Source organism: Lonchura striata, chromosome 31, assembly GCF_046129695.1.
Source record: "Lonchura striata isolate bLonStr1 chromosome 31, bLonStr1.mat, whole genome shotgun sequence".
In the NCBI taxonomy this organism is placed as follows: domain Eukaryota; kingdom Metazoa; phylum Chordata; class Aves; order Passeriformes; family Estrildidae; genus Lonchura; species Lonchura striata.
This window is the reverse complement of record NC_134633.1, coordinates 3,368,167-3,439,006: the sequence shown is the minus strand read 5'-3', so window position 1 is coordinate 3,439,006 and position 70,840 is coordinate 3,368,167. Positions and strand designations below refer to the sequence as shown.

Here is a 70,840-nt window from a genome sequence, read left to right as displayed (position 1 = left end):
CCTGGATTTATATTGTGGATTGCTAGGTCTAAAGGAGGTTGTTGCACTAGTAACCCAGCTCTTCTAGGCCCTTCCTGAGCCTTCATAAGTTGCCTGACATATTGGTTAATTTGTTGATTACTTATTTCAGGGTGATCTATAGGAGAATCCATGTCATAAGGCATCCCATAAAGCATTTCAAATGGAGAAATTCCAATATCAGTTCTGGGCTGAGTTCCTATATTTAACAAGGCTAAAGGTAAACATTTTACCCAAGATAATTGTGTTTCATACATCAATTTAGTTAGTTGTTTTTTAATTTTCCCATTTACACTTTCCACTTTACCTGAGCTTTGTGGATGCCAGGGAGTATGATATTGCCACTTTGTTCCTAGAGCTGTAACTACTTCTTTAATTATTTTGGAGGCAAAGTGTGGCCCTCTGTCAGAGTCTATTACTTCTGCTAGTCTTTAGCAGGGGATTATCTCTTCTAATAGTATTTTTACTACTGTTTGTGTAGTTGCCCTGGAGGTAGGGAATACCTCTACAAAGTGAGTCAAGTGATCTATTATCACCAATAAGTGCTTATACCTTCCTACTTTAGGCAAATCAGTAAAATCGATTTGAATGTGGGAAAACGGTCTATGTGCCAATTCCCGTCCCCCCATTTCCCACACCACTCAGGATTTCTCACACCTGGGTCTACTCCTGGGTCAGGGGTCTCTTCAGCCCCTCTAGAAATCTCAGCCCTCATTCTAGAGAGACTGCAGTCTGTATAGAGAAAGCTTACCAGATTAAACACCAGGAAGATGGTCTCATTAACAGTCAGGGGAAACTGAACATTCTCTAATAGGGAGCTAAGAGATTCAGAGGAGAAGAAGGAAAGCAAAGGTTGAAAAGCCTCATCCCCTGCTTCCCCTCTAACAAACTAGCTGCACAACCACGACTATGAGCCATGCATTCCTGGAACAGACCTCAGCACCTTTATAAACCCCCTGCAAGCCATGACACCCAAGCCCAGCCTGATGGATATTCTGGTCAGTGCCCTTCTACTGCAAAAACTACATATTAGGGACCATACCAGAGCTATTCCTGGATAAAAAAATAAACCTAGGGACCAGAGAGGGATTAAGATCTCAGAAGACCCTAGGGACCAGAAACTCATGCAGGCCTCCACCCCAAGAGACACTATGAATTCAAACAACATAACCAGTAACTGCTCCATACCAAGACAAAGTAATTGGAACCAAAATATGATTACAACGGGGTTTTTTCCACTCTCTCAAGCCACAAATCGGGCAGCAAAATATTTGTCCTAGTTTAGGGCAAATTTTGGAGAAAACCTCTGAAAGGAGCCCTCAGAAAACAAACCCCCACAGCCCATCCCCACCCACCTGGTTCGGGAAGAATTTTCTCGGACAGAAATGGAAAAGAACCTGTTTATTTAACAAACAAAACCCTTCCCAGCACTAAAAAAATGAACAACATCAGATGACAACAAAACTCTTTCACCACTCTGAAGAGATGACAAATCCAGAAAGTCTCTCCTGGGAGTGGTCGCCCGGGTCTGGGTGCTGGGGATTGCTCTGGGCACTGGGGATGGCTGCTGCAGATCACAGAGCGCAGGCTCTCGGTGCTCCTTGGTGTTTCCCAGTCCCAGTCCGGAGCAGGCTGGAGTGATATTCAGGAAAGGGAAAGGAAAAAAAAACAGTTTAGGGAAGAAATTGGACTGCTTAGCTAAACTAACTAACATACAAAAGCAAAGGCAAAAGCAGAAGCAAGCAAGCAAAGGAAAGCCACCAAGCAAAGCAAAACCAAGCCAGCCAGCACCAGCCTCATCTAGACAACTGACCATGGGGGAAGTGAGCCGGCTGGTAACAAGACAAAACAAACCTTCACTTTCTGAGTCAGTTCTGAAAGTACAGAACATAATATCAAACATAAACAGAACACACTATTGGGGATACAATCACCATAACGTCACCCTAGGACATTCCACCACTTATCTCCATATTGTCAAGATCATGTAAAAACTTCATCAAGTAAAAACTTCCATCTTTCACTTACTCATACACATTTCCTTCCATCTCACTTACTCAAATCTTCAACACTTACACATTTCTTTCTGTCTCATGTCTGTGTGTTTTCATGTACAGACACTGGCAATAACATCCAGCAAACAGTGATATTTGCATGAGTGTCACCCCACAATCAGATCTCCCTGAGGTACACATTGTGTTGCTCCATCTCTCTGCATTATCCACCATGTACAACCTGGTCCCTGAGCAAAGACAATCCCACGAATGAGTTTGTCTGTACTTGAGGCAGAATTGATCCACACTGTTTTACCTAACAAACCTCTGACATGTACCATTGGGACTTTATCTCCATCTACTGTATTCAGGGACTCAGACTGGGCAGGACCTGCTCGATTGGTGGAACCTTGGCTGTTAACTAACCAGGTGGCCATTTCTAAATGTTGCTCCCAATTTTTGAAAGATCCCCCACCCAATGCTTTTAAGGTGGTTTTTAACAGTCCATTGTACCTCTCCACTTTGCCTGCAGCTGGTGCATGGTAGGGGATGTGGTACACCCACTCAATGCCATGTTCCCTAGCCCAGGTGTTGATAAGGCTGTTCTTGAAATGAGTCCCATGGTCTGACTCAATCCTCTCAGGAGTACCATGCCTCCAAAGGACCTGCTTTTCAAGGCCCAGGATGGTGTTACGGGCTATAGCATTAGACACAGGGTAGCTTTCCAACCATCCAGTGGTGGCTTCTACCATGGTGAGCACGTAGCACTTGCCTTGGCGTGTCTGGGGCAGTGTGATGTAGTCAATCTGCCAGGCCTCCCCATACTTGTACTTGGACCGCCGCCCATCATACCAGAGGGGCTTCACCCGCTTGGCCTGTTTGATGGCAGCACATGTCTCACAGTCATGGATCACCTGAGAAATATTGTCCATGGTTAGATCCACCCCTCAGTCTCATGCCCACTTGTAGGTGGCATCTCTGCCCTGATGACCTGAGGCATCACGGGCCCATCATGCTAGGAACAACTCCCCCTTGTGTTCCCAATCGAGGTCTATCTTTGATACCCCTATCTTTGCAGCCTGATCTACCTGCTGATTGTTTTGCTGCTCTTCATTAGCTCTACTTCTGGGGACATGGACATCTACATGGCGAACCTTCACAGGTAACTTCTCTACCCAGGTACCCATATCTTTCCACTCTTCCGCAGCCCAAAGTGGTTTTCCTCTACACTGCCAGTTAGCCTCTTTCCACCTCTCCAGCCACCCCCACATAGCATTAGCTACCATCCATGAATCAGTGTAGAGGTAGAGCTTTGGCCACTTCTCCTTTTCTGCAATGTCTAGGGCCAGTTGAACAGCTTTGAGTTCAGCAAGCTGGCTTGATCCACCTTCTCTTTCAGTGGCCTCTGCAACCCGTTGTGTGGGACTCCATACAGCTGCTTTCCACTTCTGATTCACCTCTACGATGCGACAAGAACTGTCAGTGAATAGAGCCTAATGTGTTTCCTCTGCTGGCAGTTGGTTGTATGGTGGAGCTTCTTCAGCCTGTGTCACTGGTTCTTCTTCTTCATCTGTGACACCAAAACTTTCACCTTTGGGCCAATTTGTAATTACTTACAAAATCCCAGGGCGATTCAGTTTACAAATATGGGCACGCTGCATGATGACAGCAATCCACTTGCTCCGTGGAGCTCTGGTGGCATGGTGGGTGGAGGGAACCTTTGCTTTGAACATCCAGCCCAGTACTGGTAGTCAGGGTGCCAGGAGAAGTTGTGCTTCTGTACCAATCACCTCTGAGGCAGCCTGGACTCCCTCGTAAGCAGTCAAGATTTCCTTCTCTGTTGGGGTGTAGTTGGCTTCAGACCCTCTGCAGCTCCAACTCCAAAGTCCCAGTGGTCGGCCTCGAGTCTCATCAGGCACCTTCTGCCAAAGGCTCCAGGACAGACCATGGTTCCTGGCTGCAGAGTAGAGCACATTCTTCACATCTGGTCCTGTCCTGACTGGGCCAAGAGCTACTGCATGAGCAATTTCCTGCTTTATCTGGGCAAAAGCTTTCTGCTGTACAGGCCCCAGTGGAAATTGTTTTTCTTGTGGGTGACCATGTAGAGAGGGCTCACAATCCGGCTGTACTTGGTAATGTGCATTCTCCAAAAACCTGTAGCATCTAGGAAAGCTTGTGTTTCCTTCTTGCTGGTCGGTGGAGCCATCACATTGATCTTTTTGATGACCTCAGAGGGAATCTGACGCCATCCATCTTGCAACTTTACTCCCAGGAATTGGATCTCTTGGGCAGGTCCTTTGACTTTGCTCTTCTTGATGGCAAAGCTGGCTTCCAGCAGAATCTGGATGATCCTCTCTCCTTCCTCAAATACTTCCATTGCCGTGTTGCCCCACACAATGATGCCATCGATGTACTGCAGGTGCTCTGGAGCTTCACCCTTTTCCAGTGCAGCCTGGATCAGTCCATGGCAGATGGTGGGGCTGTGCTTCCACCCTGGGGCAGTCGGTTCCAGGGGCACTGCACACCCCACCAGGTGAAAGCAAACTGAGGCCTGCCCTTTGCTGCCAGAGGAATGGAGAAAAACACTTTGGCAATGTCATCCATGGCATACCACTTTGCTGCCTTGGACTCCAGCTCGTGCTGGAGTTCCAGCATGTCCGGCACAGCAGCGGTCAGCAGTGGAGTCACTTCATTCAAGTCCACAGTCAATCTCCATTCTCTGTCAGAAAAGTGGGGCTCGCACAGGCCAAATGGGGCTGTTGAAGGGTGAGTGGGTTTTGCTGACCACCCCTTGGCTCTCCAGCTCATGGATCATGGATCATTCCAATTCATGTAGATGGGGATCCCAGCACCTTGATTTGTCTGATACTGCCAGTCGTGCACTGTTGAAGTAGCAATTGGTACTTGTTGCTCTTCCACCCTTAGGAGTCCTACTGCAGATGGGTTTTCTGGTAGTCCAGGCAAGGTGTTCAATTGCTTAATGTCCCCTGCCTCTGCAGCAGCTATGCCAAAAGCCTGCCTGAGTCCCTTTGGGTCTCTGTAACATCCGTTCCGGAGGAAGTCTATGCCCAGAATACACAGGGCCTCTGGGCTGGTCACAATGGATGTTTCTGCTGCTCCTTCCCAGTCAGGCTCACCTCGGCTCCCACCAGGGTCAGTTGCTGTGATTCCCCTGTCACCCCGGCAATGGAAACAGGTTCTGCCCCCACATGTCCCGATGGCATTAGGGTACATTGCACATGAGTATCAGCTAAGGCTTTATATTTTTGTGGTTCTGATGTGCCAGTCCATCGGATCCACACCATCCAGAAGATCCAGTTTTCCAGTGCCTCTTCCTGGCTAGAGGCAGGGCCCCTCTAACCCTGGTTATTATTTCTTTCCTGGCCGTACATGGTAGAGGTACCTTCAAGGGGATCTGACAGATCATACCCAGGAGCTTGGTCATGGGAGGCTGAGGCTACCTTCACTTTACTGGAATTCCCTTGGTTAGTGTTTCCCTCCTTGAGTGGATGCGCCCGCGCTGCCAGGACAGAAGTGGGTTTCCCATCCCACCTTTCTGTGTCTTCCCCATGGTCGCACAGAAAGAATCACAGGCCAGCCCATGGGCTGTACCCTCTCTCGCTAGCTGGGGGATGTTGGGCTCTAACTTCGGGGCCTGTGACTTGCATGGGTGCTGCTCTGATCTTCCTCACTGTCCTGGTTCAGGGAAAATTTGGGAAAGAACCTCCAAGGGGGTTCCTCTAGGAAACAGATTCAATCGGCACCTCTCTCCAACTGGTTCAGGAAAAAATACCCCTTTGGTGGAAAATGGAAAAAACTCTTTATTAAGCAAGAAAATCTAAAGAATATTAAACAATAAAACTTCTTGCTGCTCCAAAAGAGAGATGAGCTCAGAAAGTCCCCTCCCTGGGCTGCAGTTTGGCTCACTTAGTCTCTTATCAGTCCCTCCGGCACTGGAAATGCTGCGGCCCAGGCTGGGCCTGGTGGGCCACAGGTGTGAGCTGCTGTTGCTCTTCTGTGTGCTCAGTCCAGAGCAGGTTTGAGCAGGTCTGAAGAAAAGGAAAAGCCACAGTCCAGGGAACTTCTTTGCCTCAGCTAGCTAAAACTAACTAAAAGCAAAGGACATCTCTGAGGGTAAGTGAGCCGATGCAGGGTATTTTCCTGGCAGGTGGGTTTAGTCTCCACAAGCTGTTGCCCAAGCATGTGGAGACCACAGGGAACCCTCCTGATCCAAGGGGATCTTCACCATCACTCCCTTGGATCCTCACTCTTCCCCAAAAGGTTGGGGCAACCCCTGAGGGTACCCTCCATTCATCAGGAGGGTGCTTTTCTAGTCTCTCTCTTACCCAAAGCTGGGCTCTCCCCCAAAAGGCTGGGGTATCCCATGAGGGATGAGAGAGTAGAAAAGACAAGAATAGGGCAGCAATTTTCCATCAAACAATGACACGTTTATAAGAATAGGGGAGAATCTAATATTTTGCAAGAAGTTCCTGACATCCATGCACCTTGTTGAAATCCAGCTGCGTCGGGCTCCTCCCCTGTAAGTTCCCCTGTGGCTTCTGTGAAGCTCCCTGTACCCTCTGTCCCTTGGACTTCCCAAAGCCCTACCCTATCCTCCATTGGGGATGGTGTTGGCCACAGCACCCCAAGCGCCCTGCCGGACACTGTTCAGAGCTCTCGAGGGAACTGCAGTGCACCAGGCACTCCTTTCCAAGGTGGCGCTGGCCACGCTGCTTGGAACCCCCTTTCCTGCCTTGACCTTTCTTCTCCAGCCCCAAGTTTCCCTCCAGCCCCACCCCTTCCGCAGAGGCCCCTGCATGAATCGCCTGTGGGGGCCAGTGCCCTTTGTTGGAAGGTGGGGTTGGACTACCCCCATTCCTTATTGCGGCTCCTCCTCTGGGGGGACGATCGCCTATGGGGCCTCCCATCAGGGGACCCTCCTTCTTGGGAGATCACCCTCTTTTATGGAGGGACCTCCTTCGGAGGAAGGTGGAGCTGGAAACCCGCACCTGGAATCCTCCATTTTGTCTCTCCCTAGGATGGCGGCGCCCAGGTCCGTCTCCTTACCGATACCCCATAACACTTGTGGCAGTCACCAAATTAATCAGATTTCGTCTTATGAACTGAATCAATTATGAATTCAATTGGTATTTAATTTTTGGAAGAATCTCCCCAAAGCCCTTGACCCTTCAAAGCCTTTGTGGAAACTGTTCAGGATAATTAACCTACAAGCTTCCACAGTTGGGATAAATGAAAAAGGGAACCAAAAAGAACAGTTTAAAACATGTTTTAAGTATAGAAAAAAGAGACATGAGCCAAGTGTTTGCCCATCAAAGTCAAAAATTTGATTCACCTGTAAAAAGAAAGATCACAGAAGAAAAACTGTCGAAATTACAAAAAAAACCCCTACTATCATCATAATGAAAATAAAAATAAACAATTGAATGAATATAAGAACAAAATTATTCAAGAGTGACTGCCCAAGTTCCCCATCTATTTCCTTAATTATACCCTACCAAATGTTCCTTTTAATTTCAATATTGTCTTAAAGTTTTCACAGTATGCTTTGGAAAAAGAGTCCATTAATTTACCCGTAGGCTTTATTTAAACTTCATGATATTTGTTTATTTTTCTTTAACCATTTTCCCACATTTCCAACTAAATTTCTTGACTAAAAAAATGTTCATTATATTCTTGATACTTTAAAATAATCTGCTTGTTAAATTATATATTATAGAGAGAGGAATCATTCTGTCCAGTTAATACCCACAGTTGCATAAAATAACATGAGCAAGACCACATCTCCATTCACTGATCACATCCTACAAGAGGAGTGACCTCCAAAATCACTTTCAAACCCCAGAAAATGCAGATTCCTCGGAGATTCATGCTTCAAGCTCAGTCTTACTTCAAGATAATTCCACTGCAATTCCTCCCCCCGACCCTGATTCCAAATATAATAACTTTGTACATTTTATATTAAATTTCTTATGCGAAGAAGATCCTTACCCCATGCGTTATGGTCACAAGTAGTTCATTTTTTCCTGATAATTTTTGAATTATTTTCTGTTGCTGTAATAATTTGTCATATGCTAAAATCTGTTATATGATAGATTATGTATATGATATGTTACATAATAAATTCATAAATTTGTTTTGAACCCCAGAACTCTCCTCCCTTTTGTACAAAGAAACAGGGAGATGTTGTGGTGTGTTTTGCTTTGAATCCAAGGTTGTCCCCGGTTCTCCTGCCTAATCCACTTCCTTCCCAGTTGCCAATTTTCCCAAGCCCTTCCCTAACCTCCTCCCTTCCATGCTGTCAATCCTCCCTATCCCTACTCCTGTCTCTAGAGAGTTTGGTGTCTGTCTTGTTGTCCTCGATACCCCACTCCTTACTTTGTGTTATTTCCCTCCCCCCCATTTTCCCTGATAGGCTCATAGGCTATTTGCCCCACCTTATATTCCTCCCTTACCATATCTCACTGGTTCACTTTCCTACACCCGCCTCCTGAGTTGCTGTATAAAAACTTCTGTTCACCCCCTGCCAGTCTTGTCGGGGAGCCCAGGAATAAATCCATCTTGTTCTACACCAAGACCCGTGTCCTCGCTGTCTGTCCCTGCGCCGGACCTGCCGATAGCTGGGAATTGCAGAGCTCGCAGGGGGACGGTGGCGCCCCTGCCGCAGCCGCCCAGCATGCCCCGCACAGCGCGCTGCAACACTCCTGGTTAGGTGGAGAAGTCCGAGCTGAGCGCAAAGGTGCAGATGGAGCAGCCGTGCACCAAAATGCTCGGTGGGAAGGATGATCCAGGACCCATAGGCCTGGCAGCCTGAGCTTGCTCCAGGGGAAGGCCTTGGAGCAGATCCTCCGGAGTGCCATCCCACGGCACGTGCAGGGAACCAGGGCATCTGTAGGCGGGTGGGAAACTCTGCAGAGGGACGGGGAGAGCTGGGGCTCCTGCAGGGTGTTGAGGGCTTCTGTGCGGGAGTTTGGGGGGGTTGGTGTTGGTGGGTGTTGGGGAAGCTTTCCTGAACTGAGGATTCTTACTTGACAGATTCTTCTGTGCCTTCGCTGCTAAGGTTTTTTTTGTGCTGAAGGCAATAACTTGAATGAGAAAATAATTTCAGCATGGAGTAAGAGCTTCTGACAGAGACCAAGTGTTGCCAGCAGTTGCTCCAGGTGTTCCTGCCAACAGCCCCTGCAGGCAGGAACACAGTCCCCAGTGCACCTGGGCTTTGGCTCCCTCTGGCACAGAAGCCCCCCAGGGACACAGGTCTCTGGGGCAGGAGATGGCACCAGCGCTGCCAGGGCTCAGGGGCTGGCAGGTCTGCTTGGGCAGGGACTCTGCCTCACCTGCTGGTGTCAGCGTTCCCCGGGCCCCAGGGCTCAGAGCAGCGTTCCTGCCCTGGCCCACAGTTCCTTGTCCGTGTCACACCCGCGGGATTGGGATGGCCACCAGCCAGGACGTGTCCCAAGGAGGCCGTGCCAGCTTCTGTGGAAGGCCCTGTGCCCTTCCCAGTGTGGCTGCATTGGCAGCCCTGGGGGCTCCTTCTGCTGCCCTGAGCCTGCAGAGCAGGGCAGCGTTTGCTGATGGTCTGAGCCGTTCCTAAAAACTCTGTTAGTCTGTCTTGGACACTTGGGGTGAGGGTTTCCTTCCAACCTGAGCCATTTTGGGTGGGCTGGGGGTGCCCCTGGGCAGGGGGCAGCATGTGCAGGGGCCCTTTGTGACACACTGCAGCATGGTCACTATGGCATGGAACAGCGTGTCAAAGGGCCCTTTGTGACACGTGGTGACATAGGAGCTGCTGGTGACAAGGCCACGCCACAGTGCTCCGAGCACGTGACAGGACAGGATGGGACAGAGCAGTGCTGTGAGGAGCCCCCGCACAGCGCACTCATTCGTGTCTGACCCAGAGCTTTTCTGAGGTGTTATTCCTGCAGCTGACCTCGAGGCCAGACCACAGGACTTGCTGACCCGTGGCCTTCCCAAGGCTTCTCTTCTGCAGGTGCCCTCGAGGGCAGAGCGTGGGACTTGGTGCCCTGGAGGCATCTCCCATCCCTGCTGCCAGTGCCCTTGAGGCCAGAGCACAGTCCTTGACAGGAGTCTCCCGTGCTTGTGGCAGGATCCCTCGAGACCGGACTGCAGGACTTGCTGTCCTGAGCCTTCCTGAGGCTTCTCTCTTGAAGGTGCCTTCCAGGCACAACTGCAAGACTTGCTGGCTCGGAGCTTTTCCGAGGCATCTCTCCTGCAAGTAGCCACAAATCCAGCAACTGACATGGAGCAGAGACCTCCAAGAGTGCCCAAGCTGGCCTGGGTGGAGGAAGAGGAAGAAGGCCCTGGACCAGCCCCTGCACAGGAGACTGAAGAAGTGGTGCCATCCAAGCAGCTGCAGGAGGGTGAGTGGCAGAGCTGGGCTGCTGGGCTGCAGGGCTGGTGGCTGCAGCCAGCTTGGCCACATCCCATCCCATCCCATCCCATCCCATCCCATCCCATCCCATCCCATCCCATCCCATCCCATCCCATCCCATCCCCTGGGGCCATGCCCATGGACAGGATGGAATAGGGGCCGGGCAGACACCCCACAGCCGTGCTCCGTGCCCTGGGCCATCGCGGGGCTGTCCCTGCCTGGGCAGCGCAGGGCTGGGCTGTGTTCTCCGGCCTCTCCCGCAGCCCCTCAGCTCGGGCTGCGCTCGCTCTTTGCCAGGTGCAGCCGTGCAGCGCACACGAGAGCAGAAACGCACCCATGGCCGCTTCCGCAGAACAGCGCAGGTACCTGCAGCCATCCCTACCTGGGCTGGGCCTGCATGCACCGCTCAGCCAAACACCAAGCTTGGAGCATTCCGTGGAACATCCCTGGCTTTCTGCCCTTCTCCTACAACTCGTTTGCAAATTCATCAAGAGGATTCGGGAGGAAGAGACCGCCATGGGCACAGGGCTCAGAGCATATGCACCCATCTTCAAAACCAAGACCTCTGCTGCCCTGGCTGATATGCTGGTAGAGGAGGGGTTTTCCAATCCAAAGCAAGTAAGCAGTCTGTGGCCAGGGTTTGATCCTCCCAGGAATTGCTTGGCCTCCCAAGCCACGCCTGCTGCTCCATGGAAGCCTTTGAGGCCATGGCAGTGTGGTGGCAAGGGAAGCACTCCTCTGGAGGCTTTCCAAGTCTCCCCTGCCTTCTCCAGGTGCCCGCCATGGTGAGGTACATCCACCAGTGGCTCGAGGCCAACCAGTTTGCTGAGCACAGGCTGAACAGGACCCTGCTGGATCTCACTGAAGAACAGCCTGCTGACGTAGTAATGACACTCCTGCGTGTGGCCCCATCCTGTGACAGGTATGGGGCCCACCTGCCCAGAGGGCTCAGGGCTCCCCAGCCCATCAGCCTGCACAGCTTGTCCCAGGTGTCTGACCAACAGAGAGTCCCAGGGCCCTCTGGCTGCTCCCTCTGCCAGCCCTGGCACGTCAGCCCCTGAGCCTGCTGCCATGTTCCCTCACTGCCCCTCAGGGGCCTGTCCCCACAGGGCTGGGCTGCCTGAGTGCAGCTGGTGAGGGGCAGTGGGCAGAGGCAGAGCTGGCAGCCAGCTCAGCTCCCCACTGCTGCCCAGGCCACGGTGCTGTGTCTCAGACCCCCCTGCGATGGTGCTCTGACCCCACAGAGCTGCTTTGACCATGTGGAAGAGCATCATGTGCTCGGTGAGGACTGCAGAACTGGCCATGCTCGTACTCCTCGATGTGCTGGGGAGCTGGCCAGAGCACAGCACATGCACCTCCGATGGGGACAAATCGGGTGTCTTTGTCCTGGCTGTGAGTTTCTGCCTTTGCTGGCCCCAAGGCCACCTCTCCAGCAGTTCTCCATCCTCCCTCCCATGGCTTCTCCCTGCCTCAGGCGCTGGGCTGAAACCTGGCCTTGGGGCAGCTCCCGGGCCACCAGGCCCGGTGCTCCCCCTGTGGCTCTCCGGGCCTCTCCCTCCTGTGCTCGGGCCCTGCCACACGAACACCTCAGCACTGAACGCTGTCTCAGGGGGCTTTGTCCTTTGCAGGCAACTGTGGTGATATGGAAGATCCTCCAGCTGCCCTGTGTCCCACATATGGTGACCGTCTATCTCCCCCACCTATTTGTGCATCTGCTCTTCCAAGTTCTCTTCAGCACTCTGGATATGCCAGAGGAGGTCGATACCTTCTGGAAGGGATGCCAGCAGCAATATGGCCTTGCCACCAGCCCCAACAGGTGCTCCATGCCAGTCCTCCTGTCCTTGTCACATTCCTGGGCAGGAGCCAGTGCTCCCAGCGTGACCTGGGCTTTGCTCTGCACACAGGTTTGCAGTGCAGACCCTGAAGTCCCTGCTCTGCGAAATGCAGCACGAGGATGCGGTGGTGGCAATGGAACACAAGTGTGGCTGGGACAAGCTGCTGTGTGCTGACACCTACCACCATGCCGTGGGTCTGCTGGCCAAGTGAGATCCCCCTTCTCCCCGCTGCCTCTGACATTTGTGCTCTGTGCCTGGGGTGCCCCACACAGTCCCTGGGGCCATGGACCAGAGGGCCTTGTCACCGAGGCACAGCCAAGCAGACTGGAAAAGCCTGGGAGAGGAGGGTGCCCACAAGGCGCCACCTCCCAAATAGCCCAGGGGCCCTTGCAGGATGCTGGGGAAAGACCAGACCTCTGTGAGTCAGTCCTGGGAGAGGTTTGTCCCCCTGGCCCACAGTCTTGGTTACTTTGTCTCCTGCCAGGGAGATGTCCTGTGTCTCCATCCCCTTGTGCTCCCGGATCGCTCGCTACCTGCTCCGGCTGCTCAGCGCACAGGAGCCACGCTGGGAGCTGCCCGCCCTGGCGTTCTTTGTGGAGGTGAGCCTGAGGGCCAGCGCTGCCTCGCTCAGCTGCCTCCCGGCTCTCTGCCCTCTCGTAGCTGCAGCTGCCTGGGACGGAGCCCGCGCCCTGTGCTGCTGCCTGGGCTCAGCCCTGTGCGGTTCTGGGCTCCTGCTGCCCGGTCCCCTGTCACTGCCCTGTGCCTTTCAGGTCCTCAAGTGCCTGGACATGAGTGAACGCGGTGCTGACAGAGTCCTGCAAGTCTTGTCAAGGCACCTGCGGAGCGGGTGCAGGGAGAAGCGTCACCTGGTGCTCAGGGCCCTTCTGGATCTCATCAATGATCCTTTGATGGTGAGAAGGGGGCAGGGGCTGAGGCTGTGCTCGGGAATGCAGTCGCTTGGGCTTGGCTGGGCTTTGGGCACTGGGCCAGCTGCTCCCAGCTCTCCTGCCTCCTGCTTCAGCTGCCCAAGTGCTTCGGAACATCCCTTTGGCCTCTAGGCCCTGCGGCAGCAGGATGGCCTTTCACAAACTTGTGTTCCGCACAGAGCAAAAAAATGTGGAGCCTGACTGAAGGTCTTGTGGAGCTCCTGTGGGACGCAGATGGAGAGATAGTTAGCATGACAGCCACGCTCCTCAACTTTATCATCTTGGACAAGGACATGCTGATACCCAGCCCCATCGCACTGCAGCTGGTTGAGGCGCTCCTGCCACTCCTTGACCACGTAAGGCTCACTGCCCCCAGCCATGGCCACTGGCTGCTGCCCGGACACTTTGTGCCCTGCAGATTTGCAGGCACCATGCTGAGCCCCATACAGCCAATGCTGAGGTCTTTTTCCTTCCCTTCATACAGGACAATAGCCAGGTGAAGCTGCTCTCCATAGTGCTCCTTGGAACACTGGTGACTCTTCCACAGGAAAAGGAAAAAGAGGCCCTGATGACACATGTGCACCAGAGCCTGCTGCCACTCTTCTTCCACTGCCATGATGAGAATCAGCGAGTGGCACAGGTGAGGACTCCTGTGCTGCTGCTGTTCCCCTGGGAGGGGCTGGGCTGGCCCTGCCCTGGTGCCTGGCGGGCTGCAGCCTCCTCCAGGCCCTGGCACAGGGACACAGGTCCTGCGCCCTGGGCTCTGGGGCCATCTCTGCATCTCTGCTGCTCTCCAGGCTTCGCAGGAAACACTGCTTGGTGCGGCCGAGTTCCTGAAGAGGAGTGAACTTCAAAAACTGGTGAAGAGCAAGAAGCTGTGGAAGTTCACCGAGTGGCTGGTAAGGAGGGCTGGGAAGCTACAGCCCCAGCCTGGAGCAGCCCCTGAGCGCGGTGCTCGGTGTGCGGGCTGGCAGCTGTGCCCCTGCCCGCTGCTGCAGCCCGAGGCCGCGCGGGCTCTGCTCCAGGCTCCTGCAGCCCCAGCCGGGTGCCCATAGAGCCCCGGCCCGGGGGGCTGCGGGGCGGCACCGCGGCTCCCTGGGCAGCAGCCGGCCCTCTGCCCCTCCAGAGCCCGGCGCCAGCGGCTGCTGGCCGCGCCTCAGGGCTGTGCGGGGAGGGGAGGCCGGGGCTGGCGCGGGGAGCGCCCGGCCCAGGGGCTGAGCCCGCACCAACCCTTCCCTGCTGCCGCTCTCTGCAGCTGGCAGAGGACAGGAGCAGAGTGGCCGAGCACCTGCGCCGGGCCCTGCCCTACCTGCGGAACCTCCAGGAGCCCCTGCGAGAGGCGGCCGTCAGGTTCATGGGTGAGCCACGAGCCCGGGCTCCCTCCCCGCCCCGCCGCAGCTCGGCCCCAGCCCCGGCTGCTGCCCCGGCAGCGCCACCCGGGCCGGTGCCGCGGAGCCCCGTCTGCCCTGGGCGCTGCTGCCGCCCTCTGCAGCCGTGCCCTGGGGCGGCAGCGAGCGGCGAGGGCCCGGCCCGAGCCCTGCCGGGCCAGGAGGCCATGTGGGCACAGGGCTGGCGGCGCCGCTGGCAGGGAGCTGTGCCCTGGGCTGACAGGCTCTGTGTTCCCAGGGACGGCCGGACGGCACCTGAGGGGGAGGAATGAAGAGCTCCAGATCATCTCTGAGGGTGAGTGAGGGCAGCGGGCTGCCAGCGGGGGCTGCCGGGGGAGCTGCGAGCCCTGCCCCGGCTGCGGAGGGCTCTGCTCCCTGTGCGGACCAGGGCCAGCGTGGGCAGAGCACACAGAGCTTTCAGGACACCTGGCGGATTCGTGGCCAGCAGCTTCGGGCTGATCCGGCTGGTCCCTGCTCCCTGCTGGCCATGGCCAGAGCTGGCTGGGATGGCCCTGGCACAGAGTCCCCTCGGGTCCCCTCAGATGTGGGAACTGACCATGGCTCTGTTCCTCTCTCTTTCAGCCCTTGAAGGAATGGCAAATGACATCAGTGTCGCCATCAGAAGCCTGGCAGTTCAAACATTGTACGTCCTCCAGGCAGTAGAGCGAGCTCGATATTCCATCATCGACAACCTGCATGATCGGCTCTGCAGGGCATGGCGGAGATGGCCTCGTCTGTGGGGGCTCAGCTGGCTGCGCTGCTTGAGCTCTGCAGAGAGCTGATCCCTGAGGCTCTGTCTACTGGGGCCACCTGAGCCCACAGGAATGCTTCATTTATTCAAGATTGTTCTTTCCTTCTTTTTGTTTTTCTTTAGCATATAAATATAGAATGTGTTGTAATAAACAGACTCCCAGGATCTTTCTTTTGCTGCCCAGGTTCTGCAGGGTCTAGGGGAAGAGGGAGAAAAGGGTTCCTGGGCTCAGCAAGCTTCCCAGGTATTCAGGGTTGCAGGGAAAATGGCCAGAAGCCCCTTGGCCTTTGGTGGCTCTGCTGAAGCCTTTGTGCTGCCCACAGAACAGATGGGCAGGGGCTGGAGCTGTGGGGATCTCTGTGAGAGTGGTGCCTGGAGATGGCCACAAGCCCTGTCCCAGGCAGGAAGCGCCATCCGTGTCCTCCTGCCCGTGTGTTGCTGGCTGGATTGCTGAGGGCTCCCAGGTGCCTCTTGGTGGGGCTCCTCTGGAGCTCCTGTGGGGCTGTGGCGCTGCAGCCGGGCAGGTTGGCCGGGCTGGGGAGACCCTGAGGGGACGGGGCCACGAAGGGATGAGGGGCTGCGGAAGCCCTGACAGGACAAGGCAGTGGGAAGGCACAGGGGGGACACGTGAGGAAGTGGGTAACATTGGCTCAGGGAGGAAAGTGGGTTGGAGCCAAAGAGACCACTCACCCCGATGTTGGTGTGGCAAAAAGAGCACGTTTATTCCCGAACCCTTCCTTCCAAAGGGCCTTTGAAATACCCAGTCTGGATGCTTTCACTGAAATAAATGGGCCAGGAGACCTGCTACTTTTTAAGGCCTTTATTAATAGTGACCAGCTCTGGGTGGGGGCCCATGGGGTCGTGCACACCACCGCTGCTCCCACTTGGCGACGCTGAGGAGGAGGAGATCGGGTCTGCTAGGCAGCAGAACCGGGGATTCCGTCCTCTCGGGCGTGCCCAGGAAGGCAATTTGCGGCTCATTGCCTGGGGTCCTGATTCCGCAGTCGCACTGTTTACATTAGGGCGGTGTTCCGGTTTGAAAGTAAAACCAGTGAGAGACTCTAAGTCAGAAATACAAATTATTGGAAAAAGGGGAAAAGGACAAAAATACATGCAATAATACAAAGGGAAAGGCTACTGACAAAGTCAGAATACAACCTGGCCAGCGTGCTGGTAGCAGTTCGAATTGGAGCAGCTGCAGTCCTCTTGGGATGGCAGATGTAGTTGCTGTGTTTTCTCAGAGAACCTGTGAAAAGGCTCTCCTCTGTCTAGAAATCTCCACTTTTATCCAGGTGGGAATGCCTAGCTCCTCCCCTTGGGCAGAGCATCTCACAATGGGTTATTATGAGTCACAAGGTGTGTCCTTAATTACCTCCTCCTCCTGGACAGTGTTATTTCTGAGTCATGTGGCCAGGCATTGATGGGGCCATTAACAGCAGATAAGGAAAACTGCCCCAAGGCAACTCCTACTCAGATGCTAATTGGAAAATGTTTTTTTTTAAAATCTTGGACAGGTGGCATGTCAGCGGCTACTCCGTGGGTCTGGCAATGTCCGGGACCTCTTGACAATTGTCCGATCCGGTCCATGGCCCCGAATTTGGTGTGGCTCATTGTCCTTGGGGCTCTTTTCGGGATTTCGCGCTCGGTTCACGATTTGCATATTACCAGAGACGGCGCGGCCGCCATTTTGGGGAGCAGCGGCGGTAAAATCCCAGCGGTCACAAAGTGAAGGGCAAGCGGGACAAGGGGGAAACACAACAAGGGTGCACATAAGTCGATTTTAACGGGGTTTGAACAGTTAAGAGTATTTTAATTAACATTTTCAATATAAAACTGAATTTATTCATAACAGTCTGATCTCTGTGCCCCTTCAGATTCTGACCTGAGCAATGCCTGCAGCCTTGGGAGAGATGTGATGGGCCAGGCCCCTGTCAGTCAAACCAGGGCTGGTACATTCACCCCGTACAAGCCAGCCTGCACGGTGACACACGGCAACAGAGTGCGAGGCACAGCTCCAGGAGCTCCCTGTGAACCTCAGCTCTGGGACCACTGTCTGCCCCAAGCTTCAGGGGCTGCAGTGGGAGCCCGGCTGGGCTCTGCCCTGGGGCCGTCCTGCAGGGACAGCTGCAAACCGCCTGCAGCTTTGGGAATGGCATTAGTGCCTATGGTGGGGGGGAAGCTGCAAGTCCTTGACTGCTGTCTTGTGTTGCTGAGAAGAGGAAGGACATCTCGGAACTGGGGATGCTGTATTTGAGGTAAAGCGAGCAACTTTGTGGTAGGGGAGCTGCGTGGGCCTAAAGGACCCAGGGGTGCCCGTCAAGAGCAGCTGAAGTTGGGCCAGCACCTGCCCAGGTGTACAAGAAGGCCAAGGATGCCCTGGCCTGTGTCAGCAGCAGTGGGGCTGCAGGAGCAGGGCAGTGACCATCCCCCTGGGCTGGGCAGCTCTGCGGCCATAGCTGTGAGTGCTGTGTCCACTTGTGGGCCCCTCTGAAGCAGAAAGTCCTTGAGGGGCTGGAGCATGTGCAGAGAAGGACACGGGAGCTGGGGAAGGCTGTGGAGTGCAAGGCCAAGGAGGAGGTGCTGAGGAAGCTTTAGCCTGGAAAACGGGAGGCTCATGAGGGACCTTCAGATCACAGTGCTCACCACAAGGGCTGTTTCCCTGCCAAATATGTGTCACTTCATCCAAGTGCTTTAGCCACCTGAGGAGGGGACACTTCCAACTTGTAGTTTGTTGGTTTGCTAGGAGGAGAAGCCCCGCCCATTTTCTCTCTTTCCAGCAAGTAAAGAGTCTCCTGCACAACCTTTCCTGCCCTTTTCATGCACTGCATGGGATTCTGATCCAGTTTGAGTTTTCCTTTTCTGCCACAGCAGTAACAAAGTCTGTGCTGGCTATCTCCTGCTTTTCCATTTCAAAGCTTTCAAAAGCTAAAAGCCGCATTGTGCAGAGGCACCGTTGCTTGCTGATGGCAGCCAGGGAGGACTATCAAATTCATAGAGTTCATCAAATAGAGTTCTGTTGAGTTAGCCCATTTTAATATGGTCGGAGAGACTTAGAGTCCCATCGCTAACAAAGTCGCTGATTTCTCTTTGGAAGTGGTGTTTGTGGATGCGAGGAGGAACGAGGTCATAAATGAGAGGTAACGGCCTGTCCCTCATGCTTCTCTCTTGCCGCAGATGGCAGAAGGAACAGCGGTTTCTGCCCCAGCTCCCTCTGCTCCTGGAGAAGAGGCCAAAGAGGGGCAAAATGAGCAAGACGACCACAAGCCGGCAGCTGTGGCAGCAGCAGAGCCAGATGGTATGTGCTGTGTACGTCTGGTTATTTCTTTTCTGAGGGTCGGTGTATTGAGTGCAGCTGTCAGCAGAGCTGTACCCAATGCTCCTCCTGAGTTTGGTGTCACAGGGCCATTTAGGACTCCCCAGAGGAAGTGCTGTGCTCCGAGGCAGCGAGAGCGCTCTGGGTGTTCCTGCTGCCTCTGGAGGCAGCTTGGACTGGCTTGGCTTTGCCTGAGATTTCCTCTCTGCTAAAGGCTGAAGCAGGGATTTTTCTTGGATCAGCAGAAGGCTGTGACCTAGCAAATCATCTAGGCAAGTCCTGCATGCTAGTGGCCAACCTGAAGAGATTTTTTAGCTTCCTTAATTCCCATTAGAATCCTGACTTCCAACCAGTCATCAGAGCAAAAAAAATCTTCACAGAAATTTACTGGTTTTGGAGTTTTGTCTTTTTGGTTGGGGATTTTTTTGGGGGTCGGGGCAGGGGGAGGTGTGGATGTGTGTGGTTTTGTTTTGGTTTTGTGGGGTTGTTTTTGGTTTTGTGCTTTTTGTGGGGTTTTTGGTTTTGTTTGTTTGTGGGTGGTTTTTTTGGTGGAATTGCTTTTTCTCCATCCTGAAGGAGCTCTTCTGCCCCACATGTCTTACTGATGTCATTTTTATGACATTTTTATGTTGCTACTACTACTACATCTACAGTTTATTTTTTAATGAGAATGCCATATTTTTGTCAATAAGAACTACTTTGAAAGAGCTTTGGTTTCAAGGACGAACAGAGAGCATGAGGTGTTTTCCATGTGTCCCCAAAGGAAAAACAGCTACTTTTATAACAATCAGTATTTCATATCCTAGTTTTATACTTCTAAAGATGTGTCCAAGAGACACATCGAAGTGGCATGAATAGAAAAAACTGTACTGCAGGCATTTCTCAGGAGACAGCCTCCAGCCCAGCCATGGTATATTCCTCAGATCCATGGCACTTTTTCATACCTGATTTCCACTCTTTCCCATGACTGTTAGAATCCTACCCATTGGCCCAAGCCCTGCTCACATCCGTCTCTAGGAAAACACATCAAGTCCTCTGGGATTCTGCAGCACAGCCCAATGGATCTGCTTCTTGCCTATAGCAGCTGCCAGTGCTGAACTCTCAGATAAGACCTGGTGGGGCTGAGAGCAGAGCCCAGTGGATTCTGTGTCTGCCATCCCCTGTTGGGACAAAAAGGGCATTGATCTGCACCTCGGTGAGTCTGATCTCAAAGCCCATCCTGTTGTGTCCTGAATGGGGGCAACAGTTTGTACGGGGCTCAGGCTGCCTGTGGCTTCTTCCCATTGCTTGTCAGTGCTCATGCTTGAGCTTTGCCAGCCTGGCTGTGGTAGCTGCCCTGTCCCTGAGGGTTGGTGGGACTGCAGGGGCTGGAGCCTTCCTTGGCCCCAAGAGGGGTGTCTGCGAGTTCAGCCTGCTCATAAAGGGTGAGGGTGCTGATGCTGAAGGCCCCGTTGGAATTGGTTAAAGCATGAGCTGCTCTGGTTTACACATGGAAAAGCATTGTTTTGGCTGAAAGGTGGAGAAGATGTGCTCCTCTCCTGGGAGTGCATATCCCTGTGCTTTGTTTCCTGTCAAGAGAACTCTTCCAAGGACTGTACAAAATCAGTCTCTGTGCCAGCCATCTGCACTGCAGGGCTGCCTGTCTTGTTGCTGTTGTTGTTGCTGTTGTTGTTAACCAGCTGACCACCCCCAGACACTGGGGCTGCCTTTTCTATCTCCTGGAAGCTGGGATCTCTGCTTTAAAGTGAGCATCTTGCATTTTGTTTCCCTCAGGGAAAATGGTGAATGTGGAAAATCCCAAGATGAAATACACTGAACTGGATATATTGGCAAGGGGTGAGTCCAGCCACAGTTACTTCTACAAAACCATGGGCCAGGTGTTTTGCTGGTGTATCAGGTGTTTCACTGGAATATCTGTCCAGCGTGAAGTCAGGCCAGCTGCAAACGTGTTCAGATACTGGAGATAGATTGTCCAATGTATTCAGTACTGCTCAGAATTTGAGAGTGCGCTCAGAAAGCATTGTCAGAGACATCTCCATGCTGCCGAGGTCTTGCCTGCATCAAGGAACAGGACCTGGAAGATCTCCTTGTCTCTCAAGTGTGGGACAGCTCTGTGTTAACTTCTTTAGCATTTTTGTATGTCTCAAAATCACACTGCCATACTAATGAAAAAAGAAGAATCTTGCTTGCCTGAAAGAGCAAGCTACCCCCATCAAAGCTGTGAAATAACAGTTCTCAGGAACATTTCTTTCCCGTGGTTTGTGGAAGGAAATACTCCATGGTCAGGATAGGAATCACACAGTTTAGAAACTGAAACCCAAGATGAAAGAATAAATTCCATTTAGGGGCTGAGGCAGTAAACCCCAATGCTTCAGCAACTGGCCCAGGCACTGCCCATGCATTTGAGAGGAAAATGCATCATCTGCCTTCTGACAGAGCCCTCCTGCATCCTGCAAGTTTTAGGCATTTACAGCAGAGATCTCCTGTGTGGGCTGGCTTTCACTCTAAGAAATAAACAGCTTCTCTTTTCTCTGCTTCTCTTTTGTTTCTAGGACTTTTGGACATGTGGTTAGAGCACTCAACAAAGCCACAGGAGGAGAGGTAAATGTCAACAGCCCCCACAGACTCTGCTGCACTCGAGGGGCTTTCCCCTCTGGTGTGAGCAGCTGTGGCCAGAGCTTTGGGTAGAGCTGTGCTGAAAAGGCAAAAGAAGCACAGACTGGTGCCAGCCTGCAAAATACATTTGGAACAGTCTTTGTCCTTCTCAGCTGCCAGAAAGAAGGCCCAAAGGGCAGCAGTTCATTTTGGAGAAGGATGTGCTCACTCGCTCTCAATGGCTAAAACAAAGGTGGTTCCTTAGAGAATCTCACTGCTCTTTGGGGCTACAGCTTCAGAGTCCTGAATTCGCATCTCTGCCTGCCAGCAAATGCATCTGAAAGTTACTGGTAGTTCCTTAGCCACCTGCAGTGCTGCACTTGGGAACTGCACATTGGGAGAGATCTGCAAGGCGTCCCTAAAAGCCATAGCCCAAGATGTATCCACAGAGGATTAAGGCATGGATTACTTCTTCTGAATCCCATACAAAGCAGCAGGGAGTGTGCTCAGAGGTTTGTGAGTGATAGCTGAGACACCACTGTTAGCAAGTGGACAAGGCAAAACCCCAGTGGCCCCGTGTCCTGTAACTGGCCCCAAGGGAGCGGAGCCATGGGCTGTTGCAATGTCAGTTCCAGTTACTGCAGTGCCTAATCCCGAGGCAGTTTGGCACAGCTCAGCTGCGTCATTGCAAAATCACTCGCTCCATGTGCCTTGTGGTCTCGTGCCACCAACTTCTCAAGTTACTGATTTTCAGTGTCATTTTAGGTGGCCATAAAGAAAATAAGACTTAAAGGATTGAAGAGGAAGCAAGTAACCGTTCATGAAATCAGTATCATGAAGAGGCATAGGAGCCCCTGTGTTGTGAATTATTTAGACAGGTGAGTGGTCATGGTTTTATCCCATGAATTTGTGTTTACATACAGCAAACATGAGAGGTTAAAAACCCACTTTGGTCACCTTTAGAAAGTAGAGCTTTTAATTATTATGTATTAATATTTCTCTACTCATCTCCAATGGATGAGAAGAGAGTGCATCTTGTCTGCATGAGTCTTCCCTGGCACGCATAGTTTGAAAATTATTCAGAAATTATTCAAAACCTGGGTCAGCTGTATCTTACTAAATTAATACCCTCTAAGTTCACTGCCTCCACATATTTTTGGGATTAATTTTTAAAAGTTTCTTAAATGCCGATGAACCATCCTAAAGTGGATTTCCCTTGGATTGTTGCCCCTCTTTTCCATTGCTATGCATGCCAGGAACACTAGGTGCTTATTTCCAGAAACACCATGCGTGACAGGCTTTTTATCTGGGCTGTTCCTAAACCACGCTTTTCGCTTACTGGCCATCTAGGACATCTCCTTTTTCACAGCTGTTCTTTTCTCCTTGAGACTGCACAGATTGCAAACAACGCACGCCGAGAGGGAATGTCTATTGCTTTGATTCTGCCTTTGTCTCCAAGGGACGTGAAAACAAGAATCAAGCCCTGTCTTTTCCAAACAGCAATGTAGCCATGTACATTCATCCCCGTGCCCTTGTTTCCTTCTTTCAGCTACCTTCTGTGTGAGGAACTCTGGCTGGTCATGGAGTACATGGACGGAGGCACTCTGAGCAATGTCATCAGCAAGACCTGCCTGTGTGAAGGTGACAGAGCATCCATCAGTCAGGGGGTCAGCAATCCCACCTGTGCTTCCAAGGGTTTGGGAAACAGGGGCTCAGAAGAGGAGAGGTTTCATGTATAAAGCTTTGCTTCTGCATTGTTAGTATGCTATGGGCAAGTAAAAGCATCTCCAGAGAAATGCCTGCCAGTGCCCTTGCACTCACTGTACTCTGTTCTTGTACTCTTATCTCCTGCTGTTGTATTCTCACTCTGCCTCTTGTATTTGCTGTTCTCCATCTTGCCTCCTTTAACTTTTGCCTCTCTTCACTTCATTCCTTGTTTGTAAAAGCAAAGCTGCTGGTAGCAGGATTTAAAATGAACAGCAAAGAAAAAAGGAGAGACTCATTTCTCTCAGTCCTCAGCTAAAAAGGACAGCAGTGCAGCCAAAATGCTCTTTGCTTCTGAGCACATCCCCTGCAGCAGCAGCAGTCATCCTGGCTGCTTTGCAGGGACAGTGTACAACAGCAGCAGGTGCTGTTGCTCTTTCAAAAGCTGACATGCCTTTCCTTAGAAAGGTCCTGCTCTCCAAGTGTTGGAGCAGCAACTCTTCCTCTCAATGGCCCTGCGTTCTGCCATTGCTCGCCATTCCCCTGCAGAGAGCATCTTTTAGATTCTTTGTTTCTTTTCTTGTGCGATGAAATCACACCGCTAATTTTTGCCCTCCTGTTTGTGTTTTCTCTCTCAGTGCCTGCAAGGACTGGATTTTCTTCACTCAAACCACGGCACCCACCGAGATGTGCAGAGCAGCAACATCCTTTTTGGAACCGACGGCTCTGTCAAGCTGGGTCAGTATATCCTTGGTCAGGTGCAGCGTTCAGGGATGTGGGGATGTGGGGTGAGGGGCTGCTTTGAGTGACTGCCAGCTCCCCAAAAATGGTGCTGGTGGCAGTGCAGGGACCCCCGCTCTGAGCTGATGACACGGTTGCAACGTGCACAGACGTATGACAAGGAACAAGTAGCCACGAGTGGCATTGCTCTGTGTGTGTCCCTTCCAGAGGGAGGGAGTTACAAGTCTAAACCTTCCAAAGAGCAAAAGCCACTGCTGAAGGCAGTGTAAAAAATGTGGGGATTTTTTAAGTCGCCAATACCATATTTCCTTGGCTAAAGTCCTGAAGAAACAGAGCAGGGACAGTTGTCCAGGACATTCCAACAGCATGTTCTCAAACTTCTACTGGGGAATTCTTTTGCTCGATTTCCTAATTGCACAGAATTAAAATAAAACCAGTATTTTGCTTTCCCCTCAGCTGATTTTGGCATCTCTGTTGAGCTCGGCCCTGAGGAGAAGAGACTGCCCTCGGTAGCTGGGACTCCTTGGTGGATGGCGCCTGAAGTGGTGATGCGTAAACCATGTGGCCCCAAAGTGGACATATGGTCTTTTGGAATTGTGGGAATTGAAATGGTAGAACAAAAATTTCCTTACTGGAACCAAAGTCCTGCCACGGTAAGGAGCAAATACAGATCCCGCTTCTCTTTCTCACCTGCCCCGTGTTCTGCGTGACATTGGACAAGATCCCATTGCCATCTGCTGAAACTACTTCCACCTAAAAACGTCCCTGCAACACATCAGCATCTGCTGCAGTTTTGGCTGCATCAGTGTGGAACTCAAGCCTCACCATATGCAAACAAACCCCATTCTCAGGCAACACTTTCCTTTGGGTTATAAGTGGTTCCAGTTCTTTTGTCTGTGTAAATGACCCCAATAACAGGAAACAAGCATCTTAGAACTGGTGTTATCCTTCCAGAAATGAAGGAAAGAAACCCAAACCCAGCAAAGTTTCTAAAACAGTGGTTTCTAGAGAGGAACTTAACCCCCTTTGCAGTTTCTGCTACTGGGAAACCTGCCTGAAACCTGGGCATTAGACTTCAAGGCCACAGAGTCTCTTCTGCTTCTTGTGCAGTGTTGCTGAAACACCCAGTGACTGTGTTTCTCTCATAGCCCAAGCCACGTTCTCCACGTCACCAAGCCAGAGCCTGGTGAGAGGGAGAGCCTGCCAAAACCTCCTGTTTGTTTCCTGGCATTTTCTGGGATGGGCCTACCACTCATTGACTTGAGTAGGCAAATGAGCAGAGGGTGTCCATTGGGATGGCATTTCTCCTTTTTCTGAGCAGGAAAAGTTTTGCTTTTGCTGCATAAGGGAAGCTGAAATTTTAAGACTGCTGAGAGACAGAGCTGCAGGTGGCTCCTTTGTGCCCAAACAGGCATTTTCATCCCAATATATTTGTGCATGCAACTTAACGTGTCTGTGTTGAATATGAGATTGTAAATGTTTGTTTCTTTACCTGGGGATTAACTGATGGATTTCCTTTCTTTTCTTCCAATTACCATTGTTTTCAAGAACAGGACAAAAAACTTGATGAGTCTTGTTCTATGGCAACTGTGCTTAAGGGATCAACAAGCCCTGCAGAGATGCCTTTCATGTACTAATCCTTGGAATTAGTTAGTATAGCAAAGTCCCCCTTCCAAAAAGGCTGTCAAGCTGGTGTGAATCCTCAGAGAAGGAAATGTGCTTTTCCTGATGTAGCTCCCACTAACTAGGTCAGTCAATGAAATCGGCTGCCAAGGCAAGATTGGCAGGATGTTGGCAAAGCTGTGGCTGCATCAGAGTTTGGGTTTTTTGTTGGTAAAGTCATCCCTGGGTCTCTGCCAGGGCAGAAACTGCCACTGCAGAATGGAGGTTAAACAATGGGCTCTGGGAGAGCAGTTACAGATGGGAAAGAAGCAGGTGGAGCCTCGTGTTCCCTTTTTCTCCAGACTAAACGCCTGATAGCCACAGCAGGGACGTCACAGCTGCGGCAGCCCAAGCTCCTCTCGGCTTGGCTGCGTGACTTCCTGAGCTGCTGCCTGCAGAGAGACGAGGAGCGGCGCTGGTCTGCCAAGGAGCTCCTGCAGGTAAAATGCCAAGGGGCTGCAGGTGAAAGAGTGTCCGAGGGATGGGCTCCTCCTCCACTGAGGTCTGAGGCATCAGATGAGCCCCCTTCCTCCTCACCTCCTCCACTCTTGGTGCCCTTCAAATGAAAATGCTGAGGAGTGCGGGCTGGGCTGGGCTGGCAGGGCTCTGTAAAGTCCTGTGGTACAAGTGTCCTGCAATTAACAGGGACATCTTTAAAGAGATCAGGTTGCTCAGAGCCCTGTCCCACTGACCTGGAATGGTTCCAGGGATGGGGCACCTACAAGCTCTTGAGACAACCTGTGCCAGGGTGGCACCATGCTCTGACTAAACAAGGTCTTCCTTAGACCTACTCTGATTAGATCTCCTTTGTGTTTAAAACTATTCTCCCACATTCTATTGTAACTGGCCCTGTTAAAAATGGTGTCCCCCATTTTCTTCAAAGCAACTTTGAAGTCTTGGAAAGCGGCAAGAAAGTCTCCCTGGGGCCCGTTCTTCAGAAAACTGAATAACTCCACCTCTCTGTGCATTTCCTGAGAGGACAGGTGCTCTGCTTTCTGACAGTTTCTGTTGCCCTGTTTTGGAACTTGGTGGTGTGTTCAGTTTTACCTAATGGCAAAAGAATTGAAGTAGAGCAATGCAGGGTACAGAGCCATGAAATGGTGGCGGAAGAACCCAAGGCTGCCAGTCCTGGCAGAGCAGTCTGGAGAGATTTGGCTGTGGGCAGGAGGGGCTGTGGGGCCTCACTGTGAGCCTCTGAGGGGCCCGGGTTTTTGCCCCCACCCCACCCTGAGAGGCTTCTGGCACACAAACAGGGACAGCTGAGAGGGACTTGACCCAGCCCCGTCTGCTGCCTGGCACGCTCAGGCAGAGGGGAACTGGTCCAGGCTGACTGCCAGGTTGTGTGGCAGAGAGGTGCGGGGACGCTGAGCTCCAGGACGGTTTGGATGGACAGAGACGAGTGATCTCTGAAAGCTGCTCTGAGAATATCAGGTTTATTAGGGATGGTGAAAGGTCCTGCATGGAGCTGCCAGACGCAGCACGTGGCAGGGCCTGAGGGGGAGGGAGAGGGGAGAGACAAGGGGTAGAGAGAGACAAGAAGATGCTCCAGGAGAGGGTGGAAGTTCCAAGAGGGAGGGAGTTCCAAGAGAAGAGGAGTTCCAAGAGAAGGGGAGTCCCAAGAGATGTGAAATTCCAAGAGGGCATCTGGCTCCTCGGAGACCGCTTACCAGGGGGCTTCAAGGTGGGCTGGAACAAGACTTGGGCCAATGGGGTCACAGAGGCCTGATGCTTCAGGGGAGGGTTACAGGCGTGGGATGAGCCATACATTTTGGGAGGTGAGATAGAACAGTCTATTTGACTTTTGGTCCTATCTGTAGGCAAGGGCATTGTTCAACCCGTAGGGGGGATAGGTTTCATCCTGGCTGTACTATTGTAAATCTTTTGCCAGGCAATCATATTTATTCATCTTCCCCAACATCAAAATTTTAAAAGTGGCAATGGTTTAGATGATGTAATTGCTACTTCTCTAACTTCACTGGTGAAACTAACAGTCCATCAATTCTCTCTTTCTATAAAGAAGAATGTACAAAAATTTTTATTTACATGAACAGTGCATGAGAACTCTAGAAGAAAAATGTAAACATTAGGAAGCGGAGAAAACTTTTAAAATAAATTTAAAGCATATAAAAGAGCAGGGTGATATTACACAGCCTTCCTGTGATGTCACAAACACCTGTGATATCACACAGGCTCTTGTCATGTCACACAGACAGCTCTGTGATGTCATATTACCCCTGTGATGACACACAGCTCTCTGTGATGTCTCTCAGACATCTCAATGATGTCACTCAGACATCTCAATGATGTCACACTGACCCTGTGATGTCACACAGCTCTCTGTAATGTCACCTGGAAGGCTCTGTGATGTCACACAACCTCCTGCGATGTCACACAGATATCTGTGATGTCATATTGCCCCTATGATGTCACACAGCATTTTGTGATGTCACATGGACATCTCTGTGAAGTCACACAGCCCTTGTGATGTCACACAGCCCCTGTGATGTCACACAGACATTTCTGTGATGTCACACGGCCCCTCTGATGCCACACAGCACCTGTGATTTCACACATCCCCTGTGATATCACACAGCTCTCTGTGATGTCACACAGCCCCTGTGATGTCAAACTGTTGCACTAGGACACAAGTAACTCACATATTCATATTAAGATTAAAAGACTAAAAAGAAGTGGTTTTTAATTTTGATTTATGCAATACATGAAATTTTAAAAGCGGCAATGGATTGAAGGATGTAATTGCTACTTCTCTAACTTCACTGGTTAAACTAACAGTCCAGCAATTCTCTCTTCTTATAAGGAAGAATGATTCCATGGGGTCCAGCAGTGTCACAATAGACCCCAGGTTCCAGCAGGCTTTGCAGTGTCCTACTGGTCCCAATGATTCCATGAGCCCCTCCAGTGTCCCAGTGGTCTCTGTGGCTCTCCAGGCCACACAATGTCAGGTTATTCCTCTGTTCTGTGAGCCCTGTAGTGTCACAATGCACCGTTGGACGCTGGGGATTTGCTGTGTCACAATGCTCTCCTCTGGCTCCGCAACGTCACAACAGATCACTGATGATGGGAGGACTCTCAGTGTCATACTGAAGCTGTGGTTCCATGTAGCCCTGCAATGTTACAGTGAACCCTTGGTTAAATGGGGTTCCACGATGTCACAACGACCTCTCAGTTCCATGAAGCCCCACAGTGTCACAATGGTCCCTTGGTTCCATGGTTCCCGACAGTGTCACAATGGTCCCTTGGTCTCACAGGCCCCACAGTGTCACAATGGTCCCTTGGTTCCATGGTGCCCCACAGTGTCACAATGATCCCTTGGTTCCATGGTTCCTGTGCTGGTGCATTCCCCCCTCCCCTTCTCAGGCCGCCCTGCCAGATGAGAAATGCTCGCTGGCCTCGGCCTTGGCCAGCAGCCCCTGGGCTCAGCTCCTCTGGAGCTCAGCACAAACACGCTCTGCTCCAGGCACTGCTGCTGCCCAGCCATCTCCTGGCTGCTTTAGGAGCAGCCCTGGGAACTGTTTGTGTTCCCTCGGTGGCACAACATCCCTGTTCTCACCCTGCCAAAGAAAGCTGCTGATGCCAAGTGCGGCCAGGATGAAACATGGCTGGGACTGCAGCCCCTCTCTTGGGGCCCTACAAACAGCGCTCCAAAAGGAGCCCTTGGAGCTCTCCTGGGCCAGCGACTCCCTCTGAGTGGGGCCTCTCCGAGCCGGGAACTCTCCCGTTTGCTGCACTCGGGGATCCCCAACAACGAGGGAGCCTGGGCCGATCCCCCCACTCCTCCAGGCTCAACCCTTCCCCGCTGGGGAGATGCCAAAGCATCCCCAGGGAGCATTTCCCTGCCCTCAGGGGAATTTCTCACAGGTGCCTTGCACTGACTCTCTGTGTCTGTGTGCACACAGGAGTGCCTGTACTGGGGAAATGTGGCAGAAATGCTGCTCCCTGAGGGGTCTGAGTGCCTTGGATAGCTGAGCCAGTCAGGCCCGTAAGTAAGGTCAAGTCAAGAGGTCTAAGTTAAGTGAAATGCTTCTAAGAGTTGTTATTTTGCTAAGTTGTTATGTTTTATATAAGTTATAAGCTGAGTTAAATATTTTTAAATGTTATTCCTCTGTTAGATTGCTAGGTTGTAGGTTATAAGTTAGGTTAAATACTGTTAAGCTCTTCTCTTTTGCTAAATTGTGACTGTGAAACTATCATTTAAAGTTAAGGTGTAAGTTAAGTCCTGTTAAGTTTGAACTCTGTTAAGCTTTTAGGCCATATTCCTTTTATCCTTGCCTTCACTGCCCTTTTATCACACACAGACACATACAGAGACAGTTCTCAGTACATTTCTGGTTTGATTGCCTGGATTTGGTTTGGTTTTGTTGTTCCTTTGCTTCCTTGGTGTTCCTGAAGTGTCCTGTCAGGAGCAGAGTGACTCTTGCCAAGGAACTTTGTGCTGCTGTCACTTAATGTTAAATCTGGTTTTTGCTGGGGATTTTTTCAGCGCTCTCAAGCCCTCGTTGGTCACAGGGCGAAGGAGCCCTGGCCCAGGCTCTGGCCCTGGGGACACAGGGACAATGCCGGGGGGTCCCTGTCCCCCTGTCCCACCCCCACAGCCCCGGCCCCCGTCCCCGTGTCGGGCTCTGGGGTCGATCTCGTGGAACATCCTCTGGGGGAGGCTGCGGCGCCGGGGGTGGGGGTCCCGGGGGGACAGGGGACCCCGCTGTGCACGAGCAGCGTTGGACTTCTCTGGGGGAACTGGGGGGGGGAATGGGGCAGAGTGACCTCCCCAGTGACCTCACACAGCCCCTGTGATGTCACACAGCCCCAGTGATGTCACACAGCCCCTGTGACATCACACATCCCCTGTGATGTCAAACTGTTGCACTAGGACACAAAATAACTCGCACACTCATATTAACATTAAAAGAGTAAAAGGACGTAACTTTTTTTTTTATTTATATAATATATGAAATTTACAAAGTGGCAGTGGATTGGAGGACGAAATTGCTACTTCTCTAACTTATTCTCTCTTCTTATAAAAAAAATGCACAACAATTATTATTTACATGAACAGTGCATGACAACTCTAGAAGAAATATGTAAATCTTCAGAGGCAACGAAAACTTAAAAGAAGTTTAAAGCATTTAAAACAGCAGGGTGATATTACACAGCCTTCCTGTGATGTCACATGAGCATTTCTGTGATGTCACACAACTTCCTGCGATGTCACACAGATCCCTGCAATGTCGCATGAACATCTCTGTGACATCACACGGACATCTCTGTGATATCACACAAATCTCTGTGATGTCGCACCGATATCTCTCTGATGTCACAATGCCTCCTGAGATGTCACACAGCCTCTGAGATGTCTCACAGCCCCTGTGATGTCCCACAGGCATTTATATGATATCACACAACCTCCTATGATGTCACCCAGGCATCTCTGTGATGTCATAATGACCCTGTGATGCCACACAGCTCTCTGTGATGTTGCACAGTCATTTCTGTGATGTCATTCTCTCTCTGTGATTTCACACACCCCTCTGTGATGTCAAACATACATCTCTGTGATTTCACACATCCCCTGTGATGTCACACTGCTTCCTGTGATGTCACACAGCCCCAGTGATGTCATAGAGCCAACTCTATGATGCCACCCTTTGATGCCATACAGGAGTGCTGTGATGTCACAGAAGACTCCATGATGTCACTGTCACTCTGGAATGTCACAGTCTGTTCTGTGATGTCACAGCCTGCTCTATGATGTTACACAGCCACCTGGTGATGTCACAACCCTGTCTCCCATGCCACAGAGCCACCCTCGATGATGGCAGAGCCTGGTCTATTGAATCACACCATATGCTGTGACATCACAGCCAGCTCTCTCATGTCACAATTGCCTCAGTGTCCTGGGTTGTAAGATAAGCTTGTATTCTATTTGCCATCTGTTGAAAGTTGGGCAAGTTTGTTATCTTTTCCAAGAACCGGTTTTGCTCCTAAGAGGTAATGGTTTGCTAATGGGCCATTGACTGATTCAATGCAGGGCTGGTAAATGCAACACCATCCCATTGTGAGGGGTCCCACCCAGAGGGGGAAGCCAAGCACTCTATTATTGTATAAAGGGGTGAAGAGAGCTTGACAGAGGAATGGTTGTACAACAGGGGACATGATACTGTAAAATTAATCCAAATAGGGAGGGCTACGTGACTGCTGCAAAGTTCGCATGGCCCTGAAGAGTAGATGGTGTGCAGAAAGCAGGATATTGAAACTGCTTGGTATGTAGAAATAGATAGAGAAGAACAAAGAAGTACTAAGCTGTTCTAACTGCAAGGCCAGCTGGACAGGCAAGTATCATTCACATATATACTTTTAAGATAATAGTACAAGTCTCATAGCAACCAATCATGAGCTTGGCTTTTGCAATATGTATGAGCTAATTAACAAACATATATAAACTGTGTAATCGGTCACAATAAACTGAGACTTGATGATCATGATATCATGAGTCTTGTCTCCCGCGGCACCCTCCAACAAAGGGGTAGCTTTTTGGGGAGACGAGGCAGCTCTCTCTGCGGGACTCCCAAAGAAGCAGCTCGCGCTCTCTCTTTGCGGGATTCCCAGAGAAGCAGCTCCCTCTCTCTCTTCACGGGATCTCGCAGCGAAGCAGCCGGAGCATGGTGAGGTGGCGGCAGCGGAGCTCGGAGGCAACCCCGGCACAGAGGAAGACCGGCCCCACTGCCACCAGATCTTCAGAGGAAAACTATACCCTTCTAAAGATCACCACTGCAGCTGCAGTTCATCAGCCACTGCAAGGGGAGCAATCGTCCCAGCAGAACTGCCACTGGCACCCTGAATCCTCAGGTTGTGGACTTTTTTCACTGGTTTTGTTTGTATCGATTGCATTTGCCTTTTTAAATTGTTGTCTAGTTTTCTCCTAGTAAAGAATTGTTACTCCTATTCCCATATTTTTGCCTGAGAGCCTTTTAATTTAAAACTCCTAGAAATTTGGAGGGAGGGGGTTTACCTTCTCCATTGCACAGGAGGCTTTAGCCCTCCTTCACAGACTCTTGTCTTGTCGAACCAAGACACTCAGTGATGTCACAAAACCCTCAAGAACTCAGTTACATTGAAACACTGAAGTTTCTTGTACTTTGAAAATATCTGTGTCATGGAAACAACTGAGACAGTGTCCCCAGGTACCAGTCAGAGAAGAACACTGGGGGCAGTGATGACAGCTGGGCACAAGCAAGGGAAAGGTGTCTCTGGTGCTGAGCAAACCTGGATGTGTTTCAGGAGTGCAAAGGGCCCAGGCCTGAGCCCCAGCCCCTGGCAAGGCAGATCCTGTCCCTCCCTCATTGCTCAGGGCTCTTCCCGGGATGGGCACTGGGGTGTGGGGATGTGCAGTGCCAAGGGCAGGACCATGGGGCGGCCCCTGCCAGGCTGCTGAGCAGGGACAAGGAGGCACTGAGGCCCCAGGGCTGCAAGGGTCACTTGTCCCCTCGTGGCTCAGGCCCAGGGCCAGCAGCCATGGCCAAAGGGCTGCACAGGTTGGCTCTGTCAGGGCCTTGCAGCTGCTGCACATCCCTGAGCCCTCTGCAGCCCAGGCTGTCCCACGGTGTCCCTGCCCTGCACCTCTGTCCCTGCAGGCTGTTGTCATCCCCCTTCACATGAGTCTTTTCTTTCTCTGGCTGTTCTCTGCCATGTCAAAGGATCCACCACCTCTGGAATCACCCTTCAGTCCCTCCCAGGGCTCTCCTCAGCTGTCCTCAGCCTCCACCCCACTGAGCACAGAGCTCCTGTGTCCTTCTAGAGTGGTCAAGTGCATGAAGCCAAGAGCACCTGGACAAGAGGGACAGTTCTTTTCTACAGGAAGGAAACCACAGAGCCCCAGGGTTTTGAAAGCACATGAGAAGCAGTCACCAGAGGCCAAGGCAGGCCAGACCTGTCTGTCCTTGCAGCTTTTGTCTGAAAGCAGCCTTTAGATATATGGGGAGCTGTTGCAGAATTTCTGAGAGAAAGAGGGCATGATTTATGTCTGGATTAAGAATTGAGCTACCCCTCAGACTAGGCCCCTGATAAGTGGCCTTGGTGGGGCCTAGGAGCCTTTGATGCAGTAGGAATTTAGTTGTGGCGCAGTTTAGAAATTATGTTAAAGTAACTACAACGTAATGAGCTATCTGAGTGTGAATTAGGGTAGAGTTGCAGTGTGAAAAGCCTGACCACCTTAAGGCAAAGGTAAACAATGTTAGCTTGCCAATGAGAGTGCCTTTGTAAACTGTAAACTGTATGGAAGTGTATATAAACCACCATCTTCTCACTAATAAAGGGAGAACGTAGCTTTAACCATATTGGTTCGACCAATGTTCGTCCTGTCCAGCTTTCCTGTCTTATGAGGACCCTGGCTTTGGGGAGTTTTGGGGGTGGAATTCCATTTCAGTCTTGGCTCCTGGAGTGGAATGACAGTTCTCCACAGGAAGGAAAGGGTGCAGTCCCAGTGTTTCAAAGGTTGATTAGAGGCAGCCCCAAGCAGGCCAGGGCCAGCCAGGCCTGTTGTCAGGTCCAAGGAAGGAATCCTTAGACAGACAGAATTTGGGAGGCCAAACCCCACTATTTTCTATTGGCATCTGGACGAGAAGGACAGTTCTGTTCCACAGTTCTGGAGTCTCTGTAAATGTTCAAACATTCCTTTGATCATCTCATGTGTCCCTTTCAACTCAGAATGTTCTGTGATTCTGGGATTACAATTCCTGTTCTGCTTCTCTCATCCCTCTGTTGTCTATAATCAAAAGAGGAAAAAAAAAAAGCCTTGCAACAGTGTTAGAACAGTAAATAAAAACCAGACCTTTATTGGAAGCTTCCAGGCGTCCCAGTGGGGATGGGGCACACCCAGCCCCCAATTTCAATAAGGTAACAAGGTTCATTAATTAGAATATTTAACAGGAACATCCAATAGGAGATTCAGTTTCCCAACTTACTCATCCTGGGCTCTACCCATTGAAGTAGGTCCAAAGGCTTCTTTGCCCCACTTTTTGTTATGACTGCTCACATTCAAAAACTAAAATGTTCTTCTTGTGGGTCCTCTTAATAATAATAGTATGCAGTATTTCAGGAATGTATTTAGACAGTCAGCTTATTGTTCTAAAATCTAAGAGATAGGTAGGAAATATATTAGAATCAATTAAGGATTACAGGTTTATAAGTACATAATAGTATTTTAGTAGAATGAATTAAGACATTAATAGAGAAAAGTATGGATTACAGTTTTATAACTATATAACAGTAATTTACAGAACTACAAATATATTACAAATATATAAAAAGCAAAAAAATTTTTGTCACCACCCAAAATTTCCCATCCTCCTCCAAGCAGGAAATTGAAAACACTTCCAGCAAAGCTCCTGACCTTTACAGCAATCCCAGGCTTCCCTTCTTTGGGAAGTGCCCTCCAGAGCTGTGCCCAGGCTGGTCTGAGCTGGGAGCAGCCCTGCCCCAGCCAGCCCCTCTCAGCAGCAGCACCTGCCCTGCTCAGGGTGGCTCCTTCCCCCCACAGCTCCTGGCCAGCGCTGGGAGCAGCTCCAGGGCCGGCTGAGAGCTGTCCCTGGCAGGCAGCAGAGTCCCTGGCCCAGCACAGCGCCCTGGGCTGCAGGACCCTGCTCTGCAGGACAGCCCAGGGCACCCCTGGCTGCTCTGCACAGGAGATGAGCAGAGAATGCACTCACAGGGTCTGTGGGCATTGGCATGTTCCAGCTTTAGGAGATCTCTCCAGGAGCTGCAGCTGCATTGTGTCCTGCAGCCAGAGGTTCCTGTGCCAAGGGCTGGCAGTGATTCTGCCCCAGGCATTTCTCAGCCCCTTCCCAGCCCTGACTAATTGAAGCTCTCTGTGCCTCTGTGCTGTGCCTGGGCTGGCTGCAGGCAGTGCCCCAGCCCTGCTGGGCTGGGAGAAGAGCTGCTCAGCAAGAGAAATGTGCTTTTGAAGCAGATAATTGGGGCCATGATTGCACAAACCTCTCTCAGAGTCTGTAGCAAAAGGGTAACACCAAGTACCTTAAAGAACTGAAGTACCTTGAAGCATTAATGAGCTCCACTGAGTGTTGTTCCTGACAAAGCCTCTCCAGGGACTAATTACAGCAGATAATTGGAGGCCATGATTGCACAAAGCTCTCAGAGACTCCAAGGCAAAAGCAAAAGCCAAAGTCCTTTCAAAAACCTGCAGTCCCTGGGAGCATGAAGGAGCCCCCAGGGCCATTCCTGACCAAGGCTCCCCAGGGACTCCTTCCAGCAGATCCTTGAGGCCACTGGGATGTGCGCCAGGGGGGATGCTGAGGGCAGGACCAGGGGCTGACAGTGCCCAGCCTGGCTGGGGCTGTGCCAGGAGGCCCCAGAGCCTCAGGACAAGGTGTCTCCTCACAGCCCTTGGTGGTACAGACCCTGCTGTGCCCCAGGGCACCAAGACTTGGCTTCTCTGTGTCCCCACCTGGCATCAGTGCCTCCAGTTCTCTGCTCTGCCTGGGGCCTGGGGCCACTTTCTCAGTCGTGTCCCTCAGTGGGACCCATTAAAAGTCAGAGAAACTTTGGAGCTGGATTCTGACTTGGAGTTCTGGAGAGGTTTCTGCAGCTCCCTCTCAGGGCCTGATGTTCAGGGCCTGAGCACAAAGCCCCAGAGGTTCAATAAAGTCCTTGTGCTGTGTCTGTGCTGCTGAGCTGGGCCGGGCTCCTGGCACAGAGGGTGATCCTGGTAACCAAGCAGAGCTTCAAAAGCACATTTCTCTTGCTGAGCAGCTCTTCTCCCAGCCCAGCAGGGCTGGGGCACTGCCTGCAGCCAGCCCAGGCACAGCACAGAGGCACAGAGAGCTTCAATCAGTCAGGGCTGGGAAGGGGCTGAGAAATGCCTGGGGCAGAATCACTGCCAGCCCTTGGCACAGGAACCTCTGGCTGCAGGACACAATGCAGCTGCAGCTCCTGGAGAGATCTCCTAAAGCTGGAACATGCCAATGCCCACAGACCCTGTGAGTGCATTCTCTGCTCATCTCCTGTGCAGAGCAGCCAGGGGTGCCCAGGGCTGTCCTGCAGAGCAGGGTCCTGCAGCCCAGGGCGCTGTGCTGGGCCAGGGACTCTGCTGCCTGCCAGGGACAGCTCTCAGCCGGCCCTGGAGCTGCTCCCAGCGCTGGCCAGGAGCTGTGGGGGGAAGGAGCCACCCTGAGCAGGGCAGGTGCTGCTGCTGAGAGGGGCTGGCTGGGGCAGGGCTGCTCCCAGCTCCAGACCAGCCTGGGCACAGCTCCGGGGGACACTTCCCAAAGAAGGGAAGCCTGGGATTGCTGTAAAGGTCAGGAGCTTTGCTGGAAGTGTTTTCAATTTCCTGCTTGGAGCACGGGGTGAAAGATGTGGTTGCTGAGAAAAAGATTTTTGCTTTTCATATATTTTCCAGCTGACCATAGCTCTATAAATTACTATTATATAGTTTTAAAATAATTATCCTTACTTAACTATTAAACCCTAATTGACTCTATTAAAATACTCTTATATACTTATATAACTGTAATCTTTTACTCTAGTACATTTCCTTACCTTTATCTTTGATTTTAGAACAATAAACTGTCTAAATACATTCCTGAAATACTGTATAGTCTTATTATCAGGAAGAGGACATACAAGGTGAACATTTTGGTTTTTGACCAGAATGTGACCAGTCCTAAAAAAAACATGCAAAAAGCCTTTGTGCATACGCCAAGGGGCTGACCCAAGTTTATGTAACTGGTGCAGCTGAATCTCATATTGGATTTTCCTGTTAAATAATCTATTTAATTAACCTTAATTAATTGTTGAAATCAGAGGTTGGTGTGCCCCATGCCCACTGGGACACCAGGAAGCTTCCAATAAAGGTCTCGTTTTTGCTTTACTGTTCTAACACTGTTGCAAGGATTCTTTTTTCTCTTTTGATTATAGACAACAGGGGGATGAGAGAAGCAGAACAGGAATTGTAGTCCCAGAATGACAGAACATTCTGAGTTGAAAGGGACACACGGGATCATCAAAGGAATGTTTGAACATTTACAGAGACTCCAGAACTGTGACTTTGGGTGGTCAGTGTCTCTGCTGGGAGCCTCCCAAAGGGCCTTCAGCCACTCCTCAGCCCTGGGCAGCAGCAGCATCACCTCTGCAGGGCCCAGCAGGGCTCTCCTGAGCTGCCCTTGCCCAGCTGCACACAGAGCCTGCCCCAGCCAGGGCCCTGCACACAGGCAGGTTTCTGTAGGGCCGGGCCGAGGGCACACAGGGTGGGATGGGCTCTGTGAGCGCTGGCAGGGACAAGGCACCTCTCAGGAGGGGATGTCCAGGCCCAGGGAGATGCTCAGGGAAGCAGAGGGGGCTGAGCACAGCAGTGCTGGGGGAACAAACCCATCCAGCCCCTCACCTTCCCTCGGCCACAGGGAATCCTTTTCCCCTCACAGCTCTCAGTGGCAAACTCTGAGTGCAGCAGGAATGCTGGGGATTTCTGACCTCAGAGAGCCAGGAATGATGTGTGAGTAAGAAAACAATTCCTAAAACCAACTCCTGCAATCTGTTTCCTTTAGAAATGTGAGTGCAGATGGTACCAAGCCTTTCTGCATTGGGAGTGATTCCCCTGACAACTCCTGAATATCCAGACTTGTTCCTCTGCAACATGGCCACAAACCCAGGGCAGCAGGGCAGGGATGGCTCCTCGAGAGCCCCCACACACAGCCCTGGCTGCTCCTGGCACACTCAGCCAGCACAACTGGAGCTCAGGCAGGGACCTGGGTGAAGGTTTTCCCAGAGCAGGAACAAAGGTGGGTGAGTCGCAGCAGGACAGTCTGCAGGGAATGGCCAAGGTTTGGCTCCAAGCAGCCTCTCCTGACTTGTCCCTGTCCTTTCTCCATGAACAGGTGCCCATGTGCAGCCACAGCAAATGTCCAACAGCAGCTCCATCAGCCCCTTCCTCCTGCTGGCACTGGCAGACAGGCGGCAGCTGCAGCTCCTGCACTTCTGCCTCTTCCTGGGCATCTCCCTGGCTGCCCTCCTGGGCCCCGGCCTCATCATCAGCGCCGTAGCCTGCGGCCACCACCTGCACACGCCCATGTTCTTCTTCCTGCTCAACCTGGCCCTCAGCCACCTGGGCTCCATCTGCACCACTGTCCCCAAAGCCCTGCACAATTCCCTCTGGGACACCAGGAACATCTCCTACACGGGATGTGCTGCTCAGCTTTTTTCTTTCTGTTCTTCCTTGGATCAGAGTTTTCCCTCCTGACCATCATGTGCTACGACCGCTACGTGTCCATCTGCAAACCCCTGCACTACGGGACCCTCCTGGGCAGCAGAGCTTGTACCCACATGGCAGCAGCTGCCTGGGCCAGTGCCTTTCTCAATGCTCTGATGCATACAGCCAATACATTTTCCCTGCCCCTGTGCCATGGCAATGCCCTGGGCCAGTTCTTCTGTGAAATCCCAGAGATCCTCAAGCTCTCCTGCTCCAAATCTTATCTCAGGGAACTTGGGCTCATTGCAGTTGGTGCCTGTTTAGGATTTGGATGTTTTGTGTTCATTGTTTTCTCCTATGTGCAGATCTTCAGGGCTGTGCTGAGGATCCCCTCTGAGCAGGGATGGCACAAAGCCTTTTCCACCTGCCTCCCTCACCTGGCCGTGGTCTCTCTGTTGGTCAGCACTGCCACATTTGCCTACCTGAAGCCCCCCTCCATCTTCTCCCCATCCCTGGATCTGTCAGTGTCAGTTCTGCACTCGGTGGTTCCTCCAGCCCTGAACCCCCTCATCTACAACCTGAGGAACCAGGAGCTCAAGGCTGCAATGAGGAGACTGATGACTGGATGGTTTCAGAAACATTAAACTGCTGGCCAATTTCTGCAAATCACTTGTAATAAAAGTAATTTTTGATACTTCTTGTTTGTTTCATTTCAGAGGTTCTTTTTCGTTGTTTTAGTTTTTTCAGCTTGTCCACACAGATATGTCATTGTTTGTGCCATTGAGGTGCCATCACAGAGAGCAGTGTGGCATGACAAAAAGCTGTGTGACATCACCGAGATGTCAGTGTGACATCAAAGGAGGTTGTGTGACATCACAAAGATGTCCGTATGACATCACAGAGACCTGTGTGACATCACAGAGATGTCTCTGTGACATTACAGGAGGTTGTGTGACATCACGAAGATGTCAGTGTGACATCACAGAGATGTCAATGTGAAGTCACAGAGATGATTGTGTGACATCACAAAAAGCCATGTGACCTCACAGGTTCAGTGTAACGTCACAGAGATGTCTGGGTGACATCACAGGCGGTTTATGTTACATCAAAGACATGTTCATGTGGCATCACAGAGAGCTGTGTGACACCACAGAGATGTCCATGTGACATCACAGAGATGTCAGTGTGACATCACAGGGAGCTGTGTGACATCACAGAGATGTCCATGTGACAGCACAGGAGATTTGATCTGGTTTGAAAGCAAAACCAGTGAGAGACTCCAAGTCAGAAATACAATTTATTGGGAAAAGGGGAAAAATACATGCAATAATATAAAGGGAAAGGCTACTGACAAAGTCAGAATACAACCTGGCCAGCATGCTGGTAGCAGTTTGAATTGGAGCAGCTGCAGTCCTCTTGGGATGGCAGATGTAGTTGCTGTGTTTTCTCAGAGAACCTGTGAAAAGGCTCTCCTCTGTCTAGAAATCTCCACTTTTATCCAGGTGGGAATGCCTAGCTCCTCCCCTTGGGCAGAGCATCTCACAATGGGTTATTATGAGTTACAAGGTGTGTCCTTAATTACCTCCTCCTCCTGGACAGTGTTATTTCTGAGTCATGTGGCCAGGCATTGATGGGGCCATTAACAGCAGATAAGGAAAACTGCCCCAAGGCAACTCCTACTCAGATGGGAATTGGAAAACGTTTTTTTTTTAATCTTGGACAAGATTGTATGATATCACAGGGATATCATTGTGATGTCAGAGAGATGTCCGTGTGACACCACAGAGAGCTGTGTGACGTCACAGAGTCAGTGTGATATCACAGAGAGCTTTGTGACATCACAGAGCTGTCCTTGTGACATCACAGAGATGTCATTGTGACATCACAGAGATTTCAGTGTGACATCACGGAGATGTCTTTTTGACATCTCAGAGATGTCTCTGTGACATCACAGAGAGCTTTGTGACATCACAGTTATGTCAATGTGACATCACAGTTATGTCAATGTGACATCACAGAGTGCTGTGTGACATCACAGAGATTTCAGGGTGACTTCAAAGAGATGTCAGTGTGACATCTCAGTTGAGTGACATCACAGAGGCATCAATGTGACATCACAGAGAGCTGTGTGACATCACAGAGACCTGTGTGATGGCACAGAGAACGGTATGACGTCACAGAGATGTCAGTGTGATATCAAAGGCGGCTGTGTGACATCACAGAGAGATCTGTGACATCACAGAGATGTCTGTCTGACATCACAAAAAGATTTCTGACCTCACAGGGTCAGTGTGACATCACATAGATGTCCGTGTGACATCATATATATGTCTGCGTGACATCACAGGAGGTTGTGTGACATCACAAAGATGTCTGTGTGACATCACAAAGATGTTATGTGACATCACAAAAAGCTTAGTAACATCACAGGGTGAGTGTGACATCATAGAGAGTTTTGTGACATCAGAGACATCAGTGTGACATCACAGAGATGTCAGTGCAACATCTCAGAGCGCTGAGTGACATCACAGAGAGGTCAATGTGACATCACAGAATGTTGTGTGATGTCACAGAGATGGCAGAGTGACATCACACAGATGTCACTGTGACATCCAATGGAGGTTGTGTGATATTACAAGGATGTCAGTGTTACATCACAGAGCTGTGTGACATCACAGGGTCAGTGGGACATCACAGAGATCGCAATGTGATGTCACAGAGAGCTGTGGGACATCACAGAGATGTCAGTGTGACATCACAGAGTGGCCGCAGTCCTGTCCCAAAGCACTGGGCAGGTGAGGCAGGAGAGCTGGGAGCAGCTGCCTCAGCTCCTGAAGCCCTGCCAGCCCAAGGGGCTGCTTTGCCCAGCGCAGCTTCAGCCACTGCCCCTTCTCACCATCCAAGGATCCTTGGTGAGCACCGCGAGGCCTCGTAACGCCAGGTAATGCCTGTGACAGCATTCACTCCAGAGGTACCTTGACATGGTCTCCAGAGCGCTGCCACGACATTTACTCAAGTCCAGGCACTCGAGGACCTGAAAGGCACAGGGCAGTGACAGGGGACCCGGCCGGCAGGAGCCCAGAACCACACAGGGTGGGGACCAGGCAGCAGCACAGGGCGTGGGCACCGTCCCAGGCAGCTGCGGCTGCGAGAGGGCAGAGAGCCGGGAGGCAGCTGAGCGAGGCAGCGCTGGCCAACAGGCTCACCTCCACCAGGACTGTCAGGAAGATCAGATCATAGCATGGTTTCTCCAAGGGACCATTGTGATAATGTGGGGCCTGTGAGACCCGGGGACCATTGTGACTCTGTGGCGACTCATGGAATCATGGAGAGCACTGGGACATTGCTGAGCCTCATGGAGCCAAGGGGACGGTACTGACACTGTGTGGCTCCATGGAATTTAGGGATCATTATGACACTAGGAGGGCCCATCAAACCAAGGATCCACTGTGACACTGTGGGGCCTCAAGGAACTGTGGAGACCATTATGGCACTTTGGGGTGTCATGAAACCAAGGGTCCATTGTGACACTGCAGAACCAAGAAGATCATTGTTGACAGTACCAAACCTCATGGAACCAAGGGGCCATTGTGGCACAGCAAGGCCCTGTGCAACCAAAGGGACCATGGTGACACTGTGGAACCTCATGGTACCACAGGTCCATTGTTACACAGCAGCCACAGCAGGGCTGCAGAACCAAGGAGATCATTGTGACACTACACAACCTCATGGAATCAAGGCATCCCTGTTACGCTACTGAACTTCACAGAACTAAGGGTCCCTTGTGACACTGGGGAACCAAGGAGACTGCTGTTGGCAGTATGAAAGCTCATGGAACCAAAAGTCCATTGTGACATTGTGTGGCCTCATGGAACCATGGAGACCATTCTGACACTTCAGGACCCACTGGAGCCAAGGGGCCATTGTGAGACAGCAGGACCTTGTATAGCCAAGGGGCCATTGTAGCACAGCAGGGCCTCATGGAATCAAGAGGATCACTGTGGGGCTCCATAAGGGGCTGTGGGGCTCCATGAGACCATGGAGCCATTCTGCCTGTGGAACCCAGGGCACCATTGTTACACAACGGGGCATCACAGAACCAAGGAGCCATTGTGAACCAGCAGGGAACCCGCTGAGACTATTGTGACACTGCAGGGGCCATTGTGGAACTGCAGGGCCTCGTGGAACCAATGAGACCATTGTGACATGGCACAGCCTCGTGGGAGCAAGAGCCCTTGTGACACTGTGGGGCCTTGTGGAACTGAGCGGCCCTTGTGACCCTGTGTGACACCATGGAACCCAGGAGAGCTCTGTGACACTGCAGGGCTCCGTGGCACTGAGGACTCGTGGAACAGTGTGGAGCCCAGTGGAACCAAGGGGCCATTCCGTACTTCAGGGCTTCAGGGAACCAAGGTGCCAGTGTGACACTGTGGAACCAAAAGAGACCATTGTGACACTGTGGGGCTCCATGGAACCAATGAGACCATTCTGAGACTCCAAGTCCCCAAGGAACCCAGGGGCCATTGTGACACCACAGGGCCTCACAGAACCAAGGCAACCACTGTGACACTGCAAGGTTTCATGGATCAAGGGGCCACTGTGACACTGCGGGTCCCCATGGAAGCAAGGGGCCAGTGTAACATCCACACCTGGTGGAACCAAGGGGCCACTGTGATCCTGAAGAACCCAATAGAACCAAGGGGCCATTTTGAGACTCTGCAACCTCATGGAACCATTGGCCATTGTGGCTTTGCACAGTCCCACGGAAACAAGGAAACCATAGTGACACTGCAAAGCCTCATGGAAGCAAGGGCCATTGTGCCACTGTGGAGCCAAGGAGGCCATTGTGATATCACTGGGCTTCATGGAACAAAAAATCTGTTGTGATCCTACAGGGCCTGATGGAACCAAGGGGCCATTGTGATGCTGCAGGGCCCCAAGGATCCAAGAACATGGAACAGGTCTGGTTGGATGGGCCTCCTGGGGGCTGCCTGACTGGTCCAGCTGACCTTGGCATGTTGTGGGTCACTTCTCATCAGCCCCTGAACCCCTGGAGTTTCATGCATTCCTTCCTGTGGGAAAGCACTGTCTTTCTCCCCAGGGGTTCATGGCTGAAATTAGGATTCCTCCTCTAAATTTGATTATATCCAAGGATTATTCCCATACAAAACCTGCCAGGAGAGACAGCTCTGGCTGGCCTTGGCCTTTTGAGGGCCACATCTCATCTGCCTTTACAACACTGGGGGCTTGCGCTTCTCTTCCCATGGAAAAAAAAACATATTTTACATCCAGGCATCCATGGCAAAATTGAGAATCCACCTCCAAAATTCCTTATATGCAAGGATAGCTCCCAGGCAGAAGTTGCCAGGACTGTCCAAGTTCCCTTGGAACAGCTCTCATCTGCCTTTGAAACACTGGGGCTCCATACTTTCCGTCCTGTGGAACAGAAATGTCCTTCTCGTCCAGATGCCCATAAAAAACAGTGGGGTTTGGCCTCCCAAATTATGTCTGTCTAAGGATTCCTTCCTTGGACCTGACAACAGGCCTGGCTGGCCCTGGCCTGCTTGGGGCTGCCTCTAATCAACCTTTGAAACACTGGGACTGCACCCTTTCCTTCCTGTGGAGAACTGTCATTCCACTCCAGGAGCCACGGCTGAAATGGAATTCCACCCCCAAAACTCCCCAAAGCCAGGGTCCTCATAAGACAGGAAAGCTGGACAGGACGAACATTGGTCGAACCAATATGGTTAAAGCTACGTTCTCCCTTTATTAGTGAGAAGATGGTGGTTTATATACACTTCCATACAGTTTACAGTTTACAAAGGCACTCTCATTGGCAAGTTAACATTGTTTACCTTTGCCTTAAGGTGGTCAGGCTTTTCACACTGCAACTCTACCCTAATTCACACTCAGATAGCTCATTACGTTGTAGTTACCTTAACATAATTTCTAAACTGTGCCACAATTAAATTCCTACTGCATCAAAGGCTCCTAGGCCCCACCAAGGCCACTTATCAGGGGCCTAGTCTGAGGGGTAGCTCACTTCTTAATCCAGACATAAATCATGCCCTCTTTCTCTCAGAAATTCTGCAACAGCTCCCCATATATCTAAAGGCTGCTTTCAGACAAAAGCTGCAAGGACAGACAGGTCTGGCCTGCCTTGGCCTCTGGTGACTGCTTCTCATGTGCTTTCAAAACCCTGGGGCCCTGTGGTTTCCTTCCTGTAGAAAAGAACTGTCCCTCTTGTCCGGGTGCTCTTGGCTTCATGCACTTGACCACTCTAGAAGGACACAGGAGCTCTGTGCTCAGTGGGGTGGAGGCTGAGGACAGCTGAGGAGAGCCCTGGGAGGGACTGAAGGGTGGTTCCAGAGGTGGTGGATCCTTTGACATGGCAGAGAACAGCCAGAGAAAGAAAAGACTCATGTGAAGGGGGATGACAACAGCCTGCAGGGACAGAGGTGCAGGGCAGGGACACCATGGGACAGCCTGGGCTGCAGAGGGCTCAGGGATGTGCAGCAGCTGCAAGGCCCTGACAGAGCCAACCTGTGCAGCCCTTTGGCCATGGCTGCTGGCCCTGGGCCTGAGGCCACGAGGGGACAAGTGACCCTTGCAGCCCTGGGGCCTCAGTGCCTCCTTGTCCCTGCTCAGCAGCCTGGCAGGGGCCGCCCCATGGTCCTGCCCTTGGCACTGCACATCCCCACACCCCAGTGCCCATCCCGGGAAGAGCCCTGAGCAATGAGGGAGGGACAGGATCTGCCTTGCCAGGGGCTGGGGCTCAGGCCTGGGCCCTTTGCACTCCTGAAACACATCCAGGTTTGCTCAGCACCAGAGACACCTTTCCCTTGCTTGTGCCCAGCTGTCATCACTGCCCCCAGTGTTCTTCTCTGACTGGAACCTGGGGACACTGTCTCAGTTGTTTCCATGACACAGATATTTTCAAAGTACAAGAAACTTCAGTGTTTCAATGTAACTGAGTTCTTGAGGGTTTTGCGACATTACTGAGGCAATTGTGACATGACAGAGCTGGCTGTGATGTCACAGCATATGGTGTGATTCAATAGACCAGGCTCTGCCATCATCGAGGGTGGCTCTGTGGCATGGGAGACAGGGTTGTGACATCACCAGGTGGCTGTGTAACATCATAGAGCAGGCTGTGACATCACAGAACAGACTGTGACATTCCAGAGTGACAGTGACATCATGGAGTCTTCTGTGACATCACAGCACTCCTGTATGGCATCAAAGGGTGGCATCATAGAGTTGGCTCTATGACATCACTGGGGCTGTGTGACATCACAGGAAGCAGTGTGACATCATAGGGGCAGTGTGACATCACAGAGATGTATGTGTGATATCACAGAGGGGTGTGTGAAATCACAGAGAGAGTATGACATCACAGAAATGACTGTGCAACATCACAGAGAGCTGTGTGACATCACAGGGTCATTATGACATCACAGAGATGCCTGGGTGACATCACAGGAGGTTGTGTGATATCATATAAATGCCTGTGGGACATCACAGGGGCTGTGAGACATCTCAGAGGCTGTGTGACATCTCAGGAGGCATTGTGACATCAGAGATATGTCTCCGTGACATCACAGGAGGTTGTATGACATCACAGAGAACTGTGTGACCTCACAGAGATGTTGGTGCGACATCACAGAGATGTCTGTGTGACATCACAGAGATCTGTGTGATATCACAGAGATGTCTGTGTGATGTCACAGAGATGTCTGTGTGGCATCACAAAAAGCTATGTGACATCACAGGGCCTGTGTGACATCACAGAGAAGTCAGTGTGATATCACAGAAATGCCCATGTGACATCACTGGAGGCTCTGTGATGTCATAGGGGTGTGTGACATCACAGGAAGGCTGTGTAATATCACCCTGCTCTTTTAAATGCTTTAAACTTCTTTTGAAAGTTTTCTTTGCCTCCTAGTGTTTACATATTTCTACTAGAGTTCTCCTGCACTGTTCATGTAAATAATAATCATTGTACATTTTTCTTTATAGGAAGAGAGAATTGATGGACTGTTATTTTAACCAGTGAAGTTAGAGAAGTAGCAATTTCATCCTCCAATCCATTGCCGCTTTTAGAATTTCATATACTACAAATATCAAAGTAAAAGTTACTTCCTCTTAATTGTTTAATCTTAATAAGGGTGAGTGAATTATTTTGTGTCCTAGTAGAACAGAGTGACATCGAATGGGCTGTGTGACATCACAGAGAAGTCCGTGTGACATCACAGAGATGTCTGTGTGACAACACAGAAATTCCTGGGTGACATCACAAACAGCTGTGTGACCTCACAGGGTCAGTGTCACATCACAGAGATGTCAGTGTGATGTCACAGAAATGTCCATGTGACATTGCAGAGATCTGTGTGACATCGCAGGAAGTTGTGTGACATCACAGAAATGCCCATGTGACATCACAGGAAGGCTGTGTAATATCACCCTGCTGTTTTAAATGCTTTAAATTTCTTTTAAGTTTTCGTTGCCTCCGAAGATTTACATATTTCTTCTAGAGTTTTCATGCACTGTTCATGTAAATAATAATTGTTGTGCATTTTTCTTTATAAGAAGGGAGAATAAGTTAGAGAAGTAGCAATTTAATCCTCCAATCCAGTGCCACTTTGTAAATTTCATATATTATAGAAATTAAAAAAAAAAAGTTATGTCCTTTTACTCTTTTAATCTTAATATGACTGTGTGAGGTATTTTGTGTCCTAGTGCAACAGTTTGACATCACAGGGGCCGTGTGACCTCACAAAGAGCTGTGTGACATCACAGGGGATGTGTGATGTCACAGGGGCTGTGTGACATCACTGGGGCTGTGTGACATCACAGGGGCTGTGTGAGGTCACTGGGGAGGTCACTCTGCCCCATTCCCCCCTCCCAGTTCCCCCAGAGAAGTCCAACGCTGCTCGTGCACAGCGGGGTCCCCTGTCCCCCCGGGACCCCCGCCCCCGGCGCCGCAGCCTCCCCCAGAGGATGTTCCACGAGATCGACCCCAGAGCCCGACACGGGGACGGGGACCGGGGCTGTGGGGGTGGGACAGGGGGACAGGGACCCCCCGGCATTGTCCCCGTGTCCCTCAGGGCCAGAGCCTGGGCCAGGGCTCCTTCGCCCTGTGACCAACGAGGGCTTGGGAGCGCTGAAAAAATCCCCAGCAAAAACCAGATTTAACATTAAGTGACAGCAGCACAAAGTTTCTTGGCAAGAGTCACTCTGCTCCTGACTAGACACTTTAGGCACAGCAAGGAAACAAAGCAACAACAAAACAAAACAAAATCCAGGCAATCAAACCAGAAATGAACTGAGAAGTGTGTGTGTGTGTGTGTGTGTGTGTGTGACAAAAGGGCAGTGAGGGCAAGGATAAAAGGAATATGGCCTAAAAGCTTAACAGAGCTCCAACTTAACAGGACTTAACTTACATCTAAACCTTAAATGATAGTTTCACAGTCACAATTTAGCAAAAGAGAAGAGCTTAACAGTATTTAACCCAACTTATAACCTACAACTTAGCAATTTAACAGAGGAATAATATGTGACAGTATTTAACTCAGCCTATAGCTTATATTAAACATAACAACTTCTCAAAACAACAACTCCCAGAAGCATTTAACTTAACTTAGACCTCATAATTTAACCTCACTTACAGGCCTGACTGGCTCAGCTGTCAGGGATCAGCATTTCTGCCACATTTCCCCAGTACAGGCACTCCTGTGTGCACACAGACACAGAGAGTCAGTGCAAGGCACCTGTGAGAAATTCCCCTGAGGGCAGGGAAATGCTCCCTGGGGATGCTTTGGCATCTCCCCAGCAGGGAAGGGTTGAGCCTGGAGGAGTGGGGGGATCGGCCCAGGCTCCCTCGTTGTTGGGGATCCCCGAGTGCAGCAAACGGGAGAGTTCCCGGCTCGGAGAGGCCCCACTCAGAGGGAGTCGCTGGCCCAGGAGAGCTCCAAGGCTCCTTTTGAAGCGCTGTTTGTAGGGCCCCAAGAGAGGGGCTGCAGTCCCAGCCATGTTTCATCCTGGCCGCACTTGGCATCAGCAGCTTTCTTTGGCAGGGTGAGAACAGGGATGTTGTGCCACCGAGGGAACACAAACAGTTCCCAGGGCTGCTCCTAAAGCAGCCAGGAGCGGGCTGGGCAGCAGCAGTGCCTGGAGCAGAGCGTGTTTGTGCTGAGCTCCAGAGGAGCTGAGCCCAGGGGCTGCTGGCCAAGGCCGAGGCCAGCGAGCATTTCTCACTGGCAGGGCGGCCTGAGAAAGGGGAGGGGGGAACGCACCAGCACAGGAACCATGGAACCAAGGGACCATTGTGACACTGTGGGGCACCATGGAATCATTGGGACAATTAGGACACTGCAGGGCCTTCTGGAACCTGGGGTCTATTGTGACACTGCTGGACCCCAGGGAATCATTCTTCCTTATAAGAAGAGAGAATTGCTGGACTGTTAGTTTAACCAGAGAAGTTAGAGAAGTAGCAATTACATCCTCCAATCCATTGCCACTTTTAAAATTTCATGTATTACATAAATCAAAATTAAAAGCCACTTCCTTTTACTCTTTTAATCTTAATATGAATATGTGAGTTACTTTGTGTCCTAGTGCAACAGTTTGACATCACAGGGGTTGTGTGACATCACAGAGAGCTGTGTGATATCACAGGGGATGTGTGAAATCACAGGTGCTGTCTGACATCAGAGGGGCTGTGTGACATCACAGAAATGTCTGTGTGACATCACAGGAGCTGTGTGGCATCACAGAGCTGTCTGTGACATCACAAAAGGCTGTGTGATATGACAGGTGTTTTTGAAAACACAGGAAGGCTGTGTAATATCACCCTGCTCTTTTATATGCTTTAAATTTATTTTAAAAAATTTCTCCGCCTCCTAATGTTTACATTTTTCTTCTAGACTTCTCATGCACTGTTCATGTAAATAATAATTTTTGTACATTCTCCTTTATAGGAAGAGTGAATTGATGGACTGTTAGTTTCACCAGTGAAGTTAGAGAAGTAGCAATTACATCCTCTAAACCATTGCTGCTTTTAAAATTTTGATGTTGGGGAAGATGAATAAATATGATTGCCTGGCAAAAGATTTACAATAGTACAGCCAGGATGAAAATAATCCCCCCTACGGGTTGAACAATGCCCTTGCCTACGGATAGGTCCAAAAGTCAAATAGACTGTTCTATCTCACCCCCCAAAATGTATGGCTCATCCCATGCCTGTAACCCTCCCCTGAAGCATCAGGTCTCTGTGACCCCATTGGCCTAAGTCTTGTTCCAGCCCACCTTGAAGCCCCCTGATAAGGGGCCCCTGAGGAGCCAGACGCCCTCTTGGAATTTCCCATCTCTTGGAATTTCCCCTCTCTTGGGACTCCCCTTCTCTTGGAACTCCTCTTCTCTTGGAACTCCTCCCATCTTGGAACTTCCACCCTCTCCTGGAGCATCCTCTTGTCTCTCTCTACCCCTTGTCTCTCCCCTCTCCCTCCCCCTCAGGCCCTGCCACGTGCTGCGTCTGGCAGCTCCATGCAGGACCTTTCACCATCCCTAATAAACCTGATATTCTCAGAGCAGCCTTCAGAGATCTCTTGTCTCCGTCCATCCAAACCGTCCTGGAGCTCAGCGTTCCCGCACGTCTCTGCCACACAACCTGGCAGTCAGCCTGGGCCAGTTCCCCTCTGCCTGAGCGTGCCAGGCAGCAGACGGGGCTGGGTCAAGTCCCTCTCAGCTGTCCCTGTTTGTGTGCCAGAAGCCTCTCAGGGTGGGGTGGGGGCACAAACCCGGGCCCCTCAGAGGCTCACAGTGAGGCCCCACAGCCCCTCCTGCCCACAGCCAAATCTCTCCAGACTGCTCTGCCAGGACTGGCAGCCTTGGGTTCTTCCACCACCATTTCATGGCTCTGTACCCTGCATTGCTCTACTTCAATTCCTTTTCCATTAGGTAAAACCGAACACACCACCAAGTTCCAAAACAGGGCAACAGAAACTGTCAGAAAGCAGAGCACCTGTCCTCTCAGGAAATGCACAGAGAGGTGGAGTTATTCAGTTTTCTGAAGAACGGGCCCCAGGGAGACTTTCTTGCCGCTTTCCAAGACTTCAGAATGGCTTTGAAGAAAGTGGGGGACACCATTTTTAACAGGGCCAGTTACAATAGAATGTGGGAGAATAGTTTTATACAAAATGGGGATCTAATCAGAGTAGGTCTAAGGAAGACCTTGTTTAGTCGGAGCATGGTGCCACCCTGGCACAGGTTGTCTCAAGAGCTTGTAGGTGCCCCATCCCTGGAACCATTCCAGGTCAGTGGGACAGGGCTCTGAGCAACCTGATCTCTTTAAAGATGTCCCTGTTAATTGCAGGACACTTGTACCACAGGACTTTACAGAGCCCTGCCATCCCAGCCCAGCCCGCACTCCTCAGCATTTTCATTTGAAGGGCACCAAGAGTGGAGGAGGTGAGGAGGAAGGGGGCTCATCTGATGCCTCAGACCTCAGTGGAGGAGGAGCCCATCCCTCGGACACTCTTTCACCTGCAGCCCCTTGGCATTTTACCTGCAGCAGCTCCTTGGCAGAGCAGCGCCGCTCCTCGTCTCTCTGCAGGCAGCAGCTCAGGTAGTCCCGCAGCCAAGCCGAGAGGAGCTTGGGCTGCTGCAGCTGTGACGTCCCTGGTGTGGCTATCAGGTATTTAGTCTGGAGAAAAAGGGAACACGAGGCTCCACCTGCTTCTTTCCCATCTGTAACTGCTCTCCCAGAGCCCATTGTTTAACCTCCATTCTGCAGTGGCCGTTTCTGCCCTGGCAGAGACCCAGGGATGACTTTACCAACAAAAAACCCAAACTCTGATGCAACCACAGCTTTGCCAACATCCTGCCAATCTTGCCTTGGCAGCCGATTTCATTGACTGACCTAGTTAGTGGGAGCTACATCAGCAAAAGCACATTTCCTTCTCTGAAGATTCACACCAGCTTGACAGCCTTTTTGGAAGGGGGACTTTGCTATACTAACTAATTCCAAGGATTAGTACATGAAAGGCATCTCTGCAGGGCTTGTTGATCCCTTAAGCACAGTTGCCATAGAACAAGACTCATCAAGTTTTTTGTCCTGTTCTTGAAAACAATGGTAATTGGAAGAAAAGAAAGGAAATCCATCAGTTAATCCCCAGGTAAAGAAACAAACATTTACAATCTCATATTCAACACAGACACATTAAGTTGCATGCACAAATATATTGGGATGAAAATGCCTGTTTGGGCACAAAGGAGCCACCTGCAGCTCTGTCTCTCAGCAGTCTTAAAATTTCAGCTTCTCTTATGCAACAAAAGAAAAACTTTTCCTGCTCAGAAAAAGGAGAAATGCCACCCCTTTGGACACCTTCTGCTCATTTGCCTACTCAAGTCAATGAGTGGTAGGCCCATCCCAGAAAATGCCAGGAAACAAACAGGAGGGTTTGGCAGGCTCTCCCCCTCACAAGGCTCCGGCTTGGTGACGTGGAGAACGTGGCTTGGGCTATGAGAGAAACACAGTCACTGAGTGTTTCAGCAACACTGCACAAGAAGCAGAAGAGACTCTGTGGCCTTGAAGCCTCATGCCCAGGTTTCAGGCTTGTTTCCCAGTAGCAGAAACTGCAAAGAGGGTTAAGTTCCTCTCTAGAAACCACTGTTTTAGAAACTTTGCTGGGTTTGGGTTTCTTTCCTTCATTTCTGGAAGGATAACACCAATTCTAAGATGCTTGTTTCCTGTTATTGGGGTCATCTACACAGACAAAAGAACTGGAACCGCTTATAACCCAAAGGAAAGTGTTGCCTGAGAATGGGGTTTGTTTGCATGTGGTGAGGCTTGAGTTCCACACTGATGCAGCCAAAACTGCAGCAGATGCTGATGTGTTGCAGGGACGTTTTTAGGTGGAAGTAGTTCCAGCAGATGGCAATGGGATCTTGTCCAATGTCACGCAGAACACGGGGCAGGTGAGAAAGACAAGCGGGATCTGTATTTGCTCCTTACCATGGCAGGACTTTGGTTCCAGTAAGGAAATTTTTGTTCTACCATTTCAATTCCCACAATTCCAAAAGACCATATGTCCACTTTGGGGCCACATGGTTTACGCATCACCACTTCAGGCGCCATCCACCAAGGAGTCCCAGCTACCGAGGGCAGTCTCTTCTCCTCAGGGCCGAGCTCAACAGAGATTTCAAAATCAGCTGAGGGGAAAGCAAAATACTGGTTTTATTTTAATTCTGTGCAATTAGGAAATCGAGCAAAAGAATTCCCCAGTAGAACTTTGAGAACATGCTGTTGGAATGTCCTGGACAACTGTCCCTGCGCTGTTTCCTCAGGACTTTAGCCAAGGAAATATGGTATTGGCGACTTAAAAAATCCCCACATTTTTTACACTGCCTTCAGCAGTGGCTTTTGCTCTTTGGAAGCTTTAGACTTGTAACTCCCTCCCTCTGGAAGGGACACACACAGAGCAATGCCACTCGTGGCTGCTTGTTCCTTGTCATACGTCTGTGCACGTTGCAACCGTGTCATCAGCTCAGAGCGGGGGTCCCTGCACTGCCACCAGCACCATTTTTGGGGAGCTGGCAGTCACTCAAAGCAGCCCCTCACCCCCCATCCCCACATCCCTGAACGCTGCACCTGACCAAGGATATACTGACCCCGCTTGACAGAGCCGTCGGTTCCAAAAAGGATGTTGCTGCTCTGCACATCTCGGTGGATCCCGTGGTTTGAGTGAAGAAAATCCAGTCCTTGCAGGCACTGAGAGAGAAAACACAAACAGGAGGGCAAAAATTAGCGGTGTGATTTCATCGCACAAGAAAAGAAACAAAGAATCTAAAAGATGCTCTCTGCAGGGGAATGGCGAGCAATGGCAGAACGCAGGGCCATTGAGAGGAAGAGTTGCTGCTCCAACACTTGCAGAGCAGGACCTTTCTAAGGAAAGGCATGTCAGTTTTTGAAAGAGCAACAGCACCTGCTGCTGTTGTACACTGTCCCTGCAAAGCAGCCAGGATGACTGCTGCTGCTGCAGGGGATGTGCTCAGAAGCAAAGAGCATTTTGGCTGCACTGCTGTCCTTTTTAGCTGAGGACTGAGAGAAATGAGTCTCTCCTTTTTTCTTTGCTGTTCATTTTAAATCCTGCTACCAGCAGCTTTGCTTTTACAAGCAAGGAATGCAGTGAAGAGAGGCAAAAGTTAAAGGAGGCAAGATGGAGAACAGCAAATACAAGAGGCAGAGTGAGAATACAACAGCAGGAGATAAGAGTACAAGAACAGAGTACAGTGAGTGCAAGGGCACTGGCAGGCATTTCTCTGGAGATGCTTTTACTTGCCCATAGCATACTAACAATGCAGAAGCAAAGCTTTATACATGAAACCTCTCCTCTTCTGAGCCCCTGTTTCCCAAACCCTTGGAAGCACAGGTGGGATTGCTGACCCCCTGACTGATGGATGCTATGTCACCTTCACACAGGCAGGTCTTGCTGATGACATTGCTCAGAGTGCCTCCGTCCATGTACTCCATGACCAGCCAGAGTTCCTCACACAGAAGGTAGCTGAAAGAAGGAAACAAGGGCATGGGGATGAACATACATGGCTACATTGCTGTTTGGAAAAGACAGGGCTTGATTCTTGTTTTCACGTCCCTTGGAGACAAAGGCAGAATCAAAGCAATAGACATTCCCTCTTGGCGTGCGTTGTTTGCAATCTGTGCAGTCTCAAGGAGAAAAGAACAGCTGTGAAAAAGGAGATGTCCTAGATGGCCAGTAAGCGAAAAGCGTGGTTTAGGAACAGCCCAGATAAAAAGCCTGTCACGCATGGTGTTTCTGGAAATAAGCACCTAGTGTTCCTGGCATGCATAGCAATGGAAAAGAGGGGCAACAATCCAAGGGAAATCCACTTTAGGATGGTTCATCGGCATTTAAGAAACTTTTAAAAATTAATCCCAAAAATATGTGGAGGCAGTGAACTTAGAGGGTATTAATTTAGTAAGATACAGCTGACCCAGGTTTTGAATAATTTCTGAATAATTTTCAAACTATGCGTGCCAGGGAAGACTCATGCAGACAAGATGCACTCTCTTCTCATCCATTGGAGATGAGTAGAGAAATATTAATACATAATAATTAACAGCTCTACTTTCTAAAAGTGACCAAAGTGGGTTTTTAACCACTCATGTTTGCTGTATGTAAACACAAATTCATGGGATAAAACCATGACCACTCACCTGTCTAAATAATTCACAACACTGGGACTCCTATGCCTCTTCATGATACTGATTTCATGAACGGTTACTTGCTTCCTCTTCAATCCTTTAAGTCTTATTTTCTTTATGGCCACCTAAAATGACACTGAAAATCAGTAACTTGAGAAGTTGGTGGCACAAGACCACAAGGCACATGGAGCGAGTGATTTTGCAATGACGCAGCTGAGCTGTGCCAAACTGCCTCGGGATTAGGCACTGCAGTAACTGGAACCGACATTGCAACAGCCCATGGCTCCACTCCCTTGGGGCCAGTTACAGGACACGGGGCCACTGGGGTTTTGCCTTGTCCACTTGCTAACAGTGGTGTCTCAGTTATCACTCACAAACCTCTGAGCACACTCCCTGCTGCTTTGTATGGGATTCAGAAGAAGTAATCCATGCCTTAATCCTCTGTGGATACATCTTGGGCTATGGCTTTTAGGGACGCCTTGCAGATCTCTCCCAATGTGCAGTTCCCAAGTGCAGCACTGCAGGTGGATAAGGAACTACCAGTAACTTTCAGATGCATTTGCTGGCAGGCAGAGATGCGAATTCAGGACTCTGAAGCTGTAGCCCCAAAGAGCAGTGAGATTCTCTAAGGAACCACCTTTGTTTTAGCCATTGAGAGCGAGTGAGCACATCCTTCTCCAAAATGAACTGCTGCCCTCTGGGCCTTCTTTTTGGCAGCTCAGAAGGACAAAGACTGTCCCAAATGTATTTTGCAGGCTGGCACCAGTCTGTGCTTCTTGTGCCTTTTCAGCACAGCTCTACCCAAAGCTCTGGCCACAGCTGCTCACACCAGAGGGGAAAGCCCCTCGAGTGCAGCAGAGTCTGTGGGGGCTGTTGACATTTACCTCTCCTCCTGTGGCTTTGTTGAGTGCTCTAACCACATGTCCAAAAGTCTTAGAAACAAAAGAGAAGCAGAGAAAAGAGAAGCTGTTTATTTCTTAGAGTGAAAGCCAGCCCACACAGGAGATCTCTGCTGTAAATGCCTAAAACTTGCAGGATGCAGGAGGGCTCTGTCAGAAGGCAGATGATGCATTTTCCTCTCAAATGCATGGGCAGTGCCTGGGCCAGTTGCTGAAGCATTGGGGTTTACTGCCTCAGCCCCTAAATGGAATTTATTCTTTCATCTTGGGTTTCAGTTTCTAAACTGTGTGATTCCTATCCTGACCATGGAGTATTTCCTTCCACAAACCACGGGAAAGAAATGTTCCTGAGAACTGTTATTTCACAGCTTTGATGGGGGTAGCTTGCTCTTTCAGGCAAGCAAGATTCTTCTTTTTTCATTAGTATGGCAGTGTGATTTTGAGAAATACAAAAATGCTAAAGAAGTTAACACAGAGCTGTCCCACACTTGAGAGACAAGGAGATCTTCCAGGTCCTGTTCCTTGATGCAGGCAAGACCTCGGCAGCATGGAGATGTCTCTGACAATGCTTTCTGAGCGCACTCTCAAATTCTGAGCAGTACTGAATACATTGGACAATCTATCTCCAGTAATGTAATGTAAACAGTGCGACTGCGGAATCAGGACCCCAGGCAATGAGCCGCAAATTGCCTTCCTGGGCACGCCCGAGAGGACGGAATCCCTGGTTCTGCTGCCTAGCAGACCCGATCTCCTCCTCCTCAGCGTCACCAAGTGGGAGCAGCGGTGGTGTGCACGACCCCACGGGCCCCCACCCAGAGCTGGTCACTATTAATAAAGGCCTTAAAAAGGAGCAGGTCTCCTGGCCCATTTATTTCAGTGAAAGCATCCAGACTGGGTATTTCAAAGGCCCTTTGGAAGGAAGGGTTTGGGAATAAACGTGCTCTGTTTGCCACACCAACATTGGGGTGAGTGGTCTCTTTGGCTCCAACCCACTTTCCTCCCTGAGCCAATGTTACCCACTTCCTCACGTGTCCCCCCTGTGCCTTCCCACTGCCTTGTCCTGTCAGGGCTTCCACAGCCCCTCATCCCTTCGTGGCCCCGTCCCCTCAGGGTCTCCCCAGCCCGGCCAACCTGCCCGGCTGCAGTGCCACAGCCCCACAGGAGCTCCAGAGGAGCCCCACCAAGAGGCACCTGGGAGCCCTCAGCAATCCAGCCAGCAACACACGGGCAGGAGGACACGGATGGCGCTTCCTGCCTGGGACAGGGCTTGTGGCCATCTCCAGGCACCACTCTCACAGAGATCCCTACAGATCCAGCCCCTGCCCATCTGCTCTGTGGGCAGCACAAAGGCTTCAGCAGAGCCACCAAAGGCCAAGGGGCTTCTGGCCATTTTCCCTGCAACCCTGCATACCTGGGCAGCTTGCTGAGCCCAGGAACCCTTTTCTCCCTCTTCCCCTAGGCCCTGCAGAGCCTGGGCAGCAAAAGAAAGATCCTGGCAGTCTGTTTATTACAACACATTCTATATTTATATGCTAAAGAAAAACAAAAAGAAGTAAAGAACAATCTTGAATAAATGAAGCATTCCTGCGGGCTCAGGTGGCCCCAGTAGACAGAGCCTCAGGGATCAGCTCTCTGCAGAGCTCCAGCAGCGCAGCCAGCCGAGCCCCCACAGACGAGGCCATCTCCCCCATGCCCTGCAGAGCCGATCATGCAGGTTGTCGATGATGGAATATCGAGCTCGCTCTACTGCCTGGAGGACATACAATGTTTGAACTGCCAGGCTTCTGATGGCGACACTGATGTCATTTGCCATTCCTTCAAGGGCTGAAAGAGAGAGGAGCAGAGCCATGGTGAGTTCCCACATCTGAGGGGACCCGAGGGGACTCTGTGCCAGGGCCATCCCAGCCGGCTCTGGCCATGGCCAGCAGGGAGCAGGGACCAGCTGGATCAGCCCGAAGCTGCTGGCCACGAATCCCCCAGGTGTCCTGAAAGCTCTGTGTGCTCTGCCCACGCCGGCCCTGGTCTGCACAGGGAGCAGAGCCCTCCGCAGCCGGGGCAGGGCTCGCAGCTCCCCCAGCAGCCCCCGCTGGCAGCCCGCTGCCCTCGCTCACCCTCAGAGATGATCTGGAGCTCTTCATTCCTCCCCCTCAGGTGCCGCCCGGCCGTCCCTGGGAACACAGAGCCTGTCAGCCCAGGGCAAAGCTCACTGCCAGCGGCGCCGCCAGCCCTGTGCCCACACGCCCTCCTGGCCCGGCAGGGCTCGGGCCGGGCCCTCGCCGCTCGCTGCCGCCCCAGGGCACGGCTGGAGAGGGCGGCAGCAGCGCCCAGGGCAGGCGGGGCTCCGCGGCACCGGCCCTGGTGGCGCTGCCGGGGCAGCAGCCGGGGCTGGGGCCGAGCTGCGGCGGGGCGGGGAGGGAGCCCGGGCTCGTGGCTCACCCATGAACCTGACGGCCGCCTCTCGCAGGGGCTCCTGGAGGTTCCGCAGGTAGGGCAGGGCCCGGCGCAGGTGCTCGGCCACTCTGCTCCTGTCCTCTGCCAGCTGCAGAGAGCGGCAGCAGGGAAGGGTTGGCGCGGGCTCAGCCCCTGGGCCGGGCGCTCCCCGTGCCAGCCCCGGCCTCCCCTGCCCGCACAGCCCTGAGGCGCGGCCAGCAGCCGCCGGCGCCGGGCTCTGGAGGGGCAGAGGGCCGGCTGCTGCCCGGGGAGCCGCGGTGCCGCCCCGCAGCCCCCCGGGCCGGGGCTCCATGGGCACCCGGCTCGGGCCGCAGGAGCCTGGAGCAGAGCCCGCGCGGCCTCGGGCTGCAGCAGCGGGCAGGGGCACAGCTGCCAGCCCGCACACCGAGCACCGCGCTCAGGGGCTGCTCCAGGCTGGGGCTGCAGCTTCCCGGCCCTCCTTACCAGCCACTCGGTGAACTTCCACAGCTTCTTGCCCTTCACCAGTTTTTGAAGTTCACTCCTCTTCAGGAACTCGGCCGCACCAAGCAGTGTTTCCTGCGAAGCCTGGAGAGCAGCAGAGATGCAGAGATGGCCCCAGAGCCCAGGGCGCAGGACCTGTGTCCCTGTGCCAGGGCCTGGAGGAGGCTGCAGCCCGCCAGGCACCAGGGCAGGGCCAGCCCAGCCCCTCCCAGGGGAACAGCAGCAGCCCAGGAGTCCTCACCTGTGCCACTCGCTGATTCTCATCATGGCAGTGGAAGAAGAGTGGCAGCAGGCTCTGGTGAACATGTGTCATCAGGGCCTCTTTTTCCTTTTCCTGTGGATGAGTCACCAGTGTTCCAAGGAGCACTATGGAGAGCAGCTTCACCTGGCCATTGTCCTGTATGAAGGGAAGGAAAAAGACCTCAGCATTGGCTGTATGGGGCTCAGCATGGTGCCTGCAAAACCGCAGGGCACCAAGTGTCCGGGCAGCAGCCAGTGGCCATGGCTGGGGGCAGGGAGCCTTACGTGGTCAAGGAGTGGCAGGAGCGCCTCAACCAGCTGCAGTGCGATGGGGCTGGGTATCAGCATGTCCTTGTCCAAGATGATAAAGTTGAGGAGCGTGGCTGTCATGCTAACTATCTCTCCATCTGCGTCCCACAGGAGCTCCACAAGACCTTCAGTCAGGCTCCACATTTTTTTGCTCTGTGCGGAACACAAGTTTGTGAAAGGCCATCCTGCTGCCGCACGGCCTAGAGGCCAAAGGGCTGTTCCGAAGCACTTGGGCAGCTGAAGCAGGAGGCAGGAGAGCTGGGAGCAGCTGGCCCAGTCCCCAAAGCCCAGCCAAGCCCAAGCGACTGCATTCCCGAGCACAGCCTCAGCCCCTGCCCCCTTCTCACCATCAAGGGATCATTGATGAGATCCAGAAGGGCCCTGAGCACCAGGTGACGCTTCTCCCTGCACCCGCTCCGCAGGTGCCTTGACAAGACTTGCAGGACTCTGTCAGCACCGCGTTCACTCATGTCCAGGCACTTGAGGACCTGAAAGGCACAGGGCAGTGACAGGGGACCGGCCAGCAGGAGCCCAGAACGGTACAGGGCTGAGCCCAGGCAGCAGCACAGGGCGCGGGCTCCGTCCCAGGCAGCTGCAGCTACGAGAGGGCAGAGAGCCGGGAGGCAGCTGAGCGAGGCAGCGCTGGCCAACAGGCTCACCTCCACAAAGAACGCCAGGGCGGGCAGCTCCCAGCGTGGCTCCTGTGCGCTGAGCAGCCGGAGCAGGTAGCGAGCGATCCGGGAGCACAAGGGGATGGAGACACAGGACATCTCCCTGGCAGGAGACAAAATAACCAAGACTGTGGGCCAGGGGGACAAACCTCTCCCAGGACTGACTCACAGAGGTCTGGTCTTTCCCCAGCATCCTGCAAGGGCCCCTGGGCTATTTGGGAGGTGGCGCCTTGTGGGCACCCTCCTCTCCCAGCCTTTTCCAGTCTGCTTGGCTGTGCCTTGGTGACAAGGCCCTCTGGCCCATGGCCCCAGGGACGGTGTGGGGCACCCCAGGCACAGAGCACAAATGTCAGAGGCAACGGGGAGAAGGGGGATCTCACTTGGCCAGCAGACCCACGGCATGGTGGTAGGTGTCAGCACACAGCAGCTTGTCCCAGCCACACTTGTGTTCCATTGCCACCACCGCATCCTCGTGCTGCATTTCGCAGAGCAGGGACTTCAGGGTCTGCACTGCAAACCTGTGTGCAGAGCAAAGGCCAGGTCACGCTGGGAGCACTGGCTCCTGCCCAGGAATGTGACAAGGACAGGAGGACTGGCATGGAGCACCTGTTGGGGCTGGTGGCAAGGCCATATTGCTGCTGGCATCCCTTCCAGAAGGTATTGACCTCCTCTGGCATATCCAGAGTGCTGAAGAGAACTTGGAAGAGCAGATGCACAAATAGGTGGGGGAGATAGACGGTCACCATATGTGGGACACAGGGCAGCTGGAGGATCTTCCATATCACCACAGTTGCCTGCAAAGGACAAAGCCCCCTGAGACAGGGCTCAGTGCTGAGGTGTTCGTGTGGCAGGGCACGAGCACAGGAGGGAGAGGCCCGGAGAGCCACAGGGGGAGCAACGGTCCTGGTGGCCCTGGAGCTGCCCCGAGGCCAGGTTTCAGCCCAGCGCCTGAGGCAGGGAGACGCCGTGGGGAAGGGAGGATGGAGAACTGCTGGAGAGGTGGCCTTGGGGCCAGCAAAGGCAGAAACTCACAGCCAGGACAAAGACACCCGATTTGTCCCCATCGGAGGTGCACGTGCTGTGCTCTGGCCAGCTCCCCAGCACATCGAGGAGTACGAGCATGGCCAGTTCTGCAGTCCTCACCGAGCACATGATGCTCTTCCACATGGTCAAAGCAGCTCTGTGGGGTCAGAGCACCATCTCAGGGGGGTCTGAGACACAGCACCGTGGCCTGGGCAGCAGTGGGGAGCTGAGCTGGCTGCCAGCTCTGCCTCTGCCCACTGCTCCTCACCAGCAGCAAGCCAGGCAGCCCAGCCCTGTGGGGACAGGCCCCTGAGGGGCAGCGAGGGAACATGGCAGCAGGCTCGGGGGCTGACGTGCCAGGGCTGGCAAAGGGAGCAGCCAGAGGGCCCTGGGACTCTCTGTTGGTCAGACACCTGGGACAGGCTGTGCAGGCTGATGGGCTGGGGAGCCCTGAGCCCTCTGGGCAGGTGGGCCCCGTACCTGTCACAGGATGGGGCCACACGCAGGAGTGTCATTACTACGTCAGCGGGCCGTTCTTCGGTGAGATCCAGCAGGGTCCTGTTCAGCCTGTGCTCAGCAAACTGGTTGGCCTCGAGCCACTGGTGGATGTACCTCACCATGGCCGGCACCTGGAGAAGGCAGGGGAGACTTGGAAAGCCTCCAGAGGAGTGCTTCCCTTGCCACCACACTGCCATGGCCTCAAAGGCTTCCATGGAGCAGCAGGCGTGGCTTGGGAGGCCAAGCAATTCCTGGGAGGATCAAACCCTGGCCACAGACTGCTTACTTGCTTTGGATTGGAAAACCCCTCCTCTACCAGCATATCAGCCAGGGCAGCAGAGGTCTTGGTTTTGAAGATGGGTGCATATGCTCTGAGCCCTGTGCCCATGGCGGTCTCTTCCTCCCGAATCCTCTTGATGAATTTGCAAACCAGCTGTAGGAGAAGGGCAGAAAGCCAGGGATGTTCCACGGAATGCTCCAAGCTTGGTGTTTGGCTGAGCGGTGCATGCAGGCCCAGCCCAGGTGGGGATGGCTGCAGGTACCTGCGCTGTTCTGCGGAAGCGGCCATGGGTGCGTTTCTGCTCTCGTGTGCGCTGCACGGCTGCACCTGGCAAAGAGCGAGCACAGCCCGAGCTGAGGGGCTGCGGGAGAGGCCGGAGAACACAGCCCAGCCCTGCACTGCCCAGGCAGGGACAGCCCTGCGCTGGCCCAGGGCACGGAGCACGGCTGTGGAGTGTCTGCCCGGCCCCTGTTCCATCCTGTCCATGGGCATGGCCCCAGGGGATGGGATGGGATGGGATGGGATGGGATGGGATGGGATGGGATGGGATGGGATGGGATGGGATGGGATGGGATGGGATGGGATGGGATGGGATGTGGCCAAGCTGGCTGCAGCCACCAGCCCTGCAGCCCAGCAGCCCAGCTCTGCCACTCACCCTCCTGCAGCTGCTTGGATGGCACCACTTCTTCAGTCTCCTGTGCAGGGGCTGGTCCAGGGCCTTCTTCCTCTTCCTCCACCCAGGCCAGCTTGGGCACTCTTGGAGGTCTCTGCTCCATGTCAGTTGCTGGATTTATGGCTACTTCCAGGAGAGATGCCTCGGAAAAGCTCCGAGTCAGCAAGTCTTGCAGTTGTGCCAGGAAGGCACCTTCAAGAGAGAAGCCTCAGGAAGGCTCAGGACAGCAAGTCCTGCAGTCCGGTCTCGAGGGATCCTGCCACAAGTACGGGAGATTTCTGTCAAGGACTGTGCTCTGGCCTCAAGGGCACTGGCAGCAGGGATGGGAGATGCCTCCAGGGCACCAAGTCCCACGCTCTGCCCTCGAGGGCACCTGCAGAAGAGAAGCCTCGGGAAGGCCACGGGTCAGCAAGTCCTGTGGTCTGGCCTCGAGGTCAGCTGCAGGAATAACACCTCAGAAAAGCTCTGGGTCAGACACGAATGAGTGCGCTGTGCGGGGGCTCCTCACAGCACTGCTCTGTCCCGTCCTGTCCTGTCACGTGCTCGGAGCACTGTGGCGTGGCCTTGTCACCAGCAGCTCCTATGTCACCACGTGTCACAAAGGGCCCTTTGACACGCTGTTCCATGCCATAGTGACCATGCTGCAGTGTGTCACAAAGGGCCCCTGCACATGCTGCCCCCTGCCCAGGGGCACCCCCAGCCCACCCAAAATGGCTCAGGTTGGAAGGAATCCCTCACCCCAAGTGTCCAAGACAGACTAACAGAGTCTTTAGGAACGGCTCTGACCATCAGCAAACGCTGCCCTGCTCTGTGGGCTCAGGGCAGCAGAAGGAGCCCCCAGGGCTGCCAATGCAGCCACGCTGGGAAGGGCACAGGGCCTTCCACAGAAGCTGGCACGGCCTTCTCGAGACATGTCCTGGCTCGTGGCCATCCCAAACCCGTGGGTGTGACACGGACAAGGAACTGTGGGCCAGGGCAGGAATGCTGCTCTGAGCCCTGGGGCCCGGGGAACGCTGACACCAGCAGGTGAGGCAGAGTCCCTGCCCAAGCAGACCTGCCAGCCCCCGAGCCCTGGCAGGGCTGGTGCCATCTCCTGCCCCAGAGACCTGTGCCCCTGGGAGGCTTCTGTGCCAGAGGGAGCCAAAGCCCAGGGGCACTGGGGGCTGTGCTCCTGCCTGCAGGGGCTGTGGGCAGGAACACCTGGAGCAACTGCTGGCAACACTTGGTCTCTGTCAGAAGCTCTTACTCCATGCTGAAATTATTTTCTCATTCAAGTTATTGCCTTCAGCACAAAAAAAACCTTAGCAGCGAAGGCACAGAAGAATCTGTCAAGTAAGAATCCTCAGTTCAGGAAAGCTTCCCCAACACCCACCAACACCAACCCCCCCAAACTCCCGCACAGAAGCCCTCAACACCCTGCCAGGAGCCCCAGATCTCTCGTCCCTCTGCAGAGTTTCCCACCCTCCCACAGACACCCTGGTTCCCTGCACGTGCCGTGGGATGGCACTCAGGAGGATCTGCTCCAAGGCCTTCCCCTGGAGCAAGCTCAGGCTGCCAGGCCTATGGGTCCTGGATCATCCTTCCCACCGAGCATTTTGGTGCACGGCTGCTCCATCTGCACCTTTGCGCTCAGCTCGGACTTCTCCACCTAACCAGGAGTGTTGCAGCACGCTGTGCGGGGCGTGCTCGGCGGCTGCGGCAGGGGCGCGACCGTCCCCCTGCGAGCTCTGCAATTCCCAGCTATCGGCAGGTCCGGCGCAGGGACAGACAGCGATGACACGGGTCTTGGTGTAGAACAAGATGGATTTATTCCTGGGCTCCCCGACAAGACTGGCGGGGGGTGAACAGAAGTTTTTATACAGCAACTCAGGAGGCGGGTGTAGGAAAGTGAACCAGTGAGGATATGGTAAGGGAGGAATATAAGGTGGGGCAAATAGCCTATGAGCCTATCAGGGAAAATGGGGGGGAGGGAAATAACACAAAGTAAGGAGTGGGGTATCGAGGACAACAAGACAGACACCAAACTCTCTAGAGACAGGAGTAGGGATAGGGAGGATTGACAGCATGGAAGGGAGGAGGTTAGGGAAGGGCTTGGGAAAATTGGCAACTGGGAAGGAAGTGGATTAGGCAGGAGAACGGGGGGCAACCTTGGATTCAAAGCAAAACACACCACAACATCTCCCTGTTTCTTTGTACAAAAGGGAGGAGAGTTCTGGGGTTCAAAACAAATTAATGAATCTATTATGTAACATACCATATACATAATCTATCATATAACAGATTTTAGCATATGACAAATTATTACAGCAACAGAAAAGAATTTAATACTTATCAGGAAAAAATGAACTACTCGTGACCATAATGCATGAGGTAATGATCTTCTTCGCATAAGAAATTTAATATAAAATGCACAAAGTTATTATATTTGGAATCAGGGTCAGGAAGAGGAATTGCAGTGGAATTATCTTGAAGTAAGACTGGGCTTGAAGCATGAATCACCGAGGAATCTGCATTTTCTGGGGTTTGAAAGTGATTTTGGAGGTCACTCCTCTTGTAGGATGTGATCAGCGAATGGAGATGTGGTCTTGCTCATTTTATTTTATGCAACTGTGGGTAATAACTGGAAAGAACAATTCCTCTCTCTATAAAATATAACTTAACAAGCAGATTATTTTAAAGTATCAAGAATATAATGAACATTTTTTTAGTCAAGAAATTTAGTTGGAAATGTGGGAAAATGGTTAAAGAAAAATCAACAAAGATCATGAAGTTTAAATAAGGCCTACACGTAAATTAATGAACTCTTTTTCCAAAGCATACTGTGAAAACTTTAAAACAATATTGAAATTAAAAGGAATATTTGGTAGGGTATAATTAAGGAAATGCATGGGGAACTTGTGCAGTCACTCTTGAATAATTTTGTTCTTATATTCATTCAATTGTTTATTTTTATTTTCATTATGATGATAGTAGTTTTTTTATTATTTGGACAGTTTTTTCTTGTGTGATCTTTCTTTTTACAGGTAAATCAAATTTTTGACTTTGATGGGCAAACACTTGCTTCATGTCTCTGTTTTCTATACTTAAAACATGTTTTAAACTGTTCTTTTTGGTTCCCTTTTTCATTTATCCCAACTGTGGAAGCTTGTAGGTTAATGATCTTGAACAGTTTCCACAAAGGCTACGAAGGGTCAAGGGCTTTGGGGAGATTCTTCCAAAAATTAAATACCAATTGAATTCATAATTGATTTAGATCATAAGAAGAAATCTGATTACTTTGGTGACTGCCACAAGTGTTATGAGGTATCGGTAAGGGGACGGACCTGGGCGCCACCATCCTAGGGAGAGACAAAATGGAGGATTCCAGGTGCGGGTTTCCAGCTCCACCTTCCTCCGAAGGAGGTCCCTCCATAAAAGAGGGTGATCTCCCAAGAAGGAGGGTCCCCTGACAGGAGGCCCCATAGGTGATCCTCCCCCCAGAGGAGGAGCCGGAATAAGAAATGGGGATGGTCCAACCCCACCTTCCAACAAAGGGCACTGGCCCCCACAGGCGATTCGTGCAGGGGCCTCTGCAGAAGGGGTGGGGCTGGTGGGAAACTTGGGGCTGGAGAAGAAAGGTCAAGGCAGGAAAGGGGGTTCCAAGCAGCGTGGCCAGCGCCACCTTAGAAAGGAGTGCCGGGTGCACTGCAGTTCCCTCGAGAGCTCTGAACAGTGTCCGGCGGGACACTTGGGGTGCTGTGGCCAACACCATCCCCAAGGGAGGATAGGATAAGGTTTTGGGAAGTCCAAGGGACAGAGGGTACAGGGAGCTTCACAGAAGCCACAGGGGAACTTACAGGGGAGGAGCCCGACGCAGCTGGATTTCAACAAGGTGCATGGATGTCAGGAACTTCTTGCAAAATATTAGATTCTCCCCTATTCTTATAAACGTGTCATCGTTTGATGGAAAATTGCTGCCATATTCTTGTCTTTTCTAATCTCTCAGCCCTCATGGGATACCCCAGCCTTTGGGGGAGAGTCCAGCTTTGGGTAAGAGAGAGACTAGAAAAGCACCCTCCTGATAAGTGGAGGGTACCCTCAGGGGATGCCCCAACCTTTTTGGGAAGAGTGAGGATCCAAGGGAGTGATGGTGAAGATCCCCTTGCATCAGGAGGGTTCCCTGTGGTCTCTGCAAGCTTGGCCACCAGCTTGTGGAGACTAAACCCACCTGCCAGGAAAATACCCTGCATCGGCTCACTTACCCTCAGAGCTCTCCTTTGCTTTTAGTTATTTTTATCTAGCTGAGGCAAAGAAGTTCCCTGGACTGTGGCTTTTTCTTTCTTCAGACCTGCTCAAACCTGCTCTGGACTCAGCACACAGAAGAGCAACAGCAGCTCACATCTGTGGCCCACCAGGCCCAGCCAGAAATAATAACCAGGGTTAGAGGGGCCCTGCCTCTAGCCAGGAAGAGGCACTGGAAAACTGGATCTTCTGGATGGTGTGGATCCGATGGCCTGGCACATCAGAACCACAAAAATATAAAGCCTTAGCTGATACTCATGTGCAATGTACCCTAATGCCATCGGGACATGTGGGGGCAGAACCTGTTTCCATTGCCGGGGTGAAAGGGGAATCGCAGCAACTGACCCTGGTGGGAGCCAAGGTGAGCCTGACTGGGAAGGAGCAGCAGAAACATCCATTGTGACCAGCCCAGAGGCCCTGTGTATTCTGGGCATAGACTTCCTCCGGAACGGATGTTACAGAGACCCAAAGGGACTCAGGCAGGCTTTTGGCATAGCTGCTGTAGAGGCAGGGGACATTAAGCACTTGAACACCTTGCCTGGACTACCAGAAAACCCATCTGCAGTAGGACTCCTAAGGGTGGAAGAGCAACAAGTACCAATTGCCACTTCAACAGTGCACGACTGGCAGTATCAAACAAATCAAGGTGCTTGGATCCCCATCTACATGAATTGGAATGATCCATGATCCATGAGCTGGAGAGCCAAGGGGTGGTCAGCAAAACCCACTTGCCCTTCAACAGCCCCATTTGGCCTGTGCGAGTCCCACTTTTCTGACAGAGAATGGAGATTGACTGTGGACTTGAATGAAGTGACTCCACTGCTGACCGCTGCTGTGCCGGACATGCTGGAACTCCAGCACGAGCTGGAGTCCAAGGCAGCAAAGTGGTATGCCATAGATGACATTGCCAAAGTGTTTTTCTCCATTCCTCTGGCAGCAAAGGGCAGGCCTCAGTTTGCTTTCACCTGGTGGGGTGTGCAGTGCACCTGGAACCGACTGCCCCAGGGTGGAAGCACAGCCCCACCATCTGCCATGGACTGATCCAGGCTGCACTGGAAAAGGGTGAAGCTCCAGACCACCTGCAGTACATTGATGGCATCATTGTGTGGGACAACACGGCAATGGAAGTATTTGAGAAAGGAGAGAGGATCATCCAGATTCTGCTGGAAGCCAGCTTTGCCATCAAGAAGAGCAAAGTCAAGGGACCTGTCCAAGAGATCCAATTCCTGGAAGTAAAGTTGCAAGACGGATGGCGTCACATTCCCACAGAGGTCATCAACAAGATCAATGTGATGGCTCCACCGACCAGCAAGAAGGAAACACAAGCTTTCCTAGATGCTACAGGTTTTTGGAGAATGCACATTACCAAGTACAGCCAGATTGTGAGCCCTCTTTACCTGGTCACCCACAAGAAAAACGATTTCCACTGGGCCCTGTACAGCAGAAAGCTTTTGCCCAGATAAAGCAGGAAATTGCTCATGCAGTAGCTCTTGGCCCAGTCAGGACAGGACCAGATGTGAAGAACATGCTCTACTCTGCAGCCAGGAACCATGGTCTGTCCTGGAGCCTTTGGCAGAAGGTGCCTGATGAGACTCGAGGCCAACCACTGGGATTTTGGAGTTGGAGCTGCAGAGGGTCTGAAGCCAACTACACCCCAACAGAGAACGAAATCTTGGTCGCTTACGAGGGAGTCCAGGCTGCCTCAGAGGTGATTGGTACAGAAGCACAACTTCTCCTGGCACCCCGACTACCAGTACTGGGCTGGATGTTCAAAGCAAAGGTTCCCTCCACCCACCATGCCACCAGAGCTCCACGGAGCAAGTGGATTGCTCTCATCATGCAGCGTGCCCATATTGGTAAACTGAATCGCTCCAGGATTTTGGAATTAATTACAAATTGGCCCAAAGGTGAAAGTTTTGGTGTCACAGATGAAGACGAAGAACCAGTGACACAGGCTGAAGAAGCTCCACCATACAACCAACTGCCAGCAGAGGAAACACATTAGGCTCTATTCACTGACGGTTCTTGTCACATCGTAGGGATGAATAAGAAGTAGAAAGCAGCTGTATGGAGTCCCACACAACGGGTTGCAGAGGCCACTAAAGGAGAAGGTGGATCAAGCCAGCTTGCTGAACTCAAAGTCGTCCAACTGGCCCTAGACATTGCAGAAAAGGAGAAGTGGCCAAAGCTCTACCTCTACACTGATCCATGGATGGTAGCTAATGCTATGTGGGGGTGGCTGGAGAGGTGGAAAGAGGCTAACCGGCAGCACAGAGGAAAACCTATTTGGGCTGCGGAAGAGTGGAAAGATATGGGTACCTGGGTAGAGAAGTTACCTGTGAAAGTTCACCATGTAGATGCCCATGACCCCAGAAGTAGAGCTAATGAAGAGCAGCAAAACAATCAGCAGGTAGATCAGGCTGCAAAGATAGGGGTATCAAAGATAGACCTCGATTGGGAACACAAGGGGAAGTTGTTCCTAGCATGATGGGCCCGTGATGCCTCAGGCCATCAGGGCAGAGATGACACCTATAAGGGGGCAAGACCAAGGGGTGGCTCTAACCATGGACAGTGTTTCTCAGGTGATCCATGACTGTAAGACATGTGCTGCCATCAAACAGGCCAAGCGGGTGAAGCCCCTCTGGTATGGTGGGCGGCAGTCCAAGTACAAGTATGGGGAGGCCTGGCAGATTGACTACATCACACTGCCCCAGACACGCCAAGGCAAGCGCTACGTGCTCACCATGGTAGAAGCCACCACTGGATGGTTGGAAAGCTACCCTGTGTCTAATGCTACAGCCCATAACACCATCCTGGGCCTTGAAAAGCAGGTCCTTTGGAGGCATGGTACCCCTGAGAGGATTGAGTCAGACCATGGGACTCATTTCAAGAACAGCCTTATCAACACCTGGGCTAGGGAACATGGCATTGAGTGGGTGTACCACATCCCCTACCATGCACCAGCTGCAGGCAAAGTGGAGAGGTACAATGGACTGTTGAAAACCACCTTAAAAGTATTGGGTGGGGGATCTTTCAAAAATTGGGAGCAACATTTAGAAATGGCCACCTGGTTAGTTAACAGCCAAGGTTCCACCAATCGAGCAGGTCCTGCCCAGTTTGAGTCCCTGAATATATTAGATGGAGGTAAAGTCCTAGTGGCACATGTCAGAGGTTTGTTAGGTAAAACAGTGTGGATCAATTCTGCCTCAAGTACAGACAAACTCATTCGTGGGATTGTCTTTGCTCAGGGACCAGGTTGTACATGGTGGATAATGCAGAGAGATGGAGCAACACAATGTGTACCTCAGGGAGATCTGATTGTGGGGTGAGACTTATGCAAATATCACTGTTTGCTGGATGTTACTGCCAGTGTCTGTACATGAAAACACACAGACATGAGACAGAAGGAAATGTGTAAGTGTTGAAGGTTTGAGTAAGTGAGATGGAAGGAAATGTTTATGAGTAAGTGAAAGATGGAAGTTTTTACTTGATGAAGTTTTTACATGATGTTGACAGTATGGAGATAAGGGGTGGAATGTCCTAGGGTGACGTTATGGTGATTGTATCCCCAATAGTGTGTTCTGTTTATGTTTGATATTATGTTCTGTGCTTTCAGAACTGACTCAGAAACTGAAGGTTTGTTTTGTCTTGTTATCAGCCGACTCACCTCCCCCAATGGTCAGTTGTCTAGAAGAGGCTGGTGCTGGCTGGCTTGGTTTTGCTTTGCTTGCTGGCTTTCCTTTGCTTGCTTTGCTTGCTTGCTTCTGCTTTTGCAGAAGCTGGCTGGCTTGGTTTTGCTTTGCTTGCTGGCTTTCCTTTGCTTGCTTTGCTTGCTTGCTTCTGCTTTTGCCTTTGCTTTTGCATGTTACTTAGTTGAGCTAAGCAGTCCAATTTTTTTCCCTGGACTGTTTTTTTTCCTTTCCCTTTCCTGAATATCACTCCAACTTGCTCTGGACTGGGACCAGGGAAACACCGAGGAGCACCCAGAGCCTGCACTCTGTGATCTGCAGCAGCCATCCCCAGTGCCCAGAGCAATCCCCAGTGCCCAGACCCGGCGACCACTCCCAGGAGAGACTTTCTGGATTTGTCATCTCTTCAGAGTGGTGAAAGAGTTTTGTTGTCATCTGATGTTGTTCATTTTTTTAGTGCTGGGAAGGGTTTTGTTTGTTAAATAAACAGGTTCTTTTCCATTTCTCTCAGAGAAAATTCTTCCCGAACCAGGTGGGTGGGGATGGGCTGTGGGGGTTTGTTTTCTGCGGGCTCCTTTCAGAGGTTTTCTCTAAA

The 70,840-nt window shown here is 51.8% G+C and overlaps 1 protein-coding gene across 1 annotated transcript; it reads left to right on the top strand.

Annotated features, from left to right (window-relative positions):
* The first annotated feature begins 18,563 nt into the window (after positions 1 to 18,563).
* Positions 18,564 to 52,762, top strand: LOC144247689 (olfactory receptor 14J1-like). Its single transcript, XM_077789106.1, has 5 exons — positions 18,564 to 18,614; positions 21,993 to 22,105; positions 22,777 to 22,868; positions 38,584 to 39,175; positions 52,678 to 52,762. The coding sequence occupies exons 1-5, from the start codon at positions 18,564 to 18,566 to the stop codon at positions 52,760 to 52,762; spliced, it is 933 nt and encodes a 310-aa protein (XP_077645232.1).
* The last annotated feature ends 18,078 nt before the right edge of the window (positions 52,763 to 70,840 follow it).

Excerpts from the sequence above, each read along its gene's own strand:
- LOC144247689 (XM_077789106.1), top strand. The coding sequence starts at position 18,564 with ATGAGCAAGACGACCACAAGCCGGCAGCTGTGGCAGCAGCAGAGCCAG. Across the intron at positions 22,106-22,776 it reads GTTGTGAATTATTTAGACAG|CTACCTTCTGTGTGAGGAAC; the intron begins GTGAGTGGTCAT and ends TCCTTCTTTCAG. Across the intron at positions 39,176-52,677 it reads AGGAGACTGATGACTGGATG|GCGCCATCCACCAAGGAGTC; the intron begins GTTTCAGAAACA and ends TCACCACTTCAG.